General features: G+C 34.5%; 3 protein-coding genes across 3 annotated transcripts; 2 read left to right on the forward strand and 1 right to left on the reverse strand.

The window, feature by feature from the left end:
• Positions 1-7,863: 7,863 nt before the first annotated feature.
• LOC133338457 (stress-activated protein kinase JNK) lies at positions 7,864-9,074 on the forward strand. The gene has a single exon (XM_061546629.1). It carries the CDS (start codon positions 7,893-7,895, stop codon positions 9,033-9,035), a length of 1,143 nt encoding a protein of 380 aa, XP_061402613.1. The 5' UTR covers positions 7,864-7,892; the 3' UTR covers positions 9,036-9,074.
• A 4,161-nt stretch (positions 9,075-13,235) lies between these two features.
• Positions 13,236-14,299, reverse strand: LOC133338458 (uncharacterized). Its single transcript, XM_061546630.1, has 4 exons — positions 14,222-14,299; positions 13,648-13,778; positions 13,518-13,582; positions 13,236-13,456 (listed from the first exon to the last, which is right to left on the reverse strand). Exons 1-4 carry the CDS (start codon positions 14,297-14,299, stop codon positions 13,236-13,238), a joined length of 495 nt encoding a protein of 164 aa, XP_061402614.1.
• Positions 14,300-18,980: 4,681 nt separating this feature from the next.
• LOC133338459 (WW domain-containing adapter protein with coiled-coil homolog) lies at positions 18,981-38,594 on the forward strand. Its single transcript, XM_061546631.1, has 13 exons — positions 18,981-19,090; positions 23,201-23,234; positions 26,569-26,845; positions 26,906-27,310; positions 27,386-27,461; positions 33,660-33,745; positions 33,819-33,911; positions 33,972-34,534; positions 34,603-34,811; positions 34,889-35,514; positions 35,591-35,760; positions 38,302-38,429; positions 38,499-38,594. The coding sequence occupies exons 1-13, from the start codon at positions 19,050-19,052 to the stop codon at positions 38,575-38,577; spliced, it is 2,787 nt and encodes a 928-aa protein (XP_061402615.1). The 5' UTR covers positions 18,981-19,049; the 3' UTR covers positions 38,578-38,594.
• Positions 38,595-72,089: the final 33,495 nt, after the last annotated feature.

Consider the following 72,089-nt stretch of genomic DNA (forward strand, 5'->3'; position numbering starts at 1 on the left):
TGACGAAAATCTATTTCCAAGTATAAATATATTGTTAAAAATCTTAACACAGATTCACTTCAGTGTGTACTTCCTGAAACCCTTCTTGGCACTAAAACTTCTACTCAAAAATTTTCGGCAATAATTTTTGTCCATGTATATTTTGTGGAACTCCTCGTCACTATTTATATCCTATTTGTTGTTTAGCTTCTACTTCCTTCTATTTCCACATAGCAAGGAAAGCATTATTTGACCTGTTCAGATAACTTGTCCCAAAATCGTATACATATTGTGAGCTGCTTGAACTTCTGACTTGATCTAGGCTCCGTAAAGATAATAGGTTGTGCAAAGTTGGGTTCAAATCGGGCATTCCATTGGCCTGATATTAGATTTATAAATATTGAAAATGTTGACCCTTTGTGGGGGTTCCATTCTCGGGGTCAATTTTTTTTTTTATTTAATTCGAATCTACACTAATTCAAGAATGTCCCTACAAAATTTCAAGTGTAAATCTCAAGAACTCTTGAAGATATAGCCGATTTATTGTGACGGCTAAAGGGCTACTCAAACTTTAAACGCGTTTTTCTCTTTTGCGAATGGCGGCCACGATAACTCAAAAACTAATAACTCAATCGATTCCAAATTTTTACACATTTCTCGGTGAGTGTATAGCTATCGTATGAACTAGGATAAAGCCAATCGGTGAAGATCTTCCTTCTTTTAACTTGGTCCTTGGTCAGAAATCGGCGATTTTCCAAAAATATTTTTTCAAAGGTCCGCCATTTTGTTAATTTTAGAGCGAAGTCAATAATCCTAGTTCATACGAGAGCCAGACATGTACTCTTTCTAACACCGTTGGAATTTTCGGATTCCGAAGTTCCGGTGAGGAGTTATCACGCCCGCCATCAAAAATAAGGACTTCTCTTCAAATATATATGTGCAAAGTTACAAACCTTAACAAGCATTGGTATTGATTTACCAGCCCATTGAACATCTGGAAAAATTAAAATCGAGAATGGGAGGGTTCCCTTAATGGGAAAATATTCAAAACAAAGCAAATTTTTGAAATTTTGTTAACGTACAGGTGACGATCAGTGTTGCCAGAAGTTGTAAAAGTGCTAAACGACAGAAAAAATGCTAAATCAGGCACTGCAAATGCAAAAAAAAAAATAGTAATGTAACTCGGACCGACGCAACTTAAAATTGCAACGACGCAAATTGGATTTTTCTGATTTTTAAAAAAACGACGCAAATCTGGACGACACAAGTCGGGACTCTAGTGTATATATTTTCGAAATTTGTCTTGAGTGTAAACATCATTTCCTACCTCCAACTTAATTCAAATTCTACTGCTTGTTTTTGTACTGTTTATGTGCATCAACTTCTTAATTAATAAAACAAAATTACACTGCCACTATATGTGGACAAAATGGGAACAATATGCCTGTACTGTTAAAGAACACCATCAATGGAGGAAGGTATTTAATGCTTGTGAGGCACAAACAAATCTTTACATACCGAATTCATTGAAACAACATGTAAAAAAAAGGAAATTTTTTGTTCCCAAAATTATAATCTTAAAATTACCATTTTATTAGTGTGAAAGTTCTTGGATAATTCTTTTAAAAATCCACGCCTTTTGTAGTCCCTGAAAAACTATTCGCTTAAAAATCCACGGCTTTTTTAGTCCTTGAAAAACTATTCTCTTAAAAATCCAGGCCTATTGATGGTCCTTGAAAAAATATTCTTTAATAAATCCACGCCTATTGATGATGGTCCTTGAAAAAATATTCTTTAATAAATCCACGCCTATTGATGATGGTCCTTGAAAAAATATTCTTTAATAAATCCACGCCTATTGATGATGGTCCTTGAAAAAATATTCTTTAATAAATCCACGCCTATTGATGATGGTCCTTGAAAAAATATTATTTTTAAATCCATTCCTATTATTGATTATCTTGTCAAAAATAAGACTTGGTCCGTAACATAATAACATATACGACATTACAATCCTTTTAGACCCGAAAGGATAAACTAATAAAAACAATAACTGATGACCAACACAGTATCATCATTAGTGTCTCTCTATGGTCATACACCTTAATATCTCTATATATTAAATTAAGTACTTTGAAATGTTGTTGCTACTTTGCCTACCGAACCGAACTTGGCCGACCATTGTATTAAATTAATTTGTTGTTGGCCCCTTAACCTAGGTACCAGTTTACTCCACAGTTTCATTCATTGCAGCCATATTATCCATGTCACAGTGATGACTTTGTCTATCAATCAAATAGAAGGCACTATTGTAATACAAGAGCAACAACATTATAATCTATGGATTTGCATGATACCGACTACTTAGCATGATAACTTACACGGTACACTTACCAAGCACTCGAACATACACACACACATATCACATTCCAGTATGACAGGCTGTATGGCATACACACAGACGGAATTGCAAGAAATGTTGTATTGAATGGACAAGTAGTATCAGGAAATACTAAATGCAAAGAATGTGAACTTAATTTAATTAACATCGGATCTGAGGAAGGCACAATTTTAATATATGACTTTTTAGGTCAAATGAAGAGAGTACTTTTATAAAAAATACAAAGATTTATAGGCGTAGATTTTTAAAACTAATATTTTTTCAATGACCCTCAGGCGTGGATTTTTTAGAAGAATATTTTTTCAAGCTACCCACAGACTTAAATTTTTTAAAAGAATATTTTCTCAAAAGACCCTCAGGCGTGGATTTTTTAAAAGAATATTTTCTCAAAAGACCCTCAGGCGTGGATTTTTTAAAAGAATATTTTCTCAAAAGACCCTCAGGCGTGGATTTTTTAAAAGAATATTTTCTCAAAATTATTCAATCTTATATTTATAAACTTTTAAATATCAAAATCCTTTAATATTCACTTTTTCCAAAACCAATTTTTTTCCATCCCATTTCATGTAGTTAAAAATTCACATACAATCCCACCATTTCGTTTCCGTAATCACAGCAAAACATGACTACAAACATTGTATCCTGTGTACAAAACAAACAAAAAACTATTAATAATTTGCATTGAATACAAAAATATCCTTTCATCCGAAAATTGTTCACCATAATCCCATTTTGTATTTTATGCAAATTTTCCAATTACACAAAGGTAGCGCGGTCTAGTGGTCATATCGGCTATCTGCTTGGCACTCCACACTCTCTCCCTTTTGATTGTTGATGTACAGAGGTCAAAGAGCAATGAGCCATACACCATTAACATCAACACGTTCGTAACACGTGATGCAATTCACTGTAACATATCCCAATGTGGTAATGGTGGTTCAATATGTTCATACACAAATTCTCACGTACTATCGGGAACTATTGATCTATGACAAAAACAAAGTAGCTTAAAGAAATAATAACATCAAGAGCACGTATAGTTTAAACAAAATCAAGTTAATTGAAAAAAAAATATTATTTTAAAAAATATTTTTCAGAAAATATTATTTTAAAAAATCCACGCCTCAGAGTCTTTTGAGAAAAAATTCTTTTAAAAAATCCACGCCTCAGAGTCTTTTGAGAAAAAATTCTTTTAAAAAATCCACGCCTCAGAGTCTTTTGAGAAAAAATTCTTTTAAAAAATCCACGCCTCAGAGTCTTTTGAGAAAAAATTCTTTTAAAAAATCCACGCCTCAGAGTCTTTTGAGAAAAAATTCTTTTAAAAAATCCACGCCTCAGAGTCTTTTGAGAAAAAATTCTTTTAAAAAATCCACGCCTCAGAGTCTTTTGAGAAAAAATTCTTTTAAAAAATCCACGCCTCAGGGTCTTTAGAGAAAAAATTCTTTTAAAAAGTCCACGCCTCAGGGTCTTTTGAGAAAAAATTCTTTTAAAAAATCCACGCCTCAGAGTCTTTTGAGAAAAAATTCTTTTAAAAAATCCACGCCTCAGGGTCTTTAGAGAAAATATTCTTTTAAAAAATCCACGCCTCAGGGTCTTTTGAGAAAATATTCTTTTAAAAAATCCACGCCTCAGGGTCTTTTGAGAAAATATTCTTTTAAAAAATCCACGCCTCAGGGTCTTTTGAGAAAATATTCTTTTAAAAAATCCACTTCTGAGGGTTTTTTGAGAATATATTATTTTAAAAAACTCCACGCCTGATTTCCTGAAAATACTACTGTCTCATGATTTTATCTTACTTATTAAACCACCCTCGTTCATAGCCTATCTGTGTATAGGTGGAGACTATAGTATAAACGTTTTAGGTATAATGTAAACGTTTTAGTACATTTCCTTTTCATTGTGTTTCGTTTTTTGCATATATATTTTAGCACTAAATACATATGCGTTTTAATGATTTAGTACAACATTTTCTCCACTCGATTAATATGTAATGCTAAAACCAACCCCTATTTCCTGTTATAATATAGTTTCTTGTAACAACAGCATTGCCACATTGTCTCAGCGGAATATTTTCCCCAGAGAGAATTACTTACATATGGTAATAATGCCTGGGAGAAATCTGCTAAATTATCCCATACAGAGCCGATGGGAATAGGAATAATAACAATACTATAATTTTTTATACAAAAAAATAAAACAAATGTTGTAATCTATTTTTTTTACACATTTAAAAAGTATAAAACAGGAATATTCATAAAAGAATTGTAGCTTTATCCTGAGAATATAAATTAAAAAAGCGCCCTACACAACTTCCACGAAAATCTAACTTTCTGTGGTTCTATATTCTGAGCATGGGCAATATTTTGCGATATTTGCACCCCCTTGACCAACTAGAAGTCAACAAATATTACTAATATAATATAATTACTTGTCCAGATTCCCTTCACCGTGGGTTGTGTTGTAACATTCGGCTTTCATTTGTGGCCTATAAAGTTTTCGTTCTATAAAGCCGCATTCGACAGTCCTATCCGTTCAGAGGTGTTTCAAAATTAATACGGCTATGCAGGATAACTTTAAGTGGCACAAGGTCAGCAGTTAAAGTAGGAAAGGACCTATCGGAGCTCTTCAATACCGAACGAGGATTCACACATGGTGACAGTTTGTCGTGTGATCTTTTTAACATCCTGCTGGAAAAGGTCATACGAGACGCAAAGGTGAACAGAAATGGCACTCCGTACACCAAACAACACATGTTACTCGCCTACGCCGATGACATCGAGCGGTAACAGCAACGTTTGAACAAATTGAAAAGGAGTCTGCCAAAGTAGGTCTGTCATTAAACGGCGAGAAGACCAAGCTGATGGTATCAACGCGCAAGACGTCCAGTAAACTCGGACCAACTGTGGAACTTGAGAACTACAGCTTCGAGGTAGGTAAAGATTTGTATACCTTGGTACCGCCATAAATAAAACGAATGACATCAGTTTTGAAATTCGGAGAAGGATTGTGATGGCCAACATATGCTACTATGGTCTAAGTAAGCAGTTTAAAAACAAGGCCACCTCCCGCCAGACCAAACTCACACTTTACAAGACACTACCCGTGCTTATAAAAGCGAGCCTACTGATGGTTCCCGTAGAAGGGGAAGGCCATGAATTAGATGGAAAGACCTAGTAGAAAACAACATCTTGGAACGTGGTCTTCCAAATTGGTGGGTTTGCGCACAAGACCGACGCGCTTGGAAATCTTTTTTATGTTCGGCTTATGAAACAACCGTTCTGTAACAAGCCAGCTAAGTAAGTAAAGTACTTATTTGGTTCAAGGTCGAACCCTATTGAAATTGGAGAAAATCGGTTCATATATATTTTTTAGTCCGATTCAATGTAAATGGTGCACCAAACTCCCAAAGTGTGCACAACTGAGATAAAATTTTGCACAGCGTACAGAAATAAGTTCAGTTTGATGTCTGTGATGTTATGTTGAAATCGGTTCTGATTGAGATATATATCCAATATATATTTTCGTCCGGTTTTATGTGAATCGCGCACCAAATATTTGTCCGATTGAGTCAAAATTTTGCACAGCGTCCAGTTTTATGTCTGTGATGTTGTGTTGAAATCGGTTAAGATTTAGATGTAGCTCCCATATATATTTTCTTCCGTTTTATTTAAATGGTCAACCAAACTCTCAATATTTGTCCGATTGAGACAAAATTTTGCACAGCGTACTGAAGTAAGTCCAGTTTCATGTCTTAAAGTTTTGTTGAAGTCGCTTCAGATTTACATATAGCTGTCATATATAATTTTGCTGGATTTCATACAAATGTTACACCTAAAAATCCAAGTCTGCCCGATTGACATGAAATTTTTCATAGATTTCAGAATGGTATATTCCAATGTCTCAATTTAGATTAGGCAAGTTTACTTGCGCAAGTCTTTGTTTGGAAATTCGTTTTCTGTATTTTATTTGTAGTGTCAGTTTTCACAAAAATAAAAAAAAAAACATTCACAAAATGTCAAAAAAAATATATTTTCGAAACCGAATTGCCTGGTATTTTTGGTCAATTGTACACACTGAAATATATTTCAAAAATACTCCTTAATTTAAATTATTTACTTTATTATTCTTTAAAAATCCCCTCTAATTAAAAAAATACTATTTTATGTTAATTTAAAAAATCTTTAAAAATCCTAAAAGTTATGATATATTTAAAAAGAATCTCAAAAACACATCTTATAAAAGAAAAATATATATTAGAAATACATACAAAATTATTCCAACATTAATCATAACCTATTAACATGTTTATTTTAAGCATTCTCTTAATTTATTTTAATTTGACAGCACCGTATAGTAATTAAACATGTCCATAATAATTCTAAATTCTTTACAAATACTGCACGTATGCTCTTTTATTATTAGCAATAATTCATATATAATTACGACTAACAAAATGTTCAATGGGTTAATATCCACAAAAAAATGCCCAACATTCCATCATAATTCCCCACTTCATACACACAACAACGAATGGGCAACACCATCCTCCACATCGAGATGCCACACCGCCAAACTAAAAACATAATATAGCGGTCATGCGCCGTTATATTTTTGCAAATATATACTAAATTTTCACCACAAAGTTTCGGTTTCTATTGCAGAGCACAAACGTAACGAAGTGTTAAATTCGTCTAAATCGATTTCAAGCAGAAACAATGAAAAATTTTAGCAAATAATTGCAAATCCCTATAGAAAACCAAAGGGATCTGGCATCATTGCCACCACACACTACTGTTGTTGTGTTTTTGATTTCTTCATTTCGTTTTCGACGTTTTGTGTGTATTTGTGTGTGCAAGGCGGCTAGCAAGCAGCGAGCAAAAAGAAATCAGCAGTTGGTGGTAAAGTGGCGCTGTGAGTGTCGTCTGCTGCATAAAACAAGAACAAGCAAGCAAACCAAGAATAACAAGAAGAAGAATCAATCGCAGTCGCAGCAGTAGTTCTGAATTACTTTTTTTATCGGCTTCACACTCTGGCTCTGAAGTATTTCACTAGTTTTTCTGTCGGTCGGTCGTCCGTTCGTTCGTCGTTGGTGTACTAATAAAATATCGATTGATTCTGTGTGCTGTGGAAAAACAAAAATTTGAGACTTTCTTTCAAAGAAAAAACGCCTTGCAAGGACTGATATAATATAGGGCGTCTAGTGCAGAAAACACCTTGCGTCATCGTAAATACAATTAAGAGTTGCAGAAAATCAATTCTCACACACAAAAAATTAGACGACGAGCCACCAAAAACAGCAAACAAACAGAAGTATACAATGTCAATGTAATAGAGAAGAAAAATAAAAATATCCGTCGTCGTCGTTGTTGTTGTTGCCGTGGTGGTCGCCGCAGTCATTGTTGTCTCCCCACTAACCTGCTGAGGCAATAATATAGCGCTGAAGGAAGGAAGGAAGGAGAAGGAGCGGAGCAGTCAACCCAACCAACCAAATACAGAAAACACCAACACCAAAATGACTTCCCATCCTTCGCGTCGTGACTTCTACACGGTCGAGGTGGGAGACACCAATTTTACAATACTTACCCGTTACCAGAATCTACGGCCCATCGGTTCCGGCGCCCAGGGAATTGTGTGTGCTGCCTACGATACGGTGACCGAACAGAATGTTGCCATAAAAAAGTTGTCTCGTCCATTCCAAAATGTAACACATACCAAAAGAGCTTATCGCGAGTTTAAGCTCATGAAATTAGTAAATCATAAGAATATCATCGGATTACTTAATGCATTTACGCCCCAGCGCAGCTTGGAAGAGTTCCAAGATGTGTATCTGGTAATGGAGCTGATGGACGCCAATCTGTGTCAGGTCATACAAATGGATTTGGATCACGACCGTATGTCCTATCTGCTGTATCAGATGCTGTGCGGCATAAAGCATTTGCATTCGGCCGGCATCATACACAGGGATCTGAAGCCCTCGAACATTGTGGTCAAGGCCGATTGTACATTGAAAATATTGGATTTCGGTTTGGCTCGAACAGCGGGTACCACATTTATGATGACCCCGTATGTTGTGACGCGCTATTATCGCGCCCCCGAAGTCATCTTGGGCATGGGCTACAAGGAGAATGTCGATATATGGTCCGTTGGCTGTATTATGGGTGAAATGATACGTGGTGGCGTCTTGTTTCCCGGTACCGATCACATTGATCAATGGAACAAAATCATAGAACAGTTGGGTACACCATCGACCAGTTTTATGCAACGTCTACAGCCAACCGTGCGCAACTATGTCGAGAATAGGCCACGATATTCGGGATATTCGTTCGATCGTCTATTTCCGGATGTGCTGTTTCCCAATGACAACAATGAACAGAGTCGACGAAAGGCAGCTGAGGCACGTGATTTGCTGAGCAAGATGTTGGTTATCGATCCGGAACAGCGTATATCGGTGGAGAAGGCTTTGTTGCACAGCTACATACACGTTTGGTATGACAATGAGGAGGTAAATGCCCCGGCACCCGAACCCTATGATCACAGTGTCGACGAGAGGGAACACAATGTTGAGCAATGGAAGGAACTGATCTATGAAGAAGTCATGGACTATGAGGCCCATACAAGTAATAATACCAATGCTGGTTCCAATAATACCCGGTAGAAATATTAATAAAAATAAATAAAATTAAAAAATATAAAATAAACAAAACAAACAAAAAAATAAATGAAAAGAAAACAACAACAACCACAATAATAAAATAATAATAAAAATAAAGAAATATAATAATTACAATATCTCATTCAATTTAATTCAAAACAAAGCTTTTAATATACGATAATGTATATAAAATATTAAATAACTAATAAAAAATTAAAAAAAAAAAAACAAAAAATAAAATATCATCGTGACCCGAAGTAAGGTACGTGATTTAGTAAAACCCCTTCAGAAAAAAAGAAAAACAACAATACGCATTTTTATTTCGGCATTCTCTCTATCGTGAAAGATATATATAAAAATATATGATAGTGGTGGTGGCATTGCTGTTGTTGTAAAGGAAGAAGGTCGTTCGTCGGTCGGTCGGCTGGTTGCTTGGCCGTTTTGTTTATTTGCTTAAGGGAGTGATAGTGTGTATGCGCCTCCGGTATAGTTATTTTGAGGGGGTTTCTACTACAGTAAATGCTGTAGAAGAAGGATACACAATATATATAAAATTGCGTTTCTGTAATTATTAAACGGAAAATTTAAATTACAAAAATTTAAAAGTATCTCAATTCTATAAATAGAACAAGTTCCCCTTTTACCAAAATAGTAGTTATTCTGAACATTTGTTATAATGAAATTTATTTTTGGTGCTGAACTAACATTCCATATAGTACTTCCTGCTGCCTACACACAGAGTGGCATATGCTATTAAATTTGTCAAGGTTTCAGTCAACAACAAAAACACCTTGCTCCAGTGTTTTACTTTATGTTCGTTCATTCGTTTGCATTTTCAGAAGAATGTGCTGTTGTTGCTGCCGCTAATGCTATTTACCAAAACAAATGTATACCACCATTACTTATCCCCCATTGCTTGCTTTTCTAAAATTTCTCACCCTCATTTTTGGGGTGGTGGTGGTTTGTTATGTGAACACTTTGTTTTCTTGTTTGTTATTTTTTTGGAAAACTCGATAGAATTTTTTCAGCTATCAAATTTGGTAGTAGCTTGAAGGTAGGTAACTTGCACTTGTAACAAGGTAATTCGCAAAAAGACTTAAATATATCCTTTTTACCATTTTCAGTTTTTTTTTTTGTCATGTCCTGTCGAATATGGTATACCTATGAAGAGAAATAAATTTAAGCGCACCGTATGATTCCAAAGGAATATTTTAATACATTTTCATTTAATCGCTTAGGCATTTCCCTGTAAAAGATTATAAATCTGAGAGCATATATTAATATTTAAGGTCCATTATAAAATACTTTTTACAAGTATCCTTTGGGCACGTTCTTAGATTTTAAAGATTGCACATGGTCGGTGACGATTACATTAAAGAGAAAAATAGGGGGACAGAAAACTTGAAGTTTGTTAACCGATTTCGATGCGAATTATTTTCTAGGAGCTTCGACAGATTCCTTTTCTACATTTGGTTCGGAAAGTGACTGAGATGGTTTGAAAAGGACATCAATATCTCCTAGCAAAGCAAATCTATTTTGAGAGACTTGACTTGATTAGATCCTGATGGCATTTCTGATGCTTGGCATATTCTTGGTCGTTTGGATTGAGAACGAGTACACGCATTTTAAAGTGCCCTTAGCTTTTGAATTGTTGTTGATATTCCTAGACTTCATAATGAATTTTTGGTTACAAAATTTTCAAATGATTCCTATGGAAAAGGGCCTTCTGACGATTTTTGGTTGTTTCCCTTAGGTTTTCGTGTATTCCCTGCTTTGTCAGGTGGTACATTTTCAGATAAAGTGCGTTCCTCCGCCGACATCGGATTTTCCAAATTGATATTTATTGACAATATGGAAATTGTTTTTTTTTTTACATTTTATATTTTCTTTTCAGGCACAAAAAAAATCGTCCGTTCGGTTTGAAAACAAAATTGAGAATCCAAAAATATATGACAAAAAGAAAAACATACATATATTTTTAATAAAAAGAATAGTAAATATATACATACAATTAGATTTACTTTTAAATATGTATTTAAAATGAGTTGAAGCCCGGTAAGTACGAGAGAGCCTTATTTTCATAAGCAAATAATCTTGGGATCTTTATATAAGGGACATAGCAAAGAAGTAGACCTATGTCGACTATGTTTTCCAAGGATATTTTGCGAACCATAGACCACAAGAAATAATAAATTGCAGCCACTTTTAAATGCAAATTTTCGTAAAATTAAAAGGGACACCTACAGCCAATTCAGTTTCAAAACGCTTCCAGAAACCCTGAAAATACCAAAATTTAATAATAAACATTTTTTGGGAATTTTTTTTTAGAAATCAGATAAATTTGAACTCAAAATTTGAAATAAAGATAATTCGGTTGGAAAATGTGTCTAAAATCGTGAAAATATCGATAATGTGTGCAATGATAGCAGCAAAGACTGCTAAAAAGACATTTACATTAGCACATTTTGCCGGGTTAACCTTTTCTATGAGGATTTATTTGACATATATGTAATGAAATTGACAAGTAAGATCCACTGGATTTAATAAATCCGGTACAATGTAAACGTACTATAAGATTCGGACCCCTTTTCTTTGATCAAGGTTTTAAAAATATAGAAATATAATGCTAACTTCTGATCTCTACTGCCAACTACTGGAGAGGTGTCGTGTTTCACCAGGACAACCCTAGGTCACACACATTTACAGTGACTCGCCAGAAACTTCGGGAGCTTGGCTGGGAAGTTTTAATGCATCCGCAATACAGACTGGACTTGGCACAATCTAGGGAGGATTGTGTGCAATTCGACTACTAGATTTTTTTGCAAATAGAGAGCAGGACTTCTATGAGAGAGACATTATGAAGTTATCTTTAAAATGGCAACAAATCATACAACAAACCGGTGCATATTTGGCCCAAATCGGACATTCCGAAGCATGTTAAATAAAGCCCTATAGTTCATACAAAAATAATGGATTTCTTTCTCTTTACAGGTTTTCAAAATGTTGACCCTTTGTGGGGGAGTCGACCGATAAATCCCATCTCACAACAATATACAGGGTACCACTATAGGACTTGTCAAGGCTTGATCTAGATAATTGGTAGGGCAAAGATTGGTTCAAATATGACGTTCGATGCATCTGATATTGAATTTATAAATATTAAAAAATTTGCTGATTTTTGAAGAAGGTATAAGAAGGAGTGCACGTATTGGACATGATTTAGGCTTGCTAAAGATAAAATGTTGTGCATAGTTTGGTTCAAATCGGACACTCCATTCGTCTGAAATTGGATTTTAAACTATTGAAAATTTCGACCATTTGTGAAACATAGGTCTAAAACAAATATTTCGATGAGGCATATATATACTAATTAGTCATAAGACTGAGGGTATAAATCTATCCCCTGAGTTAATGTCATTGGTATGCTGTTTTGTACAGGTCTGGAGAGTCGGAGTCTACATGTCGGTTTGCAAATTTCTGATTCTTTGGGAGGTTACCAAAAGCTATGGACCGTAAAGTTGAGTGTACTTTACATTTTCCAACATCTCAAAATATACATTTTTGATCAGAATCAAATTCTAAATAATATAGCCATAGCCAACGGTGTTGGCAAAAATGACCGGGTACGTTCTTGAACCCTATAAAATAGTCCCGCACCATTGGCTTTAATTTGTTTTAGTTGAATTTTCCCACCGAATTACCTGTTATTTTGCATTCCAGATTCTTGGAGACCTAAAAACATATTTGCATAACATTTTTGATATAGGTCCACGATTGGACTTTTAGCATATATAAACTCCCACTCAATTTTCAGTATTTATAAGTTTTCTTCGGAACATTTTCTTCAAATTCAAAAACATATTGGTTTTGCATCTGAAAAGTATCTTATTTTCTTCACTGTTTCCCAATACACTCATTTGTACGAGAATATTGCTCACCTCAAACATTGTATCATCAAATTATACCTAAACACACAGTGATGTAGAAGGAGCATTTTGGCCACTGAACTGCCGAAAGCCATGCAAAGTAGAATATGCTTGCCCCAGTTTCCATCTTAGCAATTAGTTCCTCCCGGAGATTTATATACATATTATAATGGCTGCTGTCTGTCTACAAATAAATTCATTTAAAGTATAATTTATTTTATTTTGTTATTATAAATAACTGCATTGAAACCCCCTATTTACTTCTAAATTTAAAATATTACGTTATTGAATCGCTCAAGAAATCCTCAATATCCAAAATATTATCGACCATCGAATCTTTATAAAAATATAAACTTTTTAACATTTCCACATGAAATTCATTGAAATATTCCATTTCTTTGTGAACAATAAATATACCATAAACCGGCAAGGTGGATCTAGTTTTAAACTTTTCTTCCTTTTGCATTTCAATCGAATGCAAATAATCCCAAAATGTAGCTGCACAAAGAGATATGGTTTGAAATTGCGGCGCTGAAGGCACAGAACCAGCAATATCTACCACAACCACGGCTGGTAACAGTGTCCAAAAGTTTTTGTGTTATTTCATCAATGGAGATATAATTTCTAGTATTTAAAAGAGCGAAAGTGAATTATGTAATAATAAATATGTAATTTGTGTATTTACATACATAACTATTAAACGTTTCATTTGTTCCTTTGATATTTTCATTTTCTTCATGGGTGATAAGCGGGATATATCGAATTTTTGGCATGTCAATATTACGACCAATGAGCCATTTTGCACTTTCCTCAGACATATCTGAAAAATGGGTATGGAAAATAAAATTAATTAAAAGACATACTTTATAGTAAACATGCATTATTTATGAGGCAGGAATTTCATCTATATTCCCTATTACATGTTTTATTATTATGAGCTTCATCGTGAGGACAGCATCTTTGCTGGAAAATGCCTGTTTTTTAACGTTATGCTCTCTGGTTATGCTTCCCTAGATACACTAGACCACAGAAATCGGGAACATTTTCCGTATAAGCGGATTTTTTCTTGTATGTATTTTATATAGTAAACTATTTTCTTATATGGGTAAAAAATGTCCGGTTTTTTATATAAAATGTTCTTATATCCGTGGTTTATTTTATAATCCTTCGTATTTATATCTTCCTTAAAGTCATGCATTGAAGGAATTATTATGTTCCACTGTCGACATAAACTTAGCTAAATTCAAATTGTTTACACGATACCTTGTACAAATCCGCCAAGTAGTCATTAGAATCAACAACAGTCAATAATTTTTTAATATTTTCATTTGTACAATTCATTTTTATTTACATTTCTAGCCCGCGGACTATATCATTTCAGTTAGTTCAGGTAGTGTCGTAAACAACACATGGAATGTATAATTATTGGGACAAGTAACGTAAGAAACGTATGTCAGATATAATTAAGTGGGATACACACTATACATGTTGGAAAAGGTAATATAAACAGAAATTAAAAGAATATGTATATATTAATGGAATTATTATTCAGTCGTTTGAATTATTTGCATTAGCTGTTGTGACCAATGGTTTGTACTAATTTTACAATGTTTGAATTTATATTTGAGTCTTGTAAACAAATTGTTACCAACTGTTACTAAATTTTGTTGTTTACCAAAAAAATACTGTAAAAAAAATGTACACACTATAATTTTTGACTGTTAACTTTTTGATCGATTACTGACTGTCCAACAACCATAAAAATTTTTGTGGTTGCCTGATGAATGACAAACATGTGAGGACACACTATCAAACAAGCAAAATTTGGGCAAGAGTGTCATTCAAAAATGCTAGTGTGTACACCGCATAAAGTGAGAAAGAGCAAGTTTGACAGTTCAAAAACAAAAAACTTACAGGACTTTACTGAAATAATAGGTTTGTTTGATATCCCAATAATTTGTAACAATTTGTACAAATTGTTACTGAATGTTTTTTGATAACTTAAAAGTTCAGAAATTTTGGCAATTGTTTACTGAGTATTGAAAAATTCTTACTGGTAAAATTTACTCAGTATGCATTTTCATGTTTATGTTTGCAAACAATGCAATATTCCGAATATTATTTTTTTTGGAGATATTAAGCAATATACAATTTATAAAAGCATGAAATATATAAAATTCATTCTTTAAACTTTGTTATTTTGTTTCTTAATTTTTAACAACTTAAATTTGTTACACATACATTTGATTTCATACTGTATTTTACTGGATGTTGTTCGATAACTTTTTTCAATATTTTCACATGAGGAAACAAACTCTCCCAACATAAATTACTGAGTACTCTTTACTTAGTAAGTTATCTGACAAACTTAATTTTATATCGTAAAATTTTGTAAACTCTATAATTTTGAAATCAGCTGTTTTATAGCCAGTTGACAAAAATAATCTGCAAGATATCCAAACATTTTAATTTCCGAAGTGCAATTTTGACATGTGTTGTATATAAAAATTTAGAAAATGGAACAAAATTCACGAATCTGTACATTATTTTTTGAATCTTTCTGAATGTTGTCTGTTTACTTTTCTCAGTATTATTGCAAAAGAGAATAAAAAGGCTTACTCTCTGAAATAGAACATACTGAGTAAATGTTACTGGAAAAGTAACCAGACACAGCATATATATAAAAATGTTGAGGTCAAACTTTATGTAATTTGGTGTAATAGTACGTTTACATTTTACAGGATTTTGTTAACCAAGTGGGTTTAAAATGTCATTTCCATTGAATATATATCAAATAAAAATTCTAATATAAACACACTATAAATCAGGCTATGGGTTAAACCTGATTTACACTGAACGCATTTTATTAAAATTTAAAACAACATTGCATTTATATATAAGGTTTTAAATCCATTCGATTTAATAAATACTAAAAAACACATTAATTGTTGACAAATCAGCTAACAATCAGCTGATGTTTGTTTATATAGACACTAAACGCATTTTACATATAAACAGGTAAAATCTGTACGCAATTCTACTGGAAAGCCGGTATCAGATATTCAGAAGAAACGGTATAAATAATTCCAAAGTCTATCTGGCCTGAGTTTTCACTACGTGGGGCTACTTCGTTGCTGTCATAGACGAAAAGGTTATGGATCATAAAAGGTCATAGTAGGATTATATCACTAACATCCAAATGGAATATGTATGAGGCTGGAAACAGTTGAACTTATATTCTATAGATCAACATTTGAAATTACTAAACTAAAGCGGCATTTACATTAGAACTTTTTACATATATACAATGAAATTGACAATTCAAACATATTGGGTTAACGAAATCTGGTATAATATAAACGTACTATTAAATATTTAACTTTGTTCTCATGGTACAATAATAAAAGGTAACAGCAAATCCCAGCTGATTTGATTCCAACGTAATACTAGTGTCAATATGAATTTGACAAATTATGTTTTTAAAAATCACCCAACAGGAAAATTGGGAAAGCATAAAATTGGAAATTGTTCATTATTAAATGTGCTCCCGTATTCAATTTACTCAATCTGCCTGCTGGGAAAGTTTGAGGAAGCAAATCATTCTTCATGAAATAACTCGCAATTCCCTGCATTTTCATATGTGTTACACATATAAGTGGTTATGGCTCAATTATAGGAAAGATGTGGAAGCGATAGAAATATAAATGTGATAGATTTTCATTCATGTTTTTCAATTTTATTTTGAGGATTCGAAAATATTTCATTTTCAAAATAAATATAATTTCTTGATAATTTGTTTGTTTGTTTACATTTTTCTGTCAAATGACGTTGACACTAGTATAACTTACAACAAAAAATTTCCATGTGGTTGTTGTATCGTTTGTTGTACAACAACACTTGCTGTTACCTTCTATTATTATACCATGCTTTGTTCTCTACTTTTCCTATCCTTGTTTTTCCACTCTTCAAAATCTGTTAAAATTCAATGTAGTTGTCTAGAAAAAAAAATACATGCCATGCAAAAAATGGAAGTAGCTCAAAAAGTTTTTTAATAAAAAGCGACATTGAACTTTTTACCGGGTTAAAGTACATTTACATATACGATTTTAAATCGACTCGATTAACGAAATCCAGAAATACACCCTAATTGTTTACACATACCATTAATCATGATCTAAATGCCGATCAGCTGATGTTTGTTAGTATACATACCAAATTATTAATTTGCGCCAAAAATATTTGTTTGCAATTTAAAAAAGAAAGTAAAAAAACACCTAAAAACACAAAAAATCTATAATTAATTTTTATTTTCCTTTGATCTGTCATTTTTGTTTTTGTCAACCGTTAAATTTAAAAACAAACGGCATGTAAAAACAGTTGCAAATTTTGGAACATTGTGAGAGAGTTGTATTTTTTTCGATCATGATTTAAAATAAATCCTGCTGCACGATGATTAAAATTTGTGTGGTAAATCATGGTAAATTTAGCCTGATTAAGAAAATAAACCCTGATTCAGCCTTTAATCATGATTAAATGTTATATGTAAATTCGCTTTTAACCTACTTTATGAGGATTTATTTGACAATGGTATTGATAATTTAACTCCACTGGCTTAACAAAATCCGGATTTTTATACTTTTCATTTTATGAAGTTAACTGTATTGTACACGGAGAGGCTGAAATGATTTAGTATTTTCAGATGATTTTAAACGGCATATACATTAGAACTTTTTACCGGGTTAACCTACTTTATGAGGATTTATTTGACACATATGCAAAGGAATTGACAATTGAAACCCACTGGGTTAACGAAATCCGGTTAAATGTAAACGTTGTGTTATTCTCAAATGTCAATTCCATAGGGTACACGTCATATAATCTACTGGATTTGTAAACAGGATTCACGTGACGCTATGGAATTAACATTTGAAATCGCTATGGAATTAACATTTGAATGGATTTAGTAGTTTAAACGCCTTGTAATTTTGTTTTCATAAACAATAACACTCAGCGTAACATCATACGTCATTAATTTGACGTATACATTAGGTATTCCTTCAATGCCGTGAAGTTGGCTGCAGTTCGTGTGCAACAGTTATCGACTACCAAATACACAGAACTCACTGATTGGCAGATTGAGTATTGGGTGTAGGGAACCATTTTCCCGAGTAACCGCATAATTTTTTTTCAGTCAAGTGAGTTGTAGAGGAACCAAAAAATAAAAGAAAATCGAATCTATTAAATTCTGAAACAATTTTTTTACACAATTTTTTCACAATAATTTATAAAAAATACGCCTAACACCAGACGCAAATTCATTTGCAATTGATTTGCGTTTATTATTTGCTTGTTTTCTGGCCACTTAATTTGGGTTAAAGATTGAAGACTATGATGATGGTCAGCAGCAGCTACTAGAAGTATAGACGTCGTCGTCGTTGTCGTCGTCTCGTACGTACTAAAAAAATCTCAATTGACGTGAAAATTCAGTGCAGCGCTTTGAACGTAGAGAAAACACGTTCCAGAGTATTGGGGGCCCAAAAAACTAATAATTCCTATATTAGAACTACACAACAGACGTTGTTGTTGTTGGCGTAGTGTTGTCGTCGCCATATATTCTATAAACGATCTTTTTTAATTACAATTGAGATTGTTTAGAAATTCGTGCGCGAACGTGTGCTGCAGCGGGGAATGAAAAATAAGGTGTAACCTCTTTTTTTTACACTGCCCCACAAAGAAGAAGAAAACTTACAAATATTTTAACATTTGCAAAATTTCCGGGCCTCGAGGAGAAGAGAACAGAAAGGGCGGCACTTGTATATCTGGTGGCTGGTCGCAATAATTAAAGCTCATCGACGGCACGGCACGGCCTTTTGAGAAATTTTGCATTTGAAGAAGAAGAAGCATAAGAATCTTATTGACTTGAATTTGGAAAGAGGCCCTACGGCAGCAACAACAGCAGCGGCGGCGGAAGCAGCAACAACAATAATACAGAACATTTTTCTCGGCCATCACATCCCGTACATCCCGCCAGCACCGCTGATCGTGAGACGTCGTTAATCGGAAAAAGGAAACTGGCGTAAACTTTGCATTGATGGTAATGCATGCTAGAAAACCGCAACGCATGAACGATGGGTAAATAATCTTATTTTCTTACATATTTTCCTTTACATTGTCTTGATATTTCCATATTAGCTAGTAAGGCGAACGAACGGTGGCAGCATAATCGGAATTTTCCCCATTAACTAGAGTTTTTATTTTGCTTTGTTCTTCTTATTTCACCTCGAACTACTGCTGCTGTTTCTGCTGTCATTTCTTTTCATTTCAATCTGTTTTTTTTCGTGTACACCATCACAACTTGGGGCAGCTCTGCTGCTGAGCTGTCAGCTAAGTGGAAAATACGAAAAGAAGAAGAAGACAAATAATAGCAGTAGTGGCAGCAACAGCAGCAAGCAGCAGGTATTATTAATATTTGAAGGAACAAACAACGAATGAGACAAACTAATTGCAAGAAATTTATTGAAATCGAACTTCGCTGATGCATTTTGTCCCCGGTGAAAAAAGAAAAGAAAAGTGAAACTCCCATTACAAAATAATTCTGGTGGTGATTGGTGCCGCTGCAATGGCATTCTTGTGAAATATATATCCAAATCTAAAACTTCTTTAACTCAACGCAGTCACTGCGGTTAGTGTGGGGTTTCCTTCGTTCGTGCCCCCACCAACCAACCAGCTGTGCAAAAGAAGCAGAAGAACATCTATTTTGTATCTTTTTACTGGTCGAGTGCCGTCTGTTGTCCCCACACACTCCTACCTCTCTCCCTCGCTCACCTCGTTTTTTGCTTGAAGTTTTTTTTTTTTTACAATTCTCCGTTCATCACATACAATTCGATGCGACGACGACGACAACAACGACGACGTCGTTTATACGTATAGAAGAGAAGAAAGTCAGCCTGTGTGTGGATGGATGGATGGAGTCTGTGTATATCTATAATAATTTTGATTACTTCTTCCTTTGTGCCGTGCTGTAATTTAAGTTAACTTACAATGGCCAACAAAATATGTGTGTGAGTTTGTTCATGTGCGGTTCTAAATAATAACAATAAGAAGAAGAATTGAAAAAAAAAATAAACAAATTCTGCTGCCACATCTGCAGCTTCGTTGTCGACGACGACACTATTGTCATGGATTCTGTCATGTCTGTCCATCAATCGATTCTTTAACTATTTTCGTAAATTGAATTGTTTTATGGTTGTATCAATAATTGTTGTAATATTTTTCATATTTTCTGAAAACATTGTGTTTTTCCTACGAAAGGATGAGATTTATTGTATAAATTTTGGACATCTTCATTTCATATTTCCTCCTTCAAATTTCATTACTCCTTCGGGGGGTCAAAGGAGTTCTAAACGGTTATGCCTTATTATTCTACTTTGTGTCGTTAGTCCTTCTGTATACTAAGTGAGTGTGTTACATGCTGTTTTAACCTTGGACTATGATCTAAAAGTTTTCATAAAATGCAATTTAAGATATGAACAGTGAATTGAAAAGTGTCGGCTTTGTTAGAATGTTTTTTTCAAGTTCAAAATTAAACAAAATATCCTTCAAAGGCGCTAGCCTACAATTTTCCAATGCCATTTGGTGATCCTTAGACGTCATGCTGGTGATCCTTTACTTTTCATTGTCATTAATGAACATTATTCCATGCTCAAGAGAAGTCTCAACTGACTTCAAAGTGAAATAATTTATAGTGACTGTGATTTCATGCCGTGTAACATATGATCGTATTAAATAGATAATATAATATTTGTTCACTCACATTTTTCAAATAACATATTTGCTGTATATCCTTAAATACCAAACACAACAATATATTTGAAAAGTGATATAAAATAACAGTGTAATTTAATCGATGTCTATATGTCTAGGTTAGCTTAAAGGCAGCTGTTTTCACTCGGATAAATTTTCTTGGCTTAAGTCTAGTTTAAGGTCTGGTCTCGGATCGTATTGAAATTTTGTACCACCATTTGTAGGTCCTTGGGGCCCTGATTACGACGGTATACATTTCTTTCTTACAAAAATGTTATTTCATTATCGATGAAGTCCATATTGTCTTTATTTCAGACTAAATGTATTGGGCTGCAATGTTTAAATAGAGGAGGTTCTGTTGCGTTTCCGGAGTTGTCATCTCTCCATAGAAGAAATATTAAAATTCGCGGCCAAAAGCCGGTCAACCACAACTACTATTCTATTAAAGGAGATTCTGTTGTCTATATTGTCTTTATTAGAGACTAAATGTATTGGGACATAATGTTTATATAGAGGAGATTCTGTTATGTTTCCGGAGTTGTCATCTCTCCATAGAAGAAATATTAAAATTTGCGGCTGAAGGCCGGTTAACCACCACAACTACTATTCTAATAAAAGGTGATTCTGTTGCGTAGCGGTATTTGTCCATAGGAGAAAGTCTTAAATCCTAGGCCGAAGATGCAGTCGCGTAGCCGGAGTTGTCGGCCGAATGCTATCCAACCACAAATACTATTCTAATCAAAAATATATTCTGACACGTAGCTTGAGTTGCTATCTGTCCACAGGAATGCGAATGCCGTCCACCCACACCTACTTTTAAGTTTCAAGAAATATTGCATTTTTGAGTGCCGCTTTTAATTGATACCCATATTGTTTTTAAGTATTTCGAAAAACACACCACGGAAGTTTAGAGGCCCATATCTCGGGAAATACAAATTCCGGAAAAACTTTAAGCTAAATGTTTTTGTGGTATCTATTTCGTAGAAGGATGCTGCTAGAGTATCAACTCCATATCTCCCCAATTGTCGGTATCTTCTGCAGTTTGGGTATGGACATCTGCAGATAATGATATGCTAAATTGTTTCTTGCCTTTCCTCATCCTCACATAAACGACAATAATCTACTCTAATTATGTCCCATTTTTATGTAAGCGATTTAATTGTGCAGTAATCTGTTATGACCTCAACCATATAGTCTTGGAAATTCAATAACCTACTCTACTCCATTTGAATGTAAGTGACCTAACCTGCAGTGACCTATTATGACACCTACAGTGAGTTTGATCTTCTTTTTCCTCAATGACAGCAACGAAGTATTTCTACTACGTTAATGGTCTTTAAAATCCATCCAGGTTCTTAGACCATTATTTGCTGTATTTCACTATGTCCTTGAACCCAACTTATTGATGACCGCATGGTGATTGCTAATATTTCTCCTTGAAAAATATAATTCCTCACAGTAAACACTTCATTGATCTTGGAACCGTTTCTATATCTGATAAACCAGCCAGAGGTCTGAAACCATCTGTCCAGGATTCGCCGTTTTATAAACACTAAGCCATCAAATCCTGTATCATCACTATTTTGTAGAAACACTTATTGACAGTTATCGGCTGTTCTGGGTACCAGATCTAGCAATCAATAACTCAATTAAATCACCCATCTGTCACCTTTTCCGGAATTTTGAGGTGTTCTTTGACGAGCGAGCCAATGAACAACGAACCTAGGTGCAATGTCAAAAGTCAAAAGAACAAATTCACTGTTGAACCTGAGCAATGCTGAAATTAGTATAATGGCAGGAGTTATTACTGGTCATTGCAGTATCAGCGCCTTTATCAGTAAGTGGGACCATGATGTTACTGATTACTGCAGACTTTGTGAAGACGAGGAGGAGACAGAGATAATTGAATATCTCCTTTGTCGCTGTCCAGTTATGGGCTTTCCATCGTGTCTAAACTTCTTTTCAACTATGGAACCTGCTTTAATCTACAACAACGAAGGCGAATACAATTTTTTAAATGCTTTCAATGACTTTCGATATGATATATTATCTGCGTGCAAAACAATTTCAAGTTCTGATCAAGTTCTGACCATTAGTGCCTTGAGTTACGGCCGCCTTTTGTATTTTTTAACTATGAATCGGGACCTTTCGAATGACTATTTCAGATTGAAATGATGACCCCTATATTCCATACATGATTATGATATTTGTATTTAATTTTAACCTTGAGGTTACGTCCCTATATACGTTCTTCTGGAAATCTTGCTCTTAGTCCCATCCATTGCACGCAAAAAATGTAGCACATGCTCGCAACATGAGACATATACTTTATACTGTATTAAAAAAAGTGTTCTTTATTAAAATATTGATTATTATATTGATTATCAACCAAATCATAAAAAATTGTCATTAATATATTTCCCTTTTTTATAATTTCAGCTACTTTGAGAAGCATCAATCTCATTCGTATCAGGTGAGTTTACATTTTATATTATAATTTTTAGCTTGCTTCTTTTTAGTTTGTCTACCCAGAAAGATTTTTTTATTTTGTAATTCGATTTCATTTACATTAATTGGATCATACATGTTTTTTATTAAATAGTTATTCACATTTTTCATAATCTTAATTAAAGAAAAAGAAACAATTTGTAGAGCGAGACATAGCATAATTATTCGCTATTCAAATTATATAAATGCTGTCATTCTTTCTTGTATTTTAAGGATTTTAGTTAAGGATATGTCCCCACAAAATAAATCAGTAAAAACTCTATTCGCAGGTCTTGATATCATAGAAGTATATAAATGTGTTTAAAATAGAGAAAAAGGATAATTCTTTTATAATTAATTATTAATTATTATTCGAATAAGACATATACGATTGTTCGCAAAAACTGTAAAGGAAGTTGACCTATTTATCAAATGTGAAGCTTAGTGCAATAATATATACAATACTGTCACGTCACTTATTAAAAGCACAAACCAACCATATGCAAAGTAAATATTCGATTTTCTTTTCGTACTTAAATTGGTCTGGTCATTCTCTCTCTGATTTACTTTTCGGTGTCAAGAATACTGAATTCGTGATATCCCCGGTCATGTTTCTTTGTAGTTTCTGCATCAATTTCTTCTATCCGTTTTTATGTAATAGATCTTTCGTAGTACAATAACGATGCTTTAAAAAAATCCTAAACATCTAAATAAATATTGTGGTTTCTAATTCTTCAAAAATACACGCTCATTCTATTACTCCCAGAAAAAGATATGCTCATTGGTCTTAATATCTTCTTAAACTCTTACTTACTTAGCTCGCTTGTAACAGAACGGTTGTTCCATAAGCCGGTTGTTCTCCAATTTAAAAGACCACATTCCAAGATGTTGTTTTCTACTTGGCCTTTCCATATAATTCGTGGCCTTCCCCTTCTACGGAAACCATCAGTAGGCTCGCATATATAGGCATATATACCTTTTGAGCTGGGGCATTCTCATTCATTCGCACAACATGGCCTAGCCAATGTAGTCGCTGCAGCTCAATACGACTATGTCGATGTCCGCGTATAAATTGTAAAGCCCGTGGTTCATTCGACGCCGATATTCATCGTCGACGCAGATTGGCCCGTAGATCTTTCGGTTGCGCTTTATTGAGCTTTATTGTTCTGCTTTATTCTTCTTGAGACGATTAATTGCTTTTATGTCCTCATCTTGCCTAAGTGGTATACACTCTATACCGTCATCTCTTATTGGTTCTGGGGTATCTTCTTCATCGCTACTATTTGATACTAGAAGCTTTTCAAAATGCTCCTTCCAGATCCTCAACACGCTGTCTGTATCTGTCACCAGGTTTCCTTCTTAATCTCTACAGGAGGATGTGCCTGCACCAAAGCCTTCGTTTTACCCGTTGGTAGAATTTTCGATTTGCTCACGCTCACGTTTTTCTTGTTCTTTCTTCTTTTTTCTGATACTTGATAAAATATTCCTCAATAAATCCGCTATTATTTATCTACAAGTCTCAGTAAACTTATTCTGATTAAATTTTCTGCAAATAAAACATATAGATCAACACTTCCAACATATTCTTAAAAATCCAGAGATACGTGTCTTTTCTGATCCTTCTTAAAATATTCAGAAAACCCCCCGAAAATACTCCTTAAAATCCTGTGGAGGTGATATCCTAATCCCTGATTTAAAAAATTCATGTTTTTTGGTGCGAATGTCTTCTGATCATAACAAATTCTTACAAAATCCATGCTTATTGATCGGAAAATATTCTTAAATATTATTAAACGAATGATACAACAGTTTTTTGTCTTAAAATCTAAAAGTTGTAAAATCCTTATCCTTTATAGAGTTTTAAATACCCTGGAAATATCCTTTATGGAATATTCTTTTAATATGAAATATTCTTTTTTAATAATACACGATGTTTGCTCAGCAAATCTGAAAAAAAATATTTTAAAAATTTAGTTTATTTTTATTCCTCTTTAGAAAGCAGCTCAAAATCAATGCTCACAAAATGTTTCTTTTCTTTTTTCTAATACCCCTCTCTATAAATATACTCTCATTATTTCATCACTCAAAAATGAAATACATTTAGAAAATTTTGCAATGTTTTGTTCTTCTTCTTGTTATCTGTAAATATTCCACTATTTTATCCTGAGACGTTAATTTCTATGTTTGTTTGTTTTTTTCTAATTCATATTCATATGTTTTTCTTTGACATTTTCTCTGTGATATGGCATCATCCAAGAAGTTGTTTTTATTACAAATGAAATGTATCCGAATTTCAAAATAAAACAAAAAATAGATGTAGAAATATCAAATATCACTCTTTTACTACCTACTACTCACTCAATTGTGTTAGTCATCAAAATAAAACATTTTCATTTGAGTCAAAAAGTAAATGCGTGAGATAAGAAACCGATAAAGCCAGCAAATTGAAAAAAGAAAAAAAAAAACGTTTTTCTCGAAACTCAAATTGATCATCCAAAAAATCTAATCACCATATATTCAGCTGAAGCTGCAGCTGAAAAATAAATAAAAAACAAACAAAAAAATCACATATATAGAACTTCAAAACAATCAAGAAGGGGGATTATTTGAAACTCCTCCTCTAAACTATTCTTGTCACACACAGTTGTTTATGTCTGCCACAAATAGTATTGCACTCGATATCACAACAACACTGGCAGCTGAATGTAATAAAAATGCTGCTGCTGTCGGACTGTGTCGCATCGTAGATGTAAGTAGTAGTGGTCATTCTTGCAGGATAACAGATTGAACCTTACACTGCTTACAACACCACCACCAACCACATTTGTTTGTTGTTATACTTTCAAATTTCTTTTGTTTTACTTTTGTATACCCCCCGGTTTTCAGTTTTGTTCTATTTCCAAATTGCTTTTTTAGACTTTGAAAAAAAATTCTTAAATATGATTTTTGTAGAATACGAAAATCTCATTCTCCATTGCAGTCGAACAGCAGGGTATAAATAATGTGTCTAAAATCAATCTTAAAAGCTTTTCAATCAAAATTGTCCTCTTTTCTTCAAGCCCTGTTCGCTTGTAAACGGATATCCTCATTTAAATTCATTTTTAATTTGTATTCACTAGTTATCAATTATTTTTACACCACACCTCACCAGAAACTCACACACATTTGAAATCATTTGAATATATTGGCGCCTCTCTCTTTTCTTCTTTTATTTATGTCACCCAAAACTAAAAAATCTGATATGAATATATTTTTTTTTGGATAACCTAATGAAACATAATTTAATTTTTGTTTATTTTCTATTGTTTTTTTATGTACAGAGTTCCAAATACAGTTCAAAACGAGACTATGAACGTGATCGCTCATCAAACTATCGCGATCGCGACCTTTCCCCAGCTGGTGGTGGACCATTAAACAATGGTAATAGTTCATCGTATCGATCACAATCACCTGAAATAGATTCACCATCATCGAGGGGACACGGTGGTTCACACGATATACGTGATCGTGGCGACCATCGAGGTGGTGATCGTTTCAGCTATATGCAAAAAATGAGAGATCGGGATCGTGATATTTATAAAAAGGATAAATATTCAGGTACGTTTTAATTTTCCATTCATTAGACAAAAAAGTTAATTCCCTCCTCTCTTTCCACAGACAAACGTGACCGACGTGGTGATCGAGATTCTGAGTCGCATCGCACCAATCATGACAGGCTTGATCGTCGTGGTGGCGGCGGAAGTGTAAGCGGAGCCAAGCTCTGTTCTTCCGGCGATAAACGTTCTGGCTCGGATGATCGCGATCGAGACCGTGGTGGCGATCGGGATCGTGATCGCGACAGAGATCGTGATTTAAGGGACAGCAAACGTGATCGAGACTCGCTGCGGGATCGTGAACGAGACCGTGATCGCGATCGTGACAGAGATCGTGATCGCGATCGCAGTGCACGAGGCGGTGATGATCGTGATCGCGATCGAGGTGGTGGTGGCAGTGGTGATCGTAATGATCGAGGTGAACGTATCGCCCGATGTGGTGATTGGAGTGAACATGTTAGTTCTTCGGGTAAGTTGTATGATTGGTTTTAAGAAGTATTTTTCAGTCTTTAATTTGATTTTGTTTGTTCTTCTTTTTTATTAGGAAAAATGTATTATTATAATTGTAAAACAGAAGTCTCACAATGGGAAAAACCAAAGGAATGGATTGAACGTGAGCGGTAAGTTGAAAATGGGTAATTGCAACTCTTATTGTCCTGCGATCCGCTGAAAAATGATCTCTAAACTTTAGAATTTGTAGGCCCATTGAGAAATATCCTTTAAAACTCCAAGGTTATTGGTTGTCTAGTCTTTGAAAATCGACTCGTTCAAAAATATTATTTAAAAATCCAAATTAATAGTATGTTAAACTCTAGAGTTAGTGGACTCTTGTTAAAGTTCATTCTTTAAAAATTAAAGTTTAATGTTCTGCAAGTCCTTCAAAACTATTCTTTAAAATCCTCGTTTCATGTATGACACACCATCAAAAATGTCTTCTAAAAATACACGCTTAATTGACTTCAATTCCTTGAAAAAAACTTTTAAAATTTCACGTTTCACTGCCTCCAAATCTTTTGAAAAATATCCTTGAAAATTTATTCTTAATTGACTCCAAATTCCTGAAAAAAATTCGCGCTTAAATGGTCCAAATCCTTTAAAAAATTCAAGCTTTATTGGCTTTATTTGAAAAATATGCTTTAAAAAAGCAAGCTTAATTGACAAAGACAATAATGACAAATGTCCTTGAAAAAAAATCCACGCTATATTCGCATTAAATTCTTGAAAAATATTCTCAAAATTATTCTTTAAAAATCCACGTTTAATGACCAGGAAGTCCCTCAAAAATAATTCTTTAAAAATCCACGTTTAATGACCAGGAAGTCCCTCAAAAATAATTCTTTAAAAATCCACGTTTAATGACCAGGAAGTCCCTCAAAAATAATTCTTTAAAAATCCACGTTTAATGACCAGGAAGTCCCTCAAAAATAATTCTTTAAAAATCCACGTTTAATGACCAGGAAGTCCCTCGAAAATAATTCTTTAAAAATCCACGTTTAATGACCAGGAAGTCCCTCGAAAATAATTCTTTAAAAATCCACGTTTAGTGACAAGGAAGTTTCTCGAAAATTATTTTTTAAAAATCCACACTTAACGACCAGGAAGTCCCTCGAAAATCCACGATTAATGACCAGGAAGTCCCTCAAAAATATGCTTTAAAAATCCACGTCTAAATGTCAGGAAATGCCTCAAAAATATTCTTTAAAAATCCACGTCTAAATGTCAGGAAATGCCTCAAAAATATTCTTTAAAAATCTACTCCTAATGGTTACGAAATCGCTCAAAAATATTATTTTAAAAATCCTCGCTTAATGGTCACGAAATCCCTCAAAAATATACTTTAAAAATCCACGCTTAAATGTCAGGAAATGCCTCAAAAATATTCTTTAAAAATCCACGCCTAAATGTCAGGAAATCCTTCAAAAAAATTCTTCTAATGGTCAAGAAATCCCTAAAAATATTATTTAACAATCCACGCTTAATGGTTAGGAAGCCTCTTAAGTAGTGATGAAGTAATGTAGATTTAAACATGTTTAAAAATCGAGATATAATCGTCTGAAAGTACCTGAGCAAATGTTCCTTAAAATCCAAAGCTATAGGCCCAACAATGCCTAGCTTATTAATATGAAAGTAAAAAAAATATATATCTATATATATAAAAGAGCTTAGTGTTAAGTGAGTGGGTGAGTGAGTGAGTGAGTGACTGACAGATCATCGCCCAGACGAAACGGCTAAAGCTAGAAGCTTGAAATTTTGAGTGTGGGTTTTTGTTGGTGTGTAGGCGTGAGATAAGGCTGGGTTTTTGGAAATTCGAACTAGAAGGGTACGAAAAGTACTAAAATGTACCAAATATGGTACCCTTTGTATTAGGCGAACGGGAAGAGCTAGAATTCTGAAATTTGGAATGTGGGTCACTGATGGAAAGTTAGAAAGCTGTACAAAAGGGTTTTTGGAAATTCGTACTAGAACGGTACGAAAAGTACTAAAAAGTACTAAATGTCATACCATTTGTATTTGGCGAACCGGTAGAGCTAGAACTCTGAAATTTGGATTGGTGGTCGCTGAATGTAGGATATATGTACCAAAGGGTTTTTGGAAATTCGAACTATAAATATCCGAAAAGTACTAAAATGTACTTAATTTGGTACAATTTCGTAGCATGTGAATTGATGGAGCTAAAAACTTGAAATTTGGAATGTGAATTACGGATGAGATGTAGAGTCTATTTAAGGAGATGGTTTTGAAAGCGTGTACTCATGTGTACGAAAAGTACTATATGATACTATATTTGGTACAAATTTAATTTGGAGATACAAATCGAGCTGGAATCCTGAAATTTGAAATTAACATTACCGTCGGAGTATAGGATTGGGAATGTACGTAGTTTTGGAATTTTTTTACCCAGTTTCAGTAATTTATATTCATGGGTACTAAATGGTTCTAAATTTGGTACAACTTGAATTTTATGCGAACCAATAGAGCTAGAATCATGAAATTTGGAGTCAGGATCAGTGTTGGGGTGTAAGATCGAGATATGTAGGAAGTTTTAAAATTTTTTACTAATGTGTACTAAATTTGGTACAATTTGAATTGTGGGTGAACCGATAGAGTTGGAATCTTAAATCATGGATTTAGGATCACTCTGGGGGTGAAATTTTGGGTTAAGTGGGACGTTTTGGAAATTCGTACTACTGTGTACTAAATTTGGTACAATTTGAATTGTGAGTGAACCGAAAGAGTTGTAATCCTGAAAGTTGTATTTAGCATCTCTGTTTGGGGTAAGTAAGAAGTTTTCGAAATTCGTACTACTGTGTACTTAATATCGTACAATTTGAACTGTAGTTGAACCGATAGAGTTGGAATCCTGAAACTAGGATTTAGGATCACTGTGGGGGTGTAGGATTGGGATATTTAGGAAGTTTTGGAAATTGGTACTACTATGTACTAAATTTGGTACAATTTGAATTGTGGGTGAACCGATAGAGCTGGAATGCTGAAACTTTGAGTTAGGATCACTGTGGCGGTGTAGGATTGGGGTATGTAGGAAGTTTTGGAAATTCGTACTGCAGTGTACTAAATTTGGTACAAATTGAATTGTGAGTGAACCGATAGAGTTGTAATCCTGAAACTTGGATTTAGGGTCACTGTGGGGTTATAGGGTTGGGGTAAGTTGGAGGTTTTGGAAATTCATACTACTGTGTACTAAATTTGGCACAATTTGGATTGTGAGTGAACCGATAGAGTTGTAATACTGAAACTTGGATTTAGGGTCACTGTGGGGTTGTAGGGTTAGGGTAAGTAGGAGGTTTTGGAAATTCATACTACTGTGTACTAAATTTGGTACAATTTGGATTGTGAGTGAACTGATAGCGTTGGAATTCTGAAACTTGGAATTAGGATCACTGTGGAGTGTAGGCTTGGGTTAAGTAGGAAGTTTTGGAAATTCGTACTACAGTGTACGAAATTTGGTACAAATTGAATTGTGGATGAACCGATAGAGTTGGAATTCTGAAACTTGGATTTAGGATAACGGTGGGGGTGTGGGTTTAGTGAGAAGTATTGGAAATTCGTACTACTGTGTACTAAATTTAGTACATTTAAATTTGGAATCATTATGGGGGTGTAGGATCAGGGTATGCCGGAAGTTTTGTTGGAAGTAGAAGGATACGAAAAGTACTAAAATATACCAAATATGGTACCCTTTTTATTAGCGAACGGAAAGAGCTAAAATTCTGAAATTTGGAATGTTGGTCACTGATGAAAAGTTAGAAAGATATGCAAAAGGGTTTTTGGAAATTCGACATATAAGTGTACTAAAGGTACTAAACTTTACTGAATTTAGTTCCTATTGTATATATATTGAACATATATAGCTGAAATCTTGACATTTTAAATGGAATACATGTTGGGAAGTGGTGTTGATGTACGGAAATAGTTTAAGACATTCGTACTTATGTGTATAAAAAGTGTAAAATGGTACTAAATTCCGTACTATTTACCTTCAGTTGAGTGTGTAGAGATGGAATCTTGATAATCGGAATTAGCTTTAAAAAATCGTACTTATTTGTATGAAAAGTACTTACTTGGTACTAAATTTGGTGGAAGTTGGATTTAGGTGAACAGATAGAGCTGAAGTCTTCAAATTGGGAATTAAAATGACTGTTGGGGTATAGTCGTACTTTTTGGTACAAAAGGTATATATGGTACTAAATTTAGTACAATTTGGATGTTGATTGAAAGGATAGAACTGAAAACCTGAAATTTGGAATTAAGATTTCTGTTGTAGATTGAGCTATAGAGACATCTTTGGAAAATCGTATTTATGTGTACGAAAAGTACTAAACGGCACTAGATGGATTTGGGTGAACGGAGAGAGCTGGAAACCAATAATTTGGACTAATGGTTGATGTTTGAATATAGAATTGAGATATGGAAGCATGTCACCTACCTACTACTAAATAGTACTATATTTGGTACAACTTGATTACGTGTGAACGGATAGTGCTGGACTCCCGAATTGTTTAATTAAAATTACTGTTGGAGTGTAGGATTGACATAGTTTAGGAAATGTTTAATTATAGAAACAAAAAGTACTAAATGGTACCGAAAAGCTTACAAATGTGTGAACGGATAGGGCTGTACTCTGAAATTTTGAATTAATATTACAGTTTGAGTGCAGAATTGAGATATGTCGGTAATTTTTTAAAATTCGTCATTATGTGTACTAAATGGTAAAAAAAATGCACAAGTTTGATTCGAGTTAACGGATAGAGATAGTAAACGTAAATTTGGAATTAAAATTACAAGATTAAGGAAGTATTGGAATTTCGTACTTATGGATACGAGAAGACCTAATTGGTACTAAATATGGTACAATTCTTTTTGTGTGGGCGGGAATCCTAATATTTGGACTTAAAAATAAGGTTGGAGTGTAGGATGAGGTAGTTTTAAAAATACGTAATTATCTGTACTAAATGGTGCTAAGTTCAGTACAATTTAGATTTGAGTGAAAGGATAGAGATGGATGGATTTGAAAATAAAATTACTCTTATAGCAAAGGATTGAGACAGTGTTGGAAATTCGAACTCATGAGTACGAAAAGTACTAAATATGGTACAAATTGGATCTATTTGGATCTGAACGAATAGAGATGGAATCTTTAAATGTGGACCTAAGGTTGTTATTGGAGTGCATGACTGAGGTATTTTTGAAAATTTGTACTTTGGGTACGACAACCAAAAAATTTGGTACAATTTGGACTTTGGTGAACGGGTAGAACTCGAATCCTGAATGTTGCAACTTAGGTTACTCTGGGAGTGTAGGAAAAGTACAGAATGGTACCAAATATGGTACAGTTTAGTGAACAGATAGAGCTGAAATTCTTAAATTTGGACTTACGATTGAAAGCTGGTTTGGAATGTTGAGATTGGTTTGGTTATGGGTACGAAAAGTGCGGAATGGTTTCACTCAGAGCTGAAATTCTTAAATTTGGACTATCTGAAAGAAGGATTGAGGTACATTTGGAAATTTGTACTTATGAGTACGAAAACCACTAAATTTGGAACAATTTGGACTATGGTGGAAGAAAATTCACTAAATTTGGAATAATTTGAATTTGGGTATCGGAGAGAGCTGGAAACCTAAAATTTAGAATGTTGGTCATTGACAGAGAGTTAGAAAGAAGGACCAAAGGGTTTTTGGTATTAAATTTAGTGGAGGTGACGGTATAGAGGTAGTCTTTAAAATGTAGAATTATGTGTTTGAAAAGTTCTAAATGGAATTACATGTGGAACCTGTACGTTTTTCCTAAAGTGTGGATTTCGGAAATTAGTGCTTATGTGTATGAAGAGTACTTAATGGTAATAAACTTGATATTAAATGTAGGGATAGAGGTGGAATACAGAACTATACGTTTTTGCTAAAGTGTGGATTTCGGAAAATAGTGCTTATGTGTATGAAGAGTACTTAATGGTAATAAACTTGATATTAAATGTAGGAATAGAGGTGGAATTCAGAACTATAGTACAACTAATTATACGGTATTCACGATTTCCATAAGAAATATTTTTTTATTCCTTTTCCGCATACGAAGTAGCGGGTACTTTGCTAGTATATACTATATTCGTAAAACCACGAGGAGGATTAGGCCTCCTTGAAAAAAAATTTACTTAACAGACCACTCTTATTAGGTTCTTAGGTCTCTTGAAAACCATATAACCAATCTTGGGAACATATATTCGGTCCTCTGTACTCCAATCGAAGCCGCTTTATAACTGATTTTAATTATTATAATTTCATAATATAAATAATATTATTTTCAGTAATCTGGCGCGAGATCAGCATCGCGAAAAGGACTACCGCGACAAGGAACGCGATAGAGATCGCGAAGAACGATTTTCTAGATCATGTATGTAAAACCATAACCTATCCCTCTTGAATATATGTATTAATAAATACGATTTTGTTTTCTGCTCCCACAGCATATAAACATTCCAGTTCTCGAGGCAATTCCCGACTGAGGTGGAACTATGATAATGATAGTGGACCACCAAATCATCGAAGACGCATAGATGGTATGTAAAATACACTTTTAAATCTAAATATATTTTTCTTAATCCGTTTTTTCCCTTCAGGGCGCATTGCTGACAATCCAGATATGGATATTAGTCCCGGTGATTCAACACCGACTTCGGAAGCTAGTTATTCATTAACGGGTACTCCAACAACATATGTCGGTGGCAATCAACACAACGACCAAGCATTGCCATCAACAGCGGTGGTATTACCAAATGCATTGCCTCGTTTAGCTTCACATCCCAATGCCTCTAGTAGTAATATGACATCTTCCTCTGTTAATGCCAGCAGTTTAGCAGCTGCATCACATGCGAGTGGTGCGTCCGCGTCAATGCATTATCCGGCCACATGTCCTAATACCGCAGCCAATGTGGCTGGTGGTTCAGTGGTGATCGGTGGGGGCGGCGGCGGCAGCAGCAACAGTTCTGGCCATGTGGTTGGTGGAGCTACTATGTTACCCGCAACTGGTCTTGCTACAACAAATCTAGCAGGAACGATACCATCGACCGCCAATACAATGTCCAGTAGTGGCAGTAATAGCAACAACAACAGCAATCATAGGAAATTGGATCCTGTCACAGCATTACATCAAACTCATATGGGAGCTGTTGGATCGCCTAATGTAAGTGTGGCGGCGGATCTTTGAAACTATAAACATTTAACCCTATTTTTTGTTTAACTGTATTTTAGACCCCTGTCCCTTCATCTTCGAGTCAAGTGGATCATCATTTGAACTCAAATGCTCCGGGCCCACCAAACAAGCAAGGCTCCAAGGATCCAGCTTTGTTAATGCGTCAACAACAGATTCATCATCATATAAATACACCTGACGGTCATCTCATATCGCCTAGTCCGGGTGATAATAACCATGCATCAGCACAGCAGGTTATGAATTTAAGGTATGCACATAATTTTCAAGTTCCACTTGTGAGTTATTATTTTTTTTTTAATTTTTTTTATTTGTTGTCATTACCAGGGAAAACGCTATGAACTCACCCTTATATAATTTAACACATCCCCATGGTATGTCACCCATGGGCTATAGTAAAAGTCCTATAACATCGTCAACATCTGCAGTAACGGGCAATGTGGCGGCGGCGGTACCCCCACTTGTGGGTGGTGGTTCTGGCCCACTGCATGCGTCAGCGTCGGTGGCACATGCGAATAATGTGAATAGTGGCGGAATGTCCATAACAAGCCTTGCTGCTGCTGCCACCACATCATATTCCTGCACTAATCCCTATGGACTAAAGACTGTTGATGGCAACGTCGTTTTAAATAGTAACAACGTTGTTGGCATGAATCCACTAAACATCGCTACAAATGTTGGCGTTGGTGGAGTGGTGGGCGGCGGATCTGTTAATGTTGGCAACAGCAACAATGTTCTGTGTTCGTCGTTATCAGCTAATGCCAATATGGCCGGTGCAATTGTTGGTAGTGCGGGTGGTGGTGTTGGCGGCGTTGGTATGTGTGCCGGTGTTAGTGGAGTTGGCAGTAGTAATGTTGTTAATATGAATGTTATACCGGGTGAGGGACCACCGACACCAACACAGGAATTAGATTTAAGTGGTAGCTCATCAATAGATCCACAACAAAGAAAGTGTAAGTAATTATTTGTTACCTCTTTCGAATTAAAAAAATGAATTAATGTTGTTGTTTTCATTAATTTCCTTTACAGTGGATGGTACAACATCAGCTTCTTTAAGTACTTTACAAAGTTGTGTTTCCAATTCAATACAGGCTGGTCGTTCACAAGGACCTGAAATCTCGACAAAATTAAGTAAATATTTTAGAGCCGATCTAATAACACATGTTACCAATTGGGCAGCAGATCAATTAGAAAAACAGGTAAGATACAATAGTTTACAATAGCGACAGTTAAAAATAATTTAAGATTTGTGATTGACTGTGTGCCAATCTCATAAACATGTAATCCACGATTTTTTGAGGATTTGGATCATGATGGAATATGAGAAGGTAATAGAAAATCAGCTACGGAATCTTCTTAAATAGCCAGTTTGTTATTTAGATTAAAATGTTACCGGTGATCATTTTAATAAGCCATTATGTCGATGTCGTCGGCGTAGGCGATTAACATATGCTGTTTGGTGTATAGAGTGCCATTTCTGTTCACATTTGCATCTCGTATGACCTTTTCCAGCAGGATGTTTAAACAGGTCACACGACAAACTCTCACCTTGTCCGAATCCTCGTTCGGTATTGAAGGGCTCCGAGAGGTCCTTTCCTACTTTAACTGCTGACATTGTACAAGTTAAAGTTATCCTGCATAGTCGTATTCATTTTGCAGGAATGCCAGACGCCGACATGGCTAAACACTTCTGAACGAATAGGCCTGTCAAATGTTTTGAGTGGGCGAATATGTGGAATGTGTCGATGTGTTTTTCGTGTTTTTTTCCAGGATCTGGCGCAGAGTGAAAATTTGGTCAATAGAGGATTTGCCAGGCCGGAAGCCGCATTGGTATGGTCCAATAATGTCATTGACCTGACCATTGGTTTCAGTCGTCCACATAGCACGCTGGATAACACTTTAAATACGATGGGAAGGAAACTTATTTCTCTATAGTTGGTACATATCGTCTTGTTTCCTGTTTTGTACACGGGACACACAGGATGCTGAGGTTCCAATCATTGGGCATGTATTCCTCTAGTCAAATTGTACTAATCAGCTGGTGCATGCTCCTGACCAGCATCTGACCATTGGTCTTGAATAGCTCGGCCTGTAATCCATCGGCACTCGGTAATTGCTACTCTGACCTCATCTTGGCTAGGTGGTATACAATCTATACCGTCATCCCTTATTGGTTCTGGGGTATATTCTTGATCGTTAGTATTTGATACAGGAAGTTTGCAAAATTCTCCTTCCAGATCCTCACGCTGTCTGTATCTGTCACCAGGCTTATTCGTTCTGACTCCTGAACATCTCGATTTGCTACCGCTCATGTTTTTCTTGTTCTTTCTCCTTTTTTCCCAATAATTCTCCCTCGCAGGGTTGCCCTATACGCTGCGTTTTTCATATTAGTAGCATTACGACACTCCTGAACGTACCACGGGTTTCTTTCTGGATGGTGGTCTTTGGTACCCAAGCAGTTTTTCGACGTCGATTTTCCGTGTTGTGTGCGAACAAGTGCGAACCTTGGCTGCTACAAGGTAGTTTTCTGAATCGATATTCGCTGCTCGGATCGATCGAACGTCTAATACACTGAATGAATGCCGTCCGTGTATCACAACATGGTCAATTTGATTTCTCGTTGCTTGATCAGGAGAAATCCAGATGGCCTTGTGTATATGGAGATGCTTGCATCTGGTGCTGCTAATTGCCATGTTTTTTGCTGCCGCGAAGTCAATCAACCTCATGCCGTTGACGGATGTTTCTTCATGAAGGCTGAATTTTCCGACGGAGGGGCCAATGATATTTTCCCTCCCGATTTTTGCATTAAAATCTCCTAGCAGAATGTTAATGTCATGGCTAGGGCTGCGATCATATGCTGTTTTTAGGCGCTCATAAAATATGTCTTCGTTTGGTCTGCTCATATTTGCCTTCGGTCGCAGCATGGGCGCAAATAAGACTGATGTAGAAGAACTATGTTTCTATGCGGATTATAACAATTCGCTCATCTACTAGAGTGCATCTGGAGACGAGGTCTTTTATTCTCCTGTTAACCATAAATCCGCAGCCAAATTCATGTCTCGTTATATGGCATCTATAATACAGTGCGTAATCGTCTGGTTTACTTTACGCCTGTCCCTTTCCATCGTATTTCCTGTATGGCAATAATATCGGCTCTGTACTTCTTGAGTACATCGGCCAAAGCGAAAACTGCGCCTGTTCTGTACAAGGTGCGCACATTCCAAGGACAGATTCACAGATCGTGGTCCATTATACGTTTGCGGGCGTCGTCAACTTTAGGGGGGTTTGGTTTTCTATTTCGTTGCTTTTTCATATTGGAGGGGTTTTCCGAGTGTGGGCAACTAACCCGACACCTCAACCCATTTTTTATAGTTCTTACGGGTGAACTCGCGGTACATATTAGCTCACTATTTCAACGGGTGATGAAAAAATAGCTACCCTAGGTGAATCTGCGGGGAGGTCAGTGTCCACAATTGAGATGAAAGAGGGACCAAGATAAGCCTGATCTTCGCCATGTTAAATCCAATCAGAGCCGTTGCTTGGTATATATCATCCCCTACGCCATTATTAGGAATTTAATATTAATATATTTTTATCAGTATACCTGTGTTGGAGGTATCCAAATTCTTCACTTGTTTTATATTCACACTATTTCTAATATTTATTTTTTACATTTTAATATTCTTTTTTATTTAAATTGTTAATATTTAGTAAATATTTTTTTATATATTTTTTATCAGGCGCAAAAATGTTCAGAGGAAGCACACATATATGGAGATTTGCAGTGTACAAAAGTATCAGCCGAGTTAAAATGTGCGAGAAGTTTAGTTAGAATAACTGAAATTACAGCCACATTGCAAGAACAAAAGTAAGTTTTGTCACATCCCATCTAAATTATAAAATTTCATTTAATTAACAAAAATTATTTCCTTTCCAGGATTATGTATTTACGCCAGCAAATACGTCGAATAGAAGAATCAAAATCACAAAATTCATTTATGTCCGATGATCTATAGCCAATTTTCAAACTGGATACAAAATTAAAATGTCACCGAGAATAGCAACTATTCTGCAGAGACACTACAGAGACTTTTAAACATTTAAACAGCGCAACCACACACAATAATAACAAAAACAAAAAAGGAAAAAGCTAAAAAACACTGTTCGATAATGAATCATTGATGAGAGGTAATCTAACAAAATAATGAAAATAAAAATAAATAGTTAAACAAAGAAAATAAAAAGAAATTAAAAAACAAAAAAAACAACTCCGCATATTTTGAATGATGAATGAAAAATTGCATTAAACAAAATAAGTAAATAAAAAATACAACAACTGCAACAAGAAAAAAAGGAAAATAAATATAATAAAACACACAACACAAAATAAAAATACAAGAATAAATAAAATTGATGAATAATTATAGTACTATTATTATAATTCGTAATTATAAAAGAAACTATAAAAATAATAATAATAAAAAAAAACAATAAAATAAAACAAAAATCGTAAAATTACTAAAAAATACACAAAAATGGCTAACTCAATTTGTTTAAATTCCAAATGGAAGTGATCGGAATCGGAGACAACAGCATTAATGTGGGGAGTGCTGAAGCAATGCAAATTTCGTTTATTTCATAGCTTTTAATATAAATTCTGGATGAGACAAATATGAATTGGAACTATCGGTGAAAAAGAAACAATGCCTTTTCTAGTCCTTTTCAGCAATGTTGTGGCTACTGATGAGAAATCTATTGACATCTATATTAATTTTATAATATTTGTGTAAAGAACCATAGTTAAATTACAGTTAAAGTGAACTGAATTATACAGCAATTGTATTCGAATGATATTGAACCTAAATAATCATTAAAGTAAAAACTATATCATGGTATGCTATTCAAAAATTTTGATTGCCGAAGTATTCTTTAAAAAAATTAGAGATTTTTGGATCTACCCATCCCTTGGCATCCCTTGCACATTAGTGAACATACGCTCATTGAGAGAGTCCGTGTCTGAATCCGAGTTCATACTCCGAGTATTTCCGCTTGTGACACAGCACAGCTGACATATTTGTCGTCCCCTGTCGATTTGAGCGTTTAGTGTTGATGACGGTGAGATCAGCATAATCCTCTTCATCTGATATTGGGGTATCGCTCTCCTGGCTTGACGCAAAGTCGTCCCCTATATCAGTCAGTATGCTCAACAATATGTGAGATGAGTCCGTGTGTGAGTCCAGGTTTATATTCCGAGTATTTCCGTCACACCATCAGCAGTCGAAGAATTTTAATTTTTGGGAATTTAAAATGGTTTGATACCTCAGGTTAACTATCACACAGTCTCCTTACCCCGCCAAGGACTTGGTAACTAAATCAAATACTCATAGAGGCGCCCAGGTATTAATGAGGCCCCATTCGAATACAGTCGGAACCCTGACTGCAAACCATATCTACTGATGGGCACGTTAGGAAGTCATCCTTTAGGGGAGGAGGCTAGGAACTCAAAAGTTTGGTTTATTATAGTTGCGCCAAAATTTATCAGTACCTCTGAGACCCTCCCTTTGAACATTGCTCACCCGCAACTCTTTATTCAATTCACAGCAATCCAATAAACATCATTGGACTGTCCGCTATACGCAATACTGTGAATTCGTCCGATAACATTCAACTATACTTCTGCACGTATAAGTTTAAGTAGCAATGTAACAGTGTTTAAGATTATATCCGCAATCGGCGAACATATTATTGCTACATAAGAGGTTGTGGTGACTGTCCTAGTCATCTTTGTTTGAAATCGGTTCGTACATTGAAATTGTGGTGTACCCTAATTTCTACGCCTTGTCCGATCACCATGACATTATTTACTGGCGATCATATAACTTAAGTGTGATGTAATCGTACTACGAATTCGAGAAGCATCTCCTGAATATACCTAAAGTAGAATACGGTTTTCCAATATGGAGTTGACAGCTAAAAATACTATAAACTCCATCTTGGAAAATCTTTTTTTTTAATTCTTGTATTCACCTTTTTTTTAACATTGGGGGTTAGTTGACTTCGATGCTGATTTTTTTCTTTGAGTTAAAAACATATTTCGAACGAACCAATATTAACGATTAATGGCATCTTTTGAAAATCAACAATTTTTCAAAGTGGAGTACAATCGGCCCGCCCAATTTTGTTTCGTTCGATAACGATCAAAGCTTTTGTCGAAGTTCATTTTGCTATCGGAATTGAATATAAAGTGTTTTGTAAAGGATACAAAATTAGAGAAAATATGTATTTTAAATTAATTTTCAAAATAACTATAAAATAAGATCTCAAGCTCAAGTCATCATTTTATCAAAAAAGAAAATTATTTATTTTAAAATAAGTTGGTATTTCTTATGCTGAAATTCAATTTCGATAATTCGCTTTAGGTTCCATATACAAATACTGATTAACAGTAATGGCAAAAATATTTTGAAATTTCCCGAATACCGAATGATGTCCATAAAATAGATTTCCAATTTAAAAACCCCGATTGTAAATATTAACTCCCCATAATGAGTAATCTGCAAATATAAAATGGAGACAATACAACACTAAAATTAATTTAATTTTTTTGGTTCATATTTTTATTTTATTTTTTCAGAGGTTTGTAATTTTAAATATGTCATGGTATCAATTAGGAAACTTTTTTTTATTAGGTTACAGGATTGTGGGTAATGACAACCCTTCACTATAAGACTATGTAAAGTTTTATTTATTCAAATCCTAATTAATTTTGAGTTTAAAAAATGTTCAATAAATTTGTTGCATTTTCTTCCATTCACATTTATTTTCCGTTAATAATTGAAATTATGTCGAATATATTTATTTTCCTTTCTTTTGCAGTTTGTTTTTTTATCAATTTTCCTGTTTTATTTTTTAAAACAAAATCGAAACAAATGTTTTTATTTTTAATTATTTTTTATACCCATAAATAGTTAGAGAGCTCTTCGTTTTTTATAAATAAATTTTATTTTATTATGTTCGATTTTTTCACATTTTGTAGATACAACAATAAAACGTATATATAAAAGAACAGAATCAAAAGGTTTTACACATACAAGAACATAAATAATTAAAAAATAGAATTGTAAGTAAAATTACATTTATTTTCTATATATATATATATATATATATATATTAATTTTATTATTATTATATAATAAGTGAGTGTTACTACTACAATATATATTATAATTTAATTTTACTAAATATATCAATATATGCTAATATTACTAAGATATATAGTACATATATAACTTTACATACAAAACTAATGCAAAAGAAAATCAAATGTTATACGAAAAAACACCCAATCCAATAGAAACCTGTAAACAAATACTATTTGTTGTTTTTATTTTAATTATAAATGATTTGAAGGTTTACTACCTTTTCTTTAAAATATTTTTCATTTGAATTTTTTATATATTTTTTATTTCGTTTTATTAACGCTTGAAATAATTGTTTATTTTTTATTATTGTAGTACTGCACTATTGTAATTTGCCTTGTTCGAAATACTTCACTGTGCTATTGCATAAATTTTGTTTTTCGAGAATTTTTCTTATTATGTGCTGTTATATAGCATAATAAAATCAAAATTCTTTACTATAATTATTTTCTTTTTTTTTAATAAAATATTTTCTTTTTTAATTGCAATTATTAACTGAAAATATAAAATAATTTTGTTGTAAAATTCTCTATTAATAATTTTAGCGATTTTTCTACAGAAAAATATGATATTAGGATCAAAATGTTCGTTACCAAAAAAAAAAAAAAAAAAAAAAAATATATTTTCACATATGTTCCGGCTGAATATAGAATCACAAATTCTGAAAACTAATATAGAAATGCAAGCATCTCGATATACACAAGGCCGCCTGGATTTCTCCCGATCAAACAAACAGAAATCAAATCGATCATGTTGTGATGTACGACAGGCATTCCCGATAATAATATAGAAGCACAATGGCAAAGAATTGCCCACTCCCTGCGAACTGCAGCAAAAGCAAACCCTGGGTACCAAAGACCACCAGCAACACGTAATGCGAGAAAGTTATCAAGAGAAAAAGTGAGAGGAGAATCGCATTTTCAGAAAAAAATAAGGAAGAACACCTAGCCAAAATATGATCGGCTGAAGAACAATAGCGCAGCAGGGGCGAACTATTTAACACTCGTGATCAAATGCTGATCAGGAGCATGCACCAGCTGATTAATACAATTTGGCTAGAGGAATGCATGACCAATGATTGGAATATCAGCATCCTTTGTCCCGTACTAAACTATAGAGGAATAAGTCTCCTTCCCATCGCATATATATAGTGCTATCCAATGACATTATTTGATCATACCAATGCGGCTTCAGGTCTGGAAAATCCACCATTGACAAAATTTTCACTCTGCGCCAGATTCTGGAAAAGGCCCACGAAAAATACATCGACACATACCACCTATTCGTCGACTATAAAGCCGCAGTCAAAAGCCCTATACAAGTAGGTCAGCAATTAAAGTCGGAAAAGACCTATAACAACGACCTTTAACAACGAGCGAGGATTCAGACAAGGTGACATTTTGTCGTGTAACCTGTTTAACATCCTGCTGGAAAAGGTCATACGAGAGGCATAGTTAAAAAGAAATAGCATTCTGTACACCAGACAACACAAGTTACTCGCCTACTCCGATGACATAGATATAATGGGTCGAACATTGCGGCCGGTAACCACCTTTGAACAAATTGTTGAAGCTTTTGGTATTAACTCGCAAGATGTCCAGTAAATTCGGACCAACTGTGGAACTTGAAAACTACAGATTTGAGGTAGTAAACAATTTTATGTACCTTGGTACCGGCATAAATACAACTAATAACATCAGTTTTGAAATTCGGAGACATATAGAGTTGGCCAACAGGTGCTACACTATGTTCTTAGTAAGCAACTCAAAAGGAAGGCCACCTCTCGTCAGAAAAATCGCACTCTACAAGATGGTGTTGTATGGATCTGAAGCATGGGTACTTGCGCAAGTCATTGAGGCAGCTTTTGGGTGTTTGAGGGAAAAGTTCTCCGCTGGATTTATGGGCCGATCTGCGTCGACGGTGAATATCGTCGTCGCAAGAATCATGAGCTATACCATATATTCTCGGACATCGACATAGCCAGACGGATCGAGCTGCAGCTACTACATTCCCCACTGAAGAGGCATATAAAAGCGAGCCAAGTGATGGTTCACTCGAATTGGATGGAAAGATCAAGTTGAAGACAACATTTCTCGTAGCATAGTCATTCAAATTGGATGAGATGCGCACAAAACCGACGTGCCTGGAAGTCTTTTTTTAAGATCGGCTCATGGAACACATGTTCTGTTTCAAGCCATCTAAATAAGTTTAATACTCGATACTCGTCTTTGAGTCGACGCAAATCAAACGGAAACCTTAAACTTTGAACAGTATCGCTTCAAGGCTAACAAGTGACGTTTTATCGGTAAATAATAGTCTGAATTTGGTTGTGTGTGCAATATGTTATGTTTCCGAGGAGAAGGTTTTCAATTCTAAATTGTAGTAAATGTACATAGCAACTATGTAGGCAAGGTTAAGGTAGGTATTAAACTATGCAGACTTATATATTTCTAATATTGAAAATTTTCTGGCAAATATGGCAAATACCCAAAATAAATACACTTTGTATTGTGAAAACATATTAATTTCGGTTAGAAAACGCGCATAATATAAGCAAAATACTTTTACCATCCAATGAGAACCAACAATATATATTTGTAGCCAATTCCGATGAAAATCGGTCTTTTATATGGGGGCTAAGAGAGTAATCCAATATTCATAATTTTTCGTAGAAAGATTTACGCAACTCGTGGGAGTTTGATGTATCATTTACCTCACATCGAACGAAAATATAAATGGGAGCTATATAAAAATCTGAACCGATTTCATATACTCTAGGCTCTATATATATTTCATATCATTCGTATAATAATTACGACATGAATATTAACAAAAATACATGGACAAGTGGATCGGAGGAAGTAAGTATGGACCTTCATTCTTACATCTTACAAGCAAGCATACAACAGTGTGGCAAAGGTAAGGTAATAAAGATCCTATAAATTTACTCAAAAATTTACTTATTATTTATATAACCCCAACACCACTTAATGGAAAGCCCTGTATCTCAATGTTACCATTATCTTATTCTAAATAATAAATTTACAGTCTTTTTTAATAATATAGTAGTTAATTTTATTGGCATTTTTTTACTTAAGATACGACGTACAGATGTTAAGTTTGAATCACAATGTTCACCATATTCCTTACTTCATCATCATTATTTTTCTCAAAAAGTTACTCCAGGCCTTCAGGAACAATTTGAAAAACACGTTCTTAAGACACTTTTATTATTTCCAGTATTTTTACATCCAATTTAACTATATTTCGAATTAACATAAGTTTTTAGGTTAATTTTTAAAAATGTCTAATTTATTTATATACATACAAAAACTACACATTTCACCCTAACCACCAGTGAAAATTCCATTCAAATATCTCAATTAGTTACCGAGTTAGCGCCATTTGAAGTTGATCGTGTGTTAAAATATAGCGTCTACACGATTCTGTTTGCCTATTACCGCAAATGGGAAAATTGGCATTTCACAAAAACCGAAAAATGCAATAAATAATTGTGTTGCCATATCGTTTGCTTTTTTGTGTCTACTGACATTAGTTAGTTGCAAATTATGAGCATACTTTTAGGCGTTACATGAACGATTCACGGCAATTATTATTCTATATGTATGTTGGGTGAATTTCAACGAAGCGCCTGAAATTATGCTCACAATTTGCAAGGTAACATCGAAGAAACACACACACACACACATTGATTGCCTGCATTCACTTTTGTACTTTTTGCAAGTTGAAATTTCTTCAGTTTTTGAATTTGCGGTAACAGGCAAACAGAATCGTGTAGCCGCTATATTTTGACACACGGCCAACTTTAAATGGCTATAACTCTGTAAGGAATTGAGATATTTGCATGAAAATTTCACTATTGGTTGGGGGAAATTGTGTAGTTTGTGTATGTGTGTTAATAAAGTAGAAATTATTAAAAAATGTAATAGAAAATTATGTTAATTTGGAAAATGAAAGAATTTTAGGAAAATTTTGTTTGGGTGTAACTATTTCAGAAAAATTATGATCATGATGAACCTTAAGAGTTTATGATAAGTATTTATTATTGTACATAGGGCATCAATAGTATTTATTACCCGAGTGAGTTAAACTTTGACATAGCCCATTTATTTGACCCAAGGTCAAACCCTATTGAAATTTATGAGAATAGGTTCAGATTTAGCTCCCATGAATATTTTTGTACGATGTCATGTACAACGCCACTATGAGAATATAATGGACACAATTTGAGAATATAATTACGTGGAGCTTTCTTGAGATGTTTAGATAGAAGTCCCATATATATTTTGGTCCGATTTCATCTAAATCATGTACTAAAGGCTCAATAATGATCCGATTGAGACGAAATTTTCAACTTTGTACAAAATTAAGCATGGAATGGCGGTTATGTTTTGGGCGATTGAGACGAGATTTTCCACGTCGTGCCGAATTAAGTCTAGAGTGGCAAATGTTCGGTTTATATGCGATTTACATTTAGATCCCAAAAATATTCGACCGATTTTACCGTTTTCTCGATCGACAGGATAATATTAGTGTACACATACAACAAAGATCATTAAAGATCTTTACTGAAATCCCATCGGCATCAGCTCAGTCAATGATTGCCACTCGTATTCCTTTAGGAGCCCCTTGTTGAGCAGCTGAGTCGGTCGCTATGTATTGTTGGAGGTTTTGTACCCAGTTTTGCAGACCCCTAGAAGCGTCGACTTCTACGCCGCGAGCACTTCCTGCTTAGCCACAAAACATCGCAGGTTTGATGTTTTGTGGTTGCAAGGGGTCTGCGTCGAAGCCACCCTTCTTACGGCCTCTCCTTCCAGCCAACTTTGATACTCCCTTGCCTTTCTTCGCAATGGAAGACGGTACACAAGGATTTCAAGGGATCCCCTTGAAGGTTTTAATTGATCTGAGATTTATGTCATAATTATGATAGGGCTTCCCAAACGCGAAGTCGGATTTTTTCGATCATGAAGTCATTCGCAATGACATTCGGACAGTTCCTTGAGTATTTTCGAATAAATATGAGGATCCTGATCTAAAGGAACTTTAAGCCAGTAATCTTGCTTATGTCCCAATCGTTGTACGCGTAGCAGACATTCGGACAGTTCCTTGAGTATTTCCGAATAAATATGAGGATCCTGATCGAAAGGAACTTTTAGTCAGTAATCTTGCTTATGTCCCAATCGATGTACTCGTAGTAGAAGTGGACTGCTTCTCGGTAAATATTTTTGTCGGAGGCTTCCTTAGCATTGACACATCGGTTTTTGTTTAGCAGTCCTATTGCTTTTACACAATGGCCGAGGTGATAGAAGTTGGCCGTGTAAGACTCGAGTCGTTTCGGATTGTAGACGGCCTTGCTTCGATGGGCGGAATATAAACACAATCAACCAATTCTATGGTCTATTGGCTTGGACGCATCGATTTGTCGCTTCCCTCTCCGCCAAGATTAAAGTTCTCCTTGATTCGGAGGCTTCACCTGAAGATTCAATGGGAGTTAAGTGCGTGAGGATTTGAAGTCGATCATGACATAGCCTCGTTCTAAGCCTGAGGTGAGTTTGGTTATTTTCTATACAAATTTGATTTCGATTATAATGAGGAGATGTTGGTTTTACGTGTTTGATTTTGATTATAGTGATCAAAGTCGACCAATGATATAACCGATTTTGGCTGTATTTTATCCCATTAGGCTAATGGACTAATTTCCATTATTACAAATTAGAAATGGGTCGGGAAAGTTGTACAAAATTTGTAATTGAAATATTTCAAATCCTGAAAATTTAAATCACGTATTTTCATGATTTTCACTTAACAATTATTATCTATCTTTTATTTTACAATGTAGGATACATACATAAATTACTTAGAATATTACATTTGTTCATAATTTTAATATTCCTAAAGGCTAAGTCTTAAACAATTTTTTAATTAATAAATATTGTAAATGTATGTTTATATTAAAGAACAAAAGGAACATGAAAAATGTCATGTATTGTGGGCTCAATAAGCTATTTCGGTAATATTTTTAACTAAACTAAATACAATAAAAAATTTATAAGCTAAATTGACTACTTTATAATATAAATAAATATTTAAATAAATAAATAAATTAAAATAAATAGCATGTTAAAATAAATCTAAATCTAAAATTTCATTTAACATTATATATAATCCAGCATTGCCAATATAATTTCGAAAGCATCTCTCGATGTAGATTCGATTGCAGCACTTGGCAGCAGATAACCATGAACACCATTATCGGCCAATTGCATAGTGTAACTGAATGGTATGCCCACATCATAGGCCACAAAAGCATCGGAACAGCCTTTAATAAAAAATTGAAATACAAAATTATTTAATGAGATATTTGATTTTTAATTAAAAATTTTATTCTAAATACCTGAACGATTTTCCACCAAGTCATTTGTTGAATCAATTTTATATCTGGTCTTACTGCCTTTTTTACGCAAACCATCTGTACCCACCATGGCCACATCTAAGAAGTCATCTAAACGTTCAGCATCATAGGTGGTGTTTGCCTTATATGGATAACTGATTATTTGTCCATACGCTTGCATGGATATATACAGCTGGAAATATAGGAAATATGGATTTAATTTCGATACGGGGTGTTACTCTCAACTATTAGAAAAAAGGAGAATATATGTCAATTTCTTTTTAAATATTGTTTTACAGCCTGCGAGAACACGTGATGCCGAATTACAACCACTTCATTTGGAAAATACCCCAAGAATCACTAAAATACCACAAACTGGGCGGGATGTTTAAAGGGGACAATGATAAAACATGGACCAATATTGATTATTTTCTGTTTAAATGTGTTCCACACTACAAGAACTTGGAATATCAGGTCCGAGGACCTCCAAAATACCTAAAATAGTGACGGGATCTTTAAGGGTACATATTTCAAAGCATACACCTATATTGAAAAAATATTTCTCAAATAAGCTCTTCAACATCCTTTTGGAAAATGAGGCTACAACCATACCTATTATATGGCATCATGGACCGGAATTTAACTTTTTTTTGCAAATATATTAGTCATCGTCCAAGAACTCGGAAAGCCAATAATGGCCACTTTGGTTGGAAAATACACATAGGGCCATCAAAATACCGAAAATCTAGACGGACGTTTATATAGAGGCTAGAGCAAAATATGGACCAACATTGACAAATTATGGTTCTGCTAAGGTTTTTTAAAACTTCGTTTGGAAAATGCGTCTAGGGCGCACGTATCTAAAGCGGGACCATTGTATGTCGCGCAGTGGATAGTGTGCCAGACTACAAACCAATGGGCTCCTGGGTTCGAATTCAATCAAAGTGTTTTTCGAATATTTAAAAAAATCTTCTGGCCTCTCGAGGCCCCCTGTATTCCAAAAACCAACCTCGGAATCATCATCAACATATCAGGATAACACGAAAATATAAATGATGATTGCAATACTAACTAACTAAAGACACCAAACACCGCACAGAATTCAAGGAGACGTTGTTTCTAGGCAACGATAGGTGGCAGTCAGACTACACATCGATGGGTCACATTTCGACTTCTTTAAAAAGTGGTTTTCGAATATCTGTAAAAAGTGGTTCTCCAGAAGAAATGCATTCGAGCCCCTCTTAGGATCTAATAACCAACCTCGACATCAACACATGAGGATAACACGAAAATTATGGGAATGATGGGAGATAACGCCAAAAACCGATGGGGTGCTGGGCTTGAATTCAATCAGTGTTTTACGAATATTTAAAAAAATTTTCAGGCCTCCCGAGGCCCCCTGTATTCCAAAAACCTACCTCGGAATCATCATCAACACATCAGGATAACATGAAAATATAAATGATGGAAGATGGCGCCACACAGAAGAAAATTGCAATACCAACTAACTAAAGACACCAAACACCGAACAGAATTCCAGGAGACGCTGTTTCCAGGCAACGATAGGTGGCAGTCGGACTATACATCAATGGATCACATTTCAACTTCTTTAAAAAGTGGTTTTCGAATACCATCCAGAAGAAGTGCATTCGAGCCCCTCTTAGGATCTAATAACCAACCTCGGCATCAACACATGAGGATAACACGAAAATGATGGGAATGATGGTAGATAACGCCAAAAAACCGATGGGGTACTGGGCTTCAATTCAACCAAAGTGTTTTACGAATATTTAAAAAAAAGATTTCAATGCCTCCCGAGGTCCCCTGGATTTCTAAAAAAACAGGATAACGTCTCCCAGAGGAAAATTGTTACACTAAATAAGCGAGGACTCTAACCATAGCAACAACTTTGAGGCGTTGTTTCTAGGAAACGATAGATAGCTGCCAGACTATAAACAAATTCGCTCATCCATATGAAATGCATTCGAGATGCTGTGACTTTCTAATAACCAACCTTGATATAAACATTAATTCATGAGGATTACACGAAAATCGTGCCATCTAGAGGAAAACAGCAAAAGCTGGGAACCAAACCATTGAAATAATTCAAGGAGGCGTTGTTTCTAGGCAACGACAGGTAGCGACCAGACTACAAACCGATGTATGACGGCTTCGAATTTCTTAAAAGGAATCTACAGTTGTAATGCGTACGACGATCCCTGACATTTTTATAACCTATCTCGCCGTCGATATAAACACATCAAGGTAACAAAAATCAACGATAGGTGGCAGCCAGACTACAAACCGATAGGTCGGGTTCGAATCCTTTCAAAGTGGCCTTTCAAATATTTGCATAATAATGAAACGAATCTTAGTTCCCTGATAATCGACCTCGGCGTCAACACATAAGGATAACACGAACATAAGAATGACGGGAGATAACGCCATCCTGAGGAAAATGGTGACACTAAATAACCAAGGATACCAACCACTGCACTAAATTGAAGCATATGTTGGTCCTATGCAACTATAGGTGGCAGCTAGACTACACATAGATCGAATTTTTCCAAAGTGAATTTCGAATAACTGTATAGTTTCTTCATAAAGATGAAATGCATGCCCTCTGGCTTTCTAATACCAACTTTGACATTAACATCAACCTATGCCCCGCACAAAAGTAGAAATGAGGGAAGAAAGCACCACCCAGAGGAAAATGGCACACTAAAAAACCAAATACCACAACCCACGCACAATGAAGGCGTTTTTTCAAGGCAAGATTAAAAACCGATTTGTCTCGGGTTTGAATTCTTTTTAAAGTGGTTTTGCAAATAATTGTATAAAGGGGCTCTGCTCGACATTAACCATCAGCATTTCTTAGGGCAACACTAAACAAAAATTTCTGTGCTAGGCATCGATAGAAATGACAAATTAATTAAATTTAATATATCCTTTCGGATTTATGGAGGAGGTTTTTAAAATTCTCCAACTTACCTTAATATGCGATCGATAATCCATTAAAAATTCCGACAATGCCTTTGTTTCGGGTTCCGAAAACGGCCCTGGGCCGGCAAAAAATTCACTACACGGTGAACGTGAACTGCCACGTTTACCCCATTGATAATTCCAATTACGATCCAAATCAACACCATAGCATACCCGATCACGGACACGTTTCTTTTGCAGCCATGTCATGGCGGAATTTATTAAACCCGAAGGCCGTGAAATGTGACGTGATCGTGATTTTTTCCAAAACCGATCATAATCATGACTATAAACATAGCCATCGGGATTTAATACGGGCATTATATACCAGGTTGTATTACGTATCAGACTCTGTTCGTCGGAAATTGTTTCTGTAATGAATGAAAGAGAAATGTAGAAAAATGTCAAAAATTAATTTCGAAATGATTTTATAAAAAAATAAATAATTTTAAAATAATTTGCAATAAAATTTCCCGTTGAAAATGTGTTCAAATCCTGTAAATCCCTATCGAAATCCTTGTAGAGCGAAACTTCGTTGCAGGCCTCCACCTTGTAATTGTGAAAAATGTCAAGACATCCGCCGCAGAGCAAATACAATTTATACGGATGTGTGTGGAAGTTGTCCGTATTTAGTGGATTCCGATTCAAGTTTGGAGAATGTGGCGCCCAAATCAGTGTGTAAAGAGGGTTCCTTCAATATTTATGCCGCGTTGTTTGATGTTTTTGGAATAATAGCGTAAGAATTGTGGGGTGATTTTCAAATATATTATAGTTTTGTTTTCAATATGTTAATTTTTCAGATTTGTGATAATGACCTCGTTAACCTTTTGGGCAATGGTGTGTTATTATCTGTGGCATTTGGGCGTTTATGTCTATAATTCCGGAAGGTAATATCGGCAGAATCCATATATAAAACCTCATTAATTTAATTTTTTATATTTTTTAGGAGAGCCCAAATAATAGCCCTTGTCGTATTATCGATCCTTCTGATGGCCATAATATTCCATAGCATCAGTAGTCACAATAGGCGAATATCTCAGATGAATGAAGAAGAAACTTCCACCATTATAAGTAATAATTTAACTAATTCTTTTGAGAGTTTTTTAAGTATTTCGGATAATGAGAATCCCAGACAAAAAGGTGGTGCTGAGCTGCCTTTGAAGGTGTGTAAACATTGCAAAAAATCTCCCGTGGATTGTGGCAATAGTAAAGCCTCCAATTCTTTGTGTAGTCTCTGTTTTAAATATTATAAAAGATCATCGAATTCGGAGATTCGTCAAATGTATGAAAAATCGAAATTTTATAGCATACCAAGTGAGTGGAAATCACCGCCATCGTTTATAGTTTTCCTTGTGGATTATTTAACGAATCTCTTTGGTAATCCTTCTGGAGGAAATGGTGATAATTGAAATAATAGAAATTCTCGTGTACTAAAAATGTTAAGAAAATAATAAAAAAGCAAGAGATGTTTGACAGAACTAGGTTCAGCAAGTTATGTAAGGACATAAGGACCTCATGACAATTCGTCATGGGGGATATTGTAACACTAAATAAGCAAAGACTTCAACCACCGCACAGAATTTAAGAAAACGTTGTTTCTATGCATCGATAGATGGATGACTGACTATAAACCGATGGGTCACAGGTTCGAATACTTTCAAAGCTGTATCCGAATATTAAAAAAAGGGGATCTCCAGGCGAAATGCTTCCGAATCTGCCTGAAAACCAACGTCGGCTTCAACACATAATAATAACAAGAAAATAGGAAAGATGGGAGATAGCGCCACCCTGTGGAAAATGACAATACTATATACGTACAAATATCGCTGAATTTTATCGCCTTAGAACGTGGGCGTTGCTGCATTCAACAATGCGGTATAGCTTAAAAAATGTAATTTAAAGATCTTTTATGAAGCTCATGTCATTGTAAACTTTTCTAAAAACCAACCCCGGTATCAGCATAAACCCATCAGGATAACACGTAAATATAAATGATAGGAGATAACGCCACGCAGAAATAAATGGCATTACAGAATAAGCAAAGACTCCAACCACCGCACAGAATTCAAGGTGGCGTTGTTTCTATGCACCAATAGGTGGATGCCAGACTACAAACCGATGAGTCAAGGGGAAACAGAAATATTTTTAAAAAGGAGATCTCCAGCCGAAATGCTTGACAGTCCCCCTCCTGTCGGCAGCAACATCAGCACATAAGGATAACAAGGAAATATGAAAGATGGAAGATAGCGCCAACCACAGGAAAATGGCAAAACATGTTCTCGTAGCGAATAGCGATTTCCGTATAATAATGATAGTGAATGTCATGCTGTGGGCCTGTTGTGTAAAAGAGAGAATATTTAGTTAAAGAGGGATCTCTTATTATGTACAGTCCTTTTTAGATAAGAGAATTTTCTTGTTGAATGTTTGTATTCAAAAATAAAATAGGGGTTTTCTATAGTCACATGTAGTATGTTTGGGTGAGATTACAGGGAGTAATCTACACCAAAGACTGATAAGCATGTGTATAAATGTGTGTTTCCATTCCACCGCTCAGAGGTTTTTAAAGCAATGTCTACGTTCGACATTCCTGCAAAATTGATATGGTTAGGCAGAATAACTTTAACTGACACAATGTTAGCATTTAAAGTCGGAAAGGACCTCTCAGAGCCCTTCAATTACGAACGATGATTCAGGCAAGGCTGCAGTTTGTGGTATGACCTCTTTAATATCCTGCTGGAAAAGGTCATATGAGATGCAAATGTGAACAGAAATGACAATCTGTATACCAAACATTATATGTTCCTCGCCTACGCCGACGACATCGACATAATGGGTCGAACATTGCGAGCGGTAATAAACACCATTGAACAAATTTAGAAAGAGTCTGCCAAAGTGGGACTGCCAGTAAATGGCGAGAAGATTAGCTGATGGTATCAACGCGCAAGACGTCCAGTAGACTCGGATCTACTGTGGAAATTGAAAACTACAGCTTCGAGATAGTGAACGCTAATAACATTGGTGTATGGATCTGAAGCATGGGTTCTTGTGCAAGCAGATGAGGTAGCTCTTGGAGTGTTTGAGAGGAAGATTTTCGAAAGATCTACGTCGACGGTAAATATCGGCGTCTATTCTCGGACTTTGATATAGTCAGACATATCGAGCTGCAGCGTTTACGTTTGTTAGGTCATGTTGTGAGAATGGATGAGGATATCCAGTTCAAAAGACATATAAAAGCGAAACAACTGATGATTTACGCAGAAGGGGAAGGCTACGAATTCGATGGAAAGATCAAGTGAAAAGACAACATCTCGAAACATGGTATTTCAAATTGGAAGAGCTGCGCACAAGACCGACGCGCCTTGGAATCTTTTTTAAGTCAATATTAATCATTTTTGGTACGGAGGTGTGCTATTCGATGAGAACCCAAAATACCAAATTACAGCAAATTCGGTTGAAAGGCGTGTCCAAAAGCCCTATAATATATAATATTGGGGGGTACCGTTATATGGGGACTACCCTGAAAATTGGGCCAATAATAATAATATTTGGTACGGAGATGAGCTATGTAATAAGAACCTAAAATACCAAATGACAGAAATATGGGGATTATGTTTTACCACTTTGGTTTGTTTTCGAAATTTTAGCCACTCCTACCATGAAAGCAACTTAAAAAAAACGGCGGAACCTTCACATCTGGACTATGACCAAAAAGTTTGCTATATTAATATTTTTTTACATAGACTTATGCCAGACTTTAAAAAACCCAGAAAATTTCGGCAAATGCGACTAAAACCTTCAATGTATCGAAAATGGGGTGGGAGCTTCATAATTGGGGGTAAATCGAAACATGGATTTGGATAAAGAACATATTCCCCAAGCATGCCAAATTACATTATCTTTTGTGGGGCCAAAATATAGACCTACAACGGAAATTTTCTGCAATGATATCGTTGATTCGTCAAGCATAAGGAATCTCAAATTACAGGCTTTTTGGCTTTTTTTTCAAAATACCCAAAAATGGAGCAGGGCCTTCTATATATTAGGGCTATGTCATAAAATGGGCATACATGGAAAATTGTCTGCATAATTTTTTTCAGCCTCCGAATGCCTGAATTTGCAAATTATAGACACTTCTATGGGGGAAATTTGGCTAACATTTAGAAAAAACAAAACGAGACGGGGGTTGTTATGCGGAATAGTCGCCGCATGAATAGTTTAGTTGCTGTTATTGTAGCAGCCCATATTGCCGAGTAAGCCTCAGGTCGTTTCGGATTGTAGGCGTCGCTGTCGTGAAAACGGGCTAGTTTTGTCGAAAATACAAAAGACCATTTGCTTCAAAGTGCTGCTTCCGAACTTCTGTCTTAAGATTTGGTTTGTCGTCGAGACCCACTTGGTCGATTTCTGTTTTGTTTCTGGCTCATATACATAGATCCATGATTGTTCATCTGTGACGAACTAATAGCGTCTTAGAAGCACCGCAATAGTATCATTTCAAAATGGCATTGAAAATTTTGTGGGATCCCGCCATATTTTCGGTATTGTTATGGATATGGCCGAGTTAAGAAAAATTTCTTCAAAAATGAACTCCTACAAATTCGGGCATTATTTGCGGAATTTTGGTATTTTATTTTCCGGGCGAACTTAAATTTTTTCTTTTCAAATGTTAGTCAGATTATAATACTTTTCCTTAATTGTTATAAAAATTACATTTCAATTTCTTTTTTACTTACTATTCATTTTCATGGTTTTCAACAGTTCGTTGATAATCCATGTAGCCGTTGCAGGTGCAATCCATTCGGCGCCATGTGTCCCCGCCTCAATGAACACAGCATTGGCAATGCCAATTTTCTTTTTATTTCTCAATTTTGCCTTTTCGTGCATTTGTAGCTTTGCCGAATTTGCCGCTGCCGCTGCCGCATCCTTACTTTCAATTTTCATAACAATCAGAGGTCGTCCTTCATAGGAACGACCAATGTGTATCAGTTCTATCAACTGAGGATAACGCATACGCATATTTTCCAAATATGTAACAATATCATCAAATTCGTAATAACGCATCCAGGTCATCGACAGAGGTTTGTTGGCAAAACGATTAGGGTTTTGTCGTTTCTTTGGATTCTGAGTGGTGGTTAGAAGATATTCTTCTTTGGACTTTTCATAAGCGATAGCTTTGCCAACATCAAATATAAGAACTTCATGATCGATCGATTCGAAGGAGAGGGATGCTTGGAAGTCTGTTAGCATTCGAGGCGGAACGAGAACGTCTGTTAGTCCTCTGCGTGGGGGAAGAGAGAAAAAAGTAAAAATTAATTAAGGTAATGTGTAAAAAAGTACGGAAGATTAAATTTGTAAATTATTTATTAAGGATGGATGAAAAATGGAAATTTTATTTATTTTATAAGCAGGATATATGATAAAATAAATAATTGAATTGGCGCCCAATCTAGACAGAAGTTATGCAAACAATTAAAACGGTATTTTAAAAAGTAAAAATTTTGGCCCCAATTGTGAGAACAAATTCAAATATATAAATTATAACAATTTGGCGCCCAATCGTGCGATATAAAATGTAAACACTTGGAATGAAGTAATGAATATATAAATTGGCGCCCAATTTAGTTACTTTTTTAATTTTGGAAGGAAGTAAAGATATGGAACTATGTAATTAAATTTGGCGCCCAATCTTGTCATTTAATATTAACTACCTCCTACTTATTAAGTTTATGATTATAAATAAAATAATTGTTGTACCACTTACCTCAAACTTGGTCCCTTGAGCCATTGCAGCTTATTACCCTCATCGCTATTCTTATAGTCCTCCAATGCCTGAACCTGCGAATCATCTTGCGGCTTTAGGCGCCATATTTGATATTTATTATAGGATATTTTTCGTGGTATATCAGGATTTTCGGTAGTCGTTGTGGTAGCTGGTGATGTCACGCGTGACCAAATTTCTTTTAGCGGACTCTGTGTCGTGGTGGAGGTTTGATTTATTATATGATGTGCCAAAATACCAATCCAATTTTGTGGATTACGCATTGGATCGACAATTGTTAAGATGGGCACATGTGGTATTTGTGTTGTCGTTGTTGTGGTCGTCGTTGTACGCTTGCGTGCCTTTGGCTTGATGTCACCAAACCAGCTGGAAAACCATTCTAATTGTTTGCAAATTAGAGGGAAGAGAAGAAAATAAAAAAAAAACGTTAAACAAGTTTGCAGCGGAACAAAGAATATATTTTTATATTTAAGTGTCTTATGGAGAAAGCGTAACCTTTGTAACCCAAAACCGTGTGCGCTATAAATACACAACTAAATGGTGTGTTTTTTGCTATTATTGTGATATGTAGTATGTGACAAAATTCTATGAAGTCTTCGCCTCTGTAATGATTTTATGCTTGACATGGCTTCGTTATGGGCTGAAGAGGGAGGAAGTTTATTGAGTTAGAATATGCATAGTTGTTGGCTTTTAAACTTGTTCTAGCCCAATTCAGGTGAACAACTTTTGTATACCGTTTAGACAGTTACGACAAATTGCTGCCAAAGATCTTTGGCATATACCGGTACATATGTAATAATAAATAATTATATAAGAATGGTGTTGTCATAGAAAAATGTTTGTAGAAAATCAGAATGGAAAGTGAGAAATTTAGTAACTACTATGTCACATTTTTTTACAGACATAAATACTATGTTGTTGTCAGACTCATGTCATTTGTTATTTTCGACTTATTTCAGCAAAGATGTAATATCCGAAGGCATACTTTTCAAGGATCAATACACATAAAGAAAATATAGTACATCTAGGCAAAGCCCTTGAAGAGTATATTAAAAACCGAGAATGAGAAATTCGTCAACTTGGTAACTCTAGAGTGTATGAAAAAAAAAATCCGCATATCTTTGTATGCGACTATTGCAGGTTATTTTAAGATGACATATCTTTAGTAAAATCACAATACTTTGTGCGTCTTATATTCTTGAATTGTAATCTAAATACCACATGACGAGATTTTTTGGCCTCCAAATATTCTACAAAAATGTTACCCCAAATACAAGAGTATGATATTCGCATTCTCGTAAATGTGTTTGAACTAACTATAAAGTGGCGCCCAACCGTTGGGAAAACATACATGGCTTGTTAAGTTGGCTTTGTATGAAATGTCGATTTATAAAGGATTATCAGAGTCAAACTTGATTTTGGGCGCCGTTCTCCTTTATTCTTTTACAATAAGTCAATTTTACATTCCAATCCTGAAGTCCTCTTATGAGTTTCCCCCTTAATGTCATCTTATGTGAAACACATAACTTTGAATTTGCTATCAGTTGTAATTGTAGTGATTAAAAATTTTTATTGCTGCTAAATAATTCATCGGCGCATTTACTTAATACATAGTAGGTGGACCTTCTAAAGTTTCGTTAACACTATATATATATTCTTAATATATTTGAACATATACTCTCTGAAATGAAGTAGAAAAATGGCGCCCAACAGTAGTTGCCAATACTTTAGAAATGTGATTATTTATTTATTTGTATTAAGTTAAATTGTTTTTTAAAACATGATCTTATGCTATAACCAATTATAGAAGCACTTTTTCCACTTCGATTGGGTTCAACAGTATCTTCGTAAGTCGAAATTTCTTAACCGAATATTTGGTATTGATGTGTGAGTCCTGAAGAAGTCTGGGCTGTACGGATGATGATCCATGAGTTTTCCCTTTTGGCTGGTCCAAAATGCGCTGCCTTGAGCAGATTAATGAGAATTCGCATTTGAAATTTTTAAGAAGATTTCAGATAAACAATAGTGGTCTAGCAATCAAAATAGAGCTGTTTTGCGAAGAATCAGGCTGTATTTGCTACTAAGTGTTTCTTTCATGAATAACTCTTTTTGGATTTGTCTCGTCTTCGAATACCAATACGGTTGGTTGTTGGTTTGTTTTGGATATATATTCAAGATTCGTTACATGTGACATTTTTATAAACGTCTTTTTAAGACGTTTTGTGGGTGACGTAGGGAATGATAGATACCAAGCAACGGCTCTAATTGGCTTTAACATGGCAAAGCCCAGGCTTATCTTGCTCCTTCTTTCATGAAACGAGACATGAATGTGGCTGTGGATTTATGGTTAACAGGATAATATAACACCTCGTCTGCAGATTCACTCAAGTAGATGAACAAATTGCTTTAATCTGTATAAATCCGTATATAATTCCTCTACATCAGTCTCATTCTGCTAGGAGACTTTAAGGGAAAATATGTTTCGCCCACCGTCGGAATATTCAGCCTCCATGAAGAAACATCCGACAACGACAAAAAAAAAAAAAAAAAAAACATTGTAATTACCAGCACCAGATTCATGCATCTCGACAAAGCACAATGACAAAGAATTGTCAACTCCCTTCAAACTGCATCAAAAGCAAAACTTGGGTACTGCAACTGAGGCGAAAACCCCAGTGTATAGGGCGACACTGCTGACAGTAGCAACACGTAATGCGAAGGAAAATTATCGGGAGAAAAGGAGAGAGGAGAAATATATTTTCACAAAAAAGAAGAAAAAACAAGAAAAACGTGAACGGGAGCAAATCGAGATGTACAGGAGTCAGAACAAAGTCCGAAAATTTTACCAATGAGTAAATCACCAAACCGAAGGCTTTGGTGCAGGTACCTGGTGACAGAAAGGACCTTTCGGAGCCCTTTAATACCGAACGAGGATTCAGACATGGTGACAGTTTGTCGTGTGAACTGTTATCATCCTGTTGGAAAAGTTCATACGAGAGGCGAAGGTGAACAGAAATGACACTCTGTACACCAAACAACACATGTTACTCGCCTACTCCGACGACATCGACATTATGGGTCGAACATCGAGAGCGGTAACACCCACCTTTGTACAAATTGAAAAGGAGTCTGCCAAAGTGAGACTGGCAGTAAATGGCGAGAAGATCAAGCTGATGGTATCAACGCGCAAGACGTCCAGTAGACTCGAACCAACTGTGCAACTGGAAAACTACAGCTTCGAGGTAGTCAACGATTTAATATACCTCGGTAACGCCATAAGTAAAACTAATGACATCAGTTTTGAAATCCGGAGGAAATAGTGTTGGCCAATAGATTCTGGAGTGGACTCCGTTTACTGTAAGTCGCTTAACTGAAGAATATCGGATAAGTGAAATAGATTTCCTGCACCATTTAATTTTAGGTTAGTCGCCCCCAATTTACTCCGGATAAGTGAAACTTCGCATAACTGAAAATATCGGATAACCGAAATAACTTTTGGAGTCAAATATTGCAATTTCCTTTCAAATCATTCCGCTTTAAAGTCAAGAGAATGAAAGATGATTACAGAGTATTTTGCATTGAGGAATACACATCTTCAAAGCCCACATTAAAAGATATTTTTCTGCAATTATTGATTATTACCGACATATGAAACGTGTTTGTCAACTACATATAAATTTGACGTCGTCCCTTTTGAGGAGGTCGTCCATATTTAACTACTCTATTATGAACAGATTTAACAAGGAGGTATGTTAGTCATTCACAAACCCATATTACATATTACAGCCAATTTGGGTGTTTAAAAGACCTTAAACCGGCTAGTATCGTTATATAAAACATTTTCAAAGACATGGTTCGATATTTTCCGTTTTTGAAATCAACCCAACTAAGACCTATCATAAATACTATAATATATTATTGACGATATAATATTTAAAATTGATCTAAGCATTGCAACAAGCAGACGATGATCTTCGTTTCAAGCCGCATATTTTAATAATACGCATAAAAGGACAGTTTATAATAAAAATCACATAAGAAATGAACCTTTCAACCATTTTTAATTTCTATCTATATTTTATATTCGTAAAATTCGAAAAACATGGATTATAGAAGTTTCTAAAACTGAAAAATTTTGCCCTTTCGAGAAGTTCGGATAACTGAAAATATTTTCAGTTAACCGAACTCCGCTTAATTGCAAACATCGGATAACTGAAACAAACATCCATCGTGTTTGCAACATGCAGACAGACAGACTTTATGGGGTTGTCCGGTGAATAATTGATTAAGTTTTACAGTCTATCTTATGACGGAGCATTGGTAGTTTGGTATTGGAAATGGGATATATCGGTCCACGTATTATAGTATATCCCAAGGGTTTAGGGATTTGGGGGAGTTTAGACAAGTTTTTCAAACGAATTGTCGGTAATTTGGTATTTTTGGTTCTCATTGGGTGGAAATTTTTCCTGCCAAAATTTTACATTTTTTTAATGTAGCTCATATATAATACCTCCTCAATTACAGTATTAACCAAATTGGCTGTTGTTCGGTATTTTAGGTTATCTTTGGGTGGTAAATCTTCTTATTAAAAAAATCCAAATTTCTTTATTGGTTCACATTTTATTCAATATTGGTCCATTATTTAAGGTAGCTTTCATATAATAATACCGGAATCTGCCACATTTCGGTATTTGAAGATCTTCAGCTCCTTTTTCGTCCAAATTGGCAGTAATTCTGTATTATTGGATTCTCATTGAGAATATATAAACGTAATGATCGTTTGGGTATTTTGAATGCCCACCCCATGGTGGAAATATATAAAGTTTGACCGGACGAACATAATTACGTATTTTTTCTTGTTCTTTATTGATCTTTCCATTCAAGCCATAAACTCTGCTAATGTTTTCTAGAATACAAAATTTCCATGACACAATTGCTGAAGCGAGAGTGTTTTAATTTTTCCTTCAACGATTTCCTGTCAATGGGAGACGGACGACAAAGCAATAAATCTAAAATATTCCGAAGCAATGCAAGTGTGATGGCATGTTACAAACCAGTTCCAGAGATTTCCAGTATAGAGACCAGATATTTTCCCATTCAATAAAAAATGAAAACACTGGGTTGTCGGTTAATGGGACAAATATTTAGTTAAATTAACGGATTAAACCTGACAGCAAAATAAGTGACCGGCATTTAAGTGGAAATGGTTAAATAGTTTCACATTTCTAATGATAAACATAAAGTGCGGCATGTTTGCGGTTGCAACATTGTATCCTTAATTAAGATGTTGTGTGTGCGTGTTTGTATGGAGGTAGAAAAATGTGCCAACTTACTATCGTAATCACTCTCATCTTCGTAGATAATGGAATCCGTTTTGTCCACACCATCAGAGTTGCCAAAACCAAACCACGATGGAAACCAGCTACTGGTTTTGGGGGGTTTTTTATGCGACGCGGCAGCCGGCGAAATTGTGGTACTGGCGATTTTCTTGTTGCGTCGATTCAAACCAAACAATGAACTAAACCAACCGGTCAGTGAGGATTCACTAGAATCGCCACCGTCATCATAGTCATCGATGTCATCATCTTCATCATCGTCGTCGTAGACATAATCATCATTGGAATGTTGTTGCTGTAATTTATTGTTGTATGATGTGTATTGAGGATATGGATAATAACCGGTTTGTTTTTTGGGTGGATCATCAGAGGAGCCACCACCACCACCAAAGGAGTCCATAATGCTGGAAAATACCATTTGAACGGGATAGAAAATCATGCGTAGAAATCCTCCTAAATTGGAACTTAAACTCGATTCATCATCATCGTCCTCGTCGCCATAATCATAGCTGGAGGCGGTGGAGGGTTTTTTGTAGCCCGGTCGTCTTCGTATACGTTTTTTGATATACGATACTTGTTCTTCATCTTCTCGGGTGGGAAAATCTTTTGTATGGGTAGTAGATTCGGCATAGGTGTTTGTTATGGGCTGCAGTTCCGGTTCATAGGTGTTGTGTTCTGATTCCTCTAGGGCGCCGAAATCTGCTTCTGGTTCAGCAGAACTGACATTTTCTCCAATTGGTCTTTCCTGCAAAGCATATTCATTGGAGTCCTCATAGTCATCTTCCTCCTCGTCGTCGTCTTCATCATCATCATCTTCTTCCTCTTCACTATCCTCCTCCTCGTCGATATCAGCATTGCCCGGATCAAAAAAATCATATTCCTCATTTTCATCCTTGCCAAGTTTACTTCGTTTGCCAGTCGTCTCTTTGGTGGCACGGGATGTTGTAGTTTCGGTAAGCGTGCCATTAAAATTTGTAGAGTTGCCATTTTTGCGATTGGGGATTTTAAGGGGATTAGCCTTTTGGTAGGATTTACGTTTTTTCTTGGATTTTTGCGATTTTCCCCTATGGGAGGGTTTTGATTTCCGCTTTTTATTCTCGCTTATTTTCGTTGTATTGAGGAGAGGGGGTTTCAATTTTCTGCGTTTGGAATTTGTGGTGTTTCGATTCCTGATACTCATGGGAATTTTGTTAGTTAGGTTAGTTTGCTTTTGATTTGGGTTATTTTGTAAATTTGTGGAATTCTTCGGAATTTTGGTAGAATTTTTGTTTGCCGTTGGGATTTTGACTTCTGTAGAATTTGTGTTTTTTGTTGAATTTTTGGCCTCAGTTGAATTGGATTTCTTTATAAATTTTGGTGGACTCACATTGGTGTTCGGAAGGCTACTTGCCGATCTTTTATGCAAACGATGAGGTGTTTCCTTGTTGGAAATCATATTTCCTTTTCGATTTTCATTCAAAATGGAGTCAATTTCTCCTTGATATAGTTGTTTTGAATTGATACTACTCACAAATTTATTTGTTAGTACTTGTTTCTTGAATTTTAGTACATTTTTTAGAACAAGAAGTTTTAGTTTTTCATTCAATTCTTCTCGGGAAAAGAGAGTTCTATTAAAATTTTTATTTCTAATCTCCAAATTAGTATCATAGATATTTTTAGTACTCTCCATAAGATTTTTAGTACTGGATTTTGTACCAGCTTTCATATCAGTAAACGATTTCATAGGTTTGGTGATCTGTTTCTGATGAGATTCCACTTTATTATTAGATTTTTTAAATTTCTTATCCAAATTACCGGTAATTGAATTTTTAGTACTAAATTTTTTGAAATTCGTGTTCTTCTGGAAGTCTTGTGGAACTAACTTGTTTCTCTCTGATCCTTTCTGATCATCTGAATCCATTAAAATATATTTTGTAATTGGACTCTCCAGACTTGTTTCCATTTCATCAGGAAATATTTCAGGATATTTATTTTTAGTACTCGCTACATGTTTAGTACTTGGATTTATGTTGATTCCGCTCTTACTTCCCTTGGAGTCATTTGGATCTCGCTTCACATTCAACGAGTTTTCAATTTCATTATCATATTTTTGAGAATTTTGGATTTTAGTACTGGGTCTTACAAATTTAGTACTTGGCTTCATGTTGAATACACTTTCACCTCCCTTGGGATCAATTGAATCTCTGTCCACATTTAATGATTTTTCAATTTCGTTATCATATTTTTGAGATTTTTTATTTTTAGTACTGGTTTTGAAAATTGTACTACTTGGCTTCATGTGTAATAAACTTTCACTCCCCTTGGAGTCAATTGAATATCTGTCCACATATAAAAATTTCTCTTTTTTATTTTCAAATATTGTAGAATTTTTATTTTTAGTACTGCTTACGAAAGTTTTAGTACTAGGCTTAATACGTATCGCACTTCCCTTGGTTTTAGTTGAATCAAATTCCATTTTTAAAGATTTTTCATTTTCATTTATGTAGTTATTGTTTTTAGTACTTGGTGTAGATATTTTAGTACTTGGTGATAATAATTCAGTACTAGGTGCAAGGAACATTAAATTTTCTGTGGAGATTTCATTATTTACATTAGAAACAATTTTTAATGATTTTTCGATGTTATTTTTATTATTCTGCCAATTTATATTTTTAGTACTAGGTACCAAAATTTTAGTACTTGGGTCCAAACTCTCTACAGTGTTTGTTATTATGACATTATTCAATTTATTATTCATATTTCTATTGAAAAATAGCTCATTTTCATTATTAGTACCAACTATTGGTGTTTTAGTACTAGTTAAAATGACCCCATCCATGTCTATAAAGATTTCCTTTGGTGAAATATTTTTTGTATCTGCTTTAAATTTGTCATTGTGAAGTTTTATTTGCGAATTTTTATTTTTAGTGCCATATTTTGGAATTTTAGTACTCGTTAGAAGTTCCATATCCAAACCTAAAGGATTTTCTGTAGCCGGTTTTATTTTATTATTATAAATTTCGAATAATTTATTTTTAGTACTAAAAAATTGATGATTTGTAGTACCAGATATTGGTGTTTTAGTACTAGTTAGGATATTCCCATCTATGGTTATAACGATTTCCTTTGGCGAAGTATTTTCTGTATCTGCTTTCAATCTGTCGTTATGAAGTTTAATTAGGGAATTTTTAGTACCATGTTTTGGAGTTTTAGTACCCGTTAGAAGTTCCATATCCAAATCGATAATTTCAGTTTTCGGGGGATTTTCTGTAGCCGGCTTTATTTGATTATTATAATTTTCGAATAAATTATTTTTAGTACTAAATTGTTCAACATTGTTATTTGGTACCAAATTTGCGGATTTATAAAAATTTTCACTTTTAGTACTTGTCACGAATGTGGGTTGCACAAAATCCACCATTTGTTTTAAAATTTCATTTTCAAATTTGTTGTCTTCTGGATTATGATCGATTTTCCAATTTTTAGTTTTTATGTTGTGTACTAAATTTTTAGTACTAGGTTTAAAATCCATACCCGCAGTAGTTACTATTGATTTTTCCAAACGGTCTTCATATTTGCTAGCGATTTCGTTGTCAAAAAGTTTCAAATTTTTATTTTTAGTACTAAATGTTTTCTTTTTAGTACTTGGTTGAAAATTCTCCAAATCACCAAAATTTTCTTTGGAATTCATTATTAACAATAATTCAGCAGATTGTGGATGCTGATTGCTCGTTTTGGTATTAATTTCTGTATATTCTTTATTAAATATTGGTTCTAAATTTTTAGCTTGTACTAAATTTTTATTGTCACTTAATATATTTGATAATTGTTGTTTATTCGAACTTAATTTAATATTATTTTGATTTCGGATTTTCAATTATTTGAACATCAATATTTTCTTTTTTAACATTTTGCACTAAATTATTGTTTGGTACCAAATTTTGATTTTCCATATTTTTATGCATTTCGTTTTTGTTTGAAATTTATGATTTTGGTTTATTTTAACATTTTACATAACTTTTTTATTAAATTTGGATTTTTAAATTTTTTTCAATTTGATTAAAGTTGGTTATAACCATTATGTATCTAAATTTGTTACGTGTTTTTCGAGCTTTTATATTTATTTGCTAGATTTTACTAAATTTTTGTTGTGTACTAAATTTAATTTTTTTGAGTTTGTATTAACTGTTTCTTTATGAAGTTTTGAGTTTAAATCTAAATTAACACTTTGTGAATTTCTATTAACTTTTAGTACTAAATTTTCAATATTATTTTCATTATTCTGTTTAATTTTAGCACTTATACGTGAATTCGTATCAATTCTAGGATTTTGTGTAATTTTGTCCAATTGCTGATAGTGGTTATTTTTCTCAAAATTTAATTCACTTTTAGTACCCTCCTCCTCACTCAAATCGTTGTGTACTAAATTATTAATATCACTTATTAAATTTGAGGTTTCGAATAAATTATTCATTTCAGTTTTATTAAAGTTATTTTGTATTATTTGTATTGAATTTTTATGGTTTTTAGTACCATTTTGTTGTGGTACTAAATTTTCTATTTTGGAAGAATCACCCACACATTTTTCGATAAATCACTGAAATTATTATTTTTAATTTCGCCAGAGAACCTTGTATTTGCATCCATTTCTCCGGAATTTTTTGTTTTAGTACTAACTTTGGTTTTACTGGTGTTGGAATCATTGGGTACTAAATATTGATTTATGTTGGAATCATGGAATATTGTTGTTATTATATTCCCATTATGGCTGGGATAAATATTTTCTCTAATAATTGTTTCAATTCCTTTATTTGTTTTCACAGCATTTTTGTTAGTACTAAAAATTAAATTCCAATTTTTCTTATTTTCTGATTTATTTTCCATATTTTTCACTTCACTTTTAGGGTTGCCGTTTTTTAGAAATATTTTAAATAATATTTCTTTTGTTGGATTTTTGTTCTGTTCGTTGAAATTTCGATTTTTATCGATATCAGGAACATTAAAATTTTTAGTACCGCTCACATTATTTCCTTTGCTCTTCTTCTGGTTATTATAATCAACATTATTTATTTCTTTTTCGTATTCATTGATTAAACCGTTATTTAATTCTTCACTGTTATTATCGATTACTCTTTCTCTTAAATTGTTTCCGAATTCACATTCGCGTGAAATGTTTTCACTTTCACTTAAATCAAGTTTTTCACTTTCCGCTCTATTGAGTCTTTCATTTGAAACTGAGAATTCTTCATTGGATTTTAATAGTTTATCATCAATTATGGAATTATTATTAGCCGTTAACGAACGTTTTTGTCTGGGAATGTCTTTATTGATATTATTATCGTTTGTGGGAAAGTCTTTATCGATTTTATTATCGTTTACCGATATATTTTTCACAAACGATATATTTTTATATTTCTTATTCGAATTATTATCTTTATTTTTAATGGAATTTATCACCTTGTCATTAGATCTGGTAACTGCAGATGTTAAAAAAGAGTTATCGTCCACAGTGGCAGTTTTATCGATTATTTGTTTATCGAATAATTGATTATCTTTTAAATTTAAAAGTGATTTTTGTTTTTGTATTTCTTGTATAATTTTAAAAATTATTTCCATTTTATTCGAATTGAAATTAATATTGTCTTTATATATCTCATTATCACCATTTGTGTAATCGATAACAAATAGTTTCGGTAATATGGTTTCCATACTGTTTGATTTATCATTCTTAGGATCTTTGTTTGAATCACGGATCGCATCATTGTTATTATCCACGATTTCGAAATGTCCGTTCCCGTTTATTATTTTAATATTGCCACGACTTGTACTGTTATCGATAACTATTGTTTGTTTATTAATTTTAATATTTTCTACTTTTGTAGCACACTTAGGATTGTTATTTTCTAAAGTATTAAATTTATTTTTCACATTTTCATGTTTGTTTTTATTTTTGTTTTCTTTTGTGTTATCGATAAATATATTTTTATATGAATGTTGTGTATTGTTATTACCGTTGCTGATTTTCTCCGATGATATTGAATGAAGTCCGTTTATATAGTTTCCGTTATTGATAAAATGATTATATTTCGTGTCCTTTACATCTTGTTTATATCCCGAATCGTTTGTCTCACTTTCCTTGTCATGTTTTTTGTTATCGATAAATTGCAAAATTGTCGTTTCCACATTTCCGCTTTCATTTTCTCTGTTCGAAATATCAAAGTTTTCATTATTAATCAGAATTTTTAAAGGAGAAATATTATTTGCAGTTTTAATATTACCTTTTGATTTCGTGTTATCGATAACTGTCTTATTATTTTTTATATTTTTCATTTGATCAGCAAGTTCATATTTATTTTCCATATCGATATTATTGCTTCTTGTATTATGTGTATCCATTACGTATACTTTATTTTTATCTTCTCCGATTTCAATTTCATAATTTTCGTTATTATCCATGCTTCTATCATGTTTATCGATAACATATACTGTGTTTTTATGCTCTCCAATTTCACTTTCATTATTATTATCAAATTGCTGTTTTATTTCGATTTCATATCCATCTCCTGCACTCGATTCGTCGATTTCGTCTTTTTCAAAACCTAAAATGTTACGCCAATCTTCACCGATTTCACTCTTGTTATTCTCGATAGATCTTTTGCTTTTATCGATTACATTTACTGTATTTTTATTCTCATCAATTTCACTTTCATTCCTATTATCGAATCGTTGCTTCATTTTATATCGATTCTCGTCCAAATTATCCAATTCGATTTCATATCCTTCACCTGCACTGGGTTCATTGAAATCGCTGCTTTCAAAACTTAAAATTTTACGCCTGCTCCAAACTGAATATTCTGCATCAGATTCAGTAAGGAAATCATTTCCTTCTTCTTCTTCATTGTCATCGATTTCTTCATGATTTTCGTGATTTTTTAGGGAGCTTATATTCCATGATTCTTCTCCGCGTCCTAAATTCGTCTCTTGCTCTTTTTCTTTTTGGTTGTTTTCATAATTTATTGATCTCCAATTCATCTCTAGTGAAAGATCAATTTTTGATTCTTTTCCTCGACCTGTATTAGCCTCTTCTTCATTTTGGATGTTTTCATAATTTAATGATCTCCATTTCCTATTTGACGATAGATCCAATCCTCCTCTATTATTTTCCACTTTACTTTCATATTTTTCCTCCCTCAAAGATCTTCGATTCCTTTCTAAATTATTAAATTCCAGATGATGATTTAGGGTCACCCCTGCTCCTCCTCCGCCGCTACTGCTGGCGGCAGTGGCTGTTATTGGAGCTGTGCTAAAAATACTATTACCAAAATTAGGTTTCTCCAGCTGGGTTGGCAATTTGTAGATGTCACCATAAGGTCTTCTTGTGGTGGTGGTTCTTTTTCCCATAACAATGGGAGGCCCTCCCCCTGGAGCTAAAAGACCCTGCCTTGGTTTAGCTGTGGTAGTCACTTTGTGACCCGGGGGCTTGGATTTTTTATTTTTACGTTTATTTTTCAATTTCTGTCTCTGACTCAAAGGTCGGGGTGTGGTGCTAATCAATTTATCCTTTACCGTTATTTCGGTCCGCACAATTACAGGAGCGGGTTTTTTGAGCGGAGTTATTAATTTCGAATTGGGAGGTGGTGCCGAGGAGGAGGTATTTGTCTTGGTATTTAATCTGATGATTTGTGGCCTCATTGTGGTAGAGGAGATGCTGCCAGGTTTTTGAGGCCTCGAAAATGATGAGGGTATTTCAAATTTGGATTTTATACTTGTTTTATTTTTATCGGGAGCGGGGAGTTTACACTGTTGTTCATATTCCTGTTTCAGCTGAAAAATGTCCCTTTCATATTGTTCTTTGGTTATAAAGATCGGTATACTACCATTTGTCCGGGGTATGGTATTATTTTGTGATTTACCCATCTCCGTAATGGCATAAACTATGCCAGTCGAAGGATTTGTAAAATAGATGGGGAAATGGGCTCGAGTATTATTCTGATAGAGATTGTTGAGGGAATATTTTTCCAATTCATTCGGGTGTATGGGTTTTAAATTGATCTCCGGAAAGTTGGAGGGTTTTGTGGGATATGGGGCCAGTGCATCATTATCGTTCATATCCACCTCACCTTCATAGATTTGATTGCCGGTCTCATCGTCATCAGCATAATTGAAATTCAAATTTGAGGTCAAATGATAACGAGTATTTGTGGAGGATCCTTGTAGGTCCTGGCTGAAGATGGGAGGCCTTGGCCGTTTGGTGGTGGTTGTTGGAGTTTTTGTGGGTTTTTGTAAATGATTTAAATATTTATTTATATCAGCCTCATCGTTTTTATTGTCATCGGCATAATGGAAATTTAAATTTGAGTTTAAATTATAACGATTATTGTTGGAGGATGCTTGCAAGCCCTGGCTGTATATCGAAGGTTTGGAATTTTCCAAATTATTGTAAAATTTATTTAACCCAGTCTCATGTTTATTATCCTTGTTATGGATATTCAAATTCGATGCCAAATCATAACGATTATTGTTGGAGGATGCTTGCAAGTCCTGACTGTATATCGAAGGTTTGGTCTGGGATCCGGAATTTTCCAAATTATTGTAAAATTTATTTAATCCAGCCTCATGTTTATTATCCTTGTTATGGATATTTAAATCCGATGCCAAATCATAAGGATTATTATTGGTGTCGCCCTTCAAATCCTGACTAAATATGGCAGGCTGTTTGGTCGTTGGTGTTTTTGTTGTATGTTGTTCTACGTTATTAAAATATTTTTGTAAATGACTTTCATATTGATATTTTGGCACAAAGGTATTGACTGAATTCTCTTGCTGTGGACGATATAATTCCCTTTCCGGTTGCCTTTTTAAGATGTCATGCGTCCATGTTCGATGTGTTTCTCGCAGAAGATTATCAAATTCTTCGGCACTCGGATGATAACCATATTCGTAATTATTGGCCGTGGCTTCGACTACCACATTTAGACCGGATATACTGGCCAATAGCCACTTCAACATTAACACCTTAATGACAATGAGAAACCAACACATTTTTCAAACCGCACTTTTTACACACTTTTTCGATATTTTCTATTTTTGCTCTTTTATTACGATTCAGCGATTTTATATTTCTTATTTGGTTTTAAGAGGACATAAAGATTTTTTATCTTTTTTATTCAAATATTTTTTTTTTTCGAATACCACTTCAAATTCTTATTTTATTTCCTAATTTTTCCTTTTTTAATTGGGCGCCAATATTTTGTTGTTTTTTTTTCTTTGTTAGTTTCACCAGGAAGTAAACCAATATATATTTTTAATTGCGAATTTATTTTTTCGAATACTTTTTCTGTCCTTGTATTACCCGGAAGGTATACAGGATTTTTATCTTTTTTTTAATTGTGAATATATTTTTCTCGTGGACTTTTTTAATCCTTTTTTTGTTTGTCTATTTTTAATTCGTTAATATTTGTTCTTGTAGATTTTCTTGTATTTTTTGATTATGTTTTAAATTGCTAATACACTTTTCATACCTTTTTCTTTCTCCTTGTCAATATTTTTCATTCAATAATTCTTTTTTGATTTTTAGAAATAAATATGTTTTCGAATACCTTTTTATACTATTTATTATTTCTCGTTTTTTATTTATTTTTCTTTTATTTTTTCCACATTCTTATTTTTATTTAGACAACAAGAATTTTCTTTTCTTTTCACTGCATTCCCTCTTTTTTTGTTTTTTCTGCCTTTTTCATTTGGGTGTCAATATTTCTTTCTTTATTAATTTTTTCACTTAGTTTTAGGACTTCATCTTATTTTTTTAATATAAAATATTTTTTGAACACATTTTTGTAAATAT

The sequence above is a fragment of the Musca vetustissima genome, unplaced genomic scaffold (genome assembly GCF_032173495.1).
Source record: "Musca vetustissima isolate MV318-11 ecotype Yass unplaced genomic scaffold, APGP_CSIRO_Mvet_v1 utg26900, whole genome shotgun sequence".
In the NCBI taxonomy this organism is placed as follows: Eukaryota; Metazoa; Arthropoda; class Insecta; order Diptera; family Muscidae; genus Musca; species Musca vetustissima.

Coding starts and splice junctions, on each gene's coding strand:
- LOC133338457 (XM_061546629.1), top strand. CDS start 7,893: ATGACTTCCCATCCTTCGCGTCGTGACTTCTACACGGTCGAGGTGGGA.
- LOC133338459 (XM_061546631.1), top strand. CDS start 19,050: ATGGTAATGCATGCTAGAAAACCGCAACGCATGAACGATGG. Junction 33,912..33,971: donor TCATCGAAGACGCATAGATG/GTATGTAAAATA, acceptor TTTTCCCTTCAG/GGCGCATTGCTGACAATCCA. Junction 34,812..34,888: donor CAGCAGGTTATGAATTTAAG/GTATGCACATAA, acceptor TGTCATTACCAG/GGAAAACGCTATGAACTCAC.
- LOC133338458 (XM_061546630.1), bottom strand. CDS start 14,299: ATGAATTGTACAAATGAAAATATTAAAAAATTATTGACTGTTGTTGAT. Junction 13,779..14,221: donor ACTTGGCGGATTTGTACAAG/GTATCGTGTAAA, acceptor CCCATTTTTCAG/ATATGTCTGAGGAAAGTGCA. Junction 13,583..13,647: donor ATGAAACGTTTAATAGTTAT/GTATGTAAATAC, acceptor TTTAAATACTAG/AAATTATATCTCCATTGATG.